Source organism: Lampris incognitus, chromosome 13 (genome assembly GCF_029633865.1).
Source record: "Lampris incognitus isolate fLamInc1 chromosome 13, fLamInc1.hap2, whole genome shotgun sequence".
Classification (NCBI taxonomy): Eukaryota; Metazoa; Chordata; class Actinopteri; order Lampriformes; family Lampridae; genus Lampris; species Lampris incognitus.
Genome location: NC_079223.1, coordinates 49,359,537 through 49,421,318, shown reverse-complemented (window position 1 = coordinate 49,421,318; position 61,782 = coordinate 49,359,537). Strand labels below are relative to the sequence as shown.

The window sequence follows — 61,782 nt, the reverse complement described above, 5'->3', positions numbered from 1 at the left end:
ACGTCCATACAGTCCTGTATGCTGCCGCGTCAGAAGGCCTCATGCCGGCGTGTCTTTTCACATAGATACAGAAAAGGGACGATGATTGTCGTCTTCGGGGAAGATTCGTTTTCACGGCAGGAATTCACTCACACACAGCTCGTCCTTTTCTCTAATGTGTTTGCAATAGTGTCATGCTGATCCTCGGTGAGACAGGTTCATCCCACACACAATGCTTTAAACGCGTCTTACCGCAAAACAACAGGTCTCACCGTCCCAACGTGTACACGGGCGAGACTTCATAAAGCTTCGCTTATTTACGTCCCAGGGTATGCCCTAGGACGTGGACCGTCCAACTGTACAACTTAATCACGTTCATCGACTTGGCATGAGGCCCTGTGACGGACCGGCGGTCTGTCCAGGGCGTCTCCCCGCCTGCCGCCCAGTGACTGCTGGGATAGGCTCCAGCATCCCCGCCACCCTGACAGCAGCAGGGTAAGCGGTTTGGATAAGGGATGGATGGATGGAGGTGACATGATTTTTGGGTGCATGGACAAAATGGCTGTTGCCATAGGAATGCCAGTGGACCTGGTTTGTGCACCTACAGAGTCGAGGCCTATACGCTCCGCAGGAACGGATTTCTTCCGGCAATCAACTGAACTTGTAGAGAAGATTTCTACATCAAATGCAACGGGCTTTACCCGAAATAAAGGCTTGCGGATAAAAGAGGGCCATGACAAAAGGAGACGGACAGAATACATCAACAAAAATACTGATACAGATTTAAACCTTAACAACATAGTGAGGTGATGACATGAATCAAAATCATTTGATTAAATTAGAAAACGTGATGTGACCACATCTTAATCTACCTCCATTGATAAACCGATCTTGCTCTTAGCAGTCCAGTACATTACAGCGTGGGCCTGTGTGGGACAGATGTGCCCTTGTCCTTCGGCCCGTCCATTCTGTCCTTACGGAGCTTCCTATCTTGGCATTGACCGGACACCCAGATTATTAAAAAAAAAAACACCATTTGCACAAAACGTGTGTTTGTGAGTTCTGTGGCTTCAGCTCTATTTCCAGCATCCGGTTGAGATAGTTGTGTGACATGTGGTCCGGTCTAGTCACCGGATGAGAAACAATCACATGCTGGAACAGCTCCCGGTGACTCTGTTCTCTCGGCCAGAGAGCTTTCTGTTTTTCCTTCGGCGTATTTAGATGATGGCTGACTGGCAACCTGTGGCCCCCACAGCTCTTCGGGAGTACGGGGGCCTGCAGAGAGCGCCGCAGGACACGGCGGCTGAGGAGGTCAGGAAGGATAAGGGAGTTTCTCAAAGCTGAAAACAAGAATAGGCTTGTTTCTGGTTAGGAGCCGTAGACGACGGTGCCGTGCCACTCCCGTTTGTTACAGTGCGTTATAAACGCTGCGTTACATGAACACATCTTGTGAACTAGCTCAGATCAGTTCCACCCTTTGAGATGGGATGCGTCCTCATGACACCTAAAAGTCTGTCTGGGCGAGACTCTAGTTTGTGTTTCCCATGTTTTCATGTCTTTAACCTGGGCCAGCTGTACATCTAATGGAAGCCCTATAGGCGAAGGAAAGAAGAGAGAAGAAGAAATCCACTTTATTTGACATGGCAGGTTACTATGACCCAGTTCTCTGCATTTAACCCGTCCTGTTGCATAAGAACCAGGAACCAGGAGCAGTTTATTGTCATTTCTTTCATGTACTTGCATATACAAAATAAACAAAATTCCGTTTCCCCCAGCCCACAGCAGTGCGACACAAAAGACAAAAACACACATCCCAAATTTCCCAAAAACGACACCACCGAAAACATACAAAAACAGAGAGACAAAGCAACAACAAAAAAAACAACAACACACAAAACAGTCAACAACACAGTCCACTGACTGTCCAGAGAAGGAACGCCAGCCAGGATGACTGTCGGAACCGCCGGTCCGCATGGGCTAGCAGCTAGCCTAGCCTGCCCCGCTCCCGCGTCCTGTCAGACCGCCCCCAGTGCTTCCTCCTCAGGTGCAGCTCCAGGCAAGGCCGTGGCCCCTGGGCCCACAGGACGCAGCAGACCCAGCTCTCCCAGCCGATCCAGCGCCAGCTCCCCCGGCCACCAACGAAGACACAGACGTGGACAAAGACACTGCACGGACAATACTGGGTGAGGCCATGGTGTTGCTCCCATCATGGCTCTCGGCTGTAAGAACAATCCGGCGCTGAGTGTTCATGAATGCTATGCTAGCGGACTTCATGGATGCATAATAAGTCTACCACGAGACCGACTTGGGACTTGAGACCATGGATGTATTTATACAAACGGCCAAAAAACAACAACAAAAAAACCCACACACAATTACATTCAAAACAAAGTCTAACAAGTGACCAATAAATGCGATGCAAAACCACAAAGTCAAAATATCTTGATGTGTGAAAGAGAAGGCTCAGCTTCGTGTCATTTATTCACCTTTATCGTTGCTTTTTGTTCAGCTGAACAGTTTTTTTTACCTAGCTAAGATCCAGTCTCCTGCAGGCCCGCTTAAGAGCACATCTCTTCATTAAACCAGGGTGTAGACCTCTTTAGTCGCCCAGCTCTGCTAGTGAGAGATGCACCTGGATCCAGGAGACTAGAGAGGGCCACATAAGTCACTAGGACGATTTTCACCAGAGTCAGTCTCTACAGTGAAAGGAGGCCAGACTTCAGGCAGCTGCTGGCCAAATGCAACTGCAGTGGATGGACCAGTGTGGCGAGTGGCAATTACATCTCTGTCAACATTAACTGGACGGGCCAATAATGCTTCAAATTTAACGAAACCATGATCAGACACAGCAGATGTGGCAGGACAATCAGCTCAGAAACAGCTATCCCTTTAGACAAAACCAAATCAAGGGTGCTACCACTGCAATGAGTCGACTCGTGAACAAACTGAGCGAACCCCAAAGTGTCAACTGGTGCCAGAAAGGCTTTACTTAGAGGATCAGCAGCCTTATTCAGATGAATAGTGAAATCACCAAGCATTAGAATCTCATCAGAGTGAGTACCAAGACCTGAGACAAATTCTCCAAATGCTTCAAGAATGGGTGAGTAAGGGCCAGGAGGTTGCTAGAGTACCACAGAGGGGACTGAGCAGAGTCTGTTCATGGCTGAGGGAGATGGACTTAGAATAAGAGCCTCAAAAGACTGGAATTAAGATTCAAGTTCAGAAGTGTTTAAGTTGAAAACAGAGTTATACATTACATTGAGCCCCCCTCACACCTTGTTTATTGGCCTGAGCTACATGGGCATACGTATAATCGGGCGGGGAAGCTTCATTTAAGGGAAGGAAAACCTTTGGTTTCAGCCATGTTTCACATAACCCGATCATATCGAAACTATGTTCAAGAATCACTTATAAGTAAGGCTTTGGTAGACAGTGATCTGGTATTATGAAACCAAATTTAAGTTTCTTGTTTAGAGCTACCACTGGATGAAGTATTAATTGGAATTACACACCTTGTGTTATTAGTTGACGATTTTGAAGACCTATGCTTTGAACAATGTGTGGTCATGGTTTTGATAACATGAGATGTTTGCTTCTGTAGATCATCAGGTGCTTTGTTGGATATTTCACCGCCACCAGTGGTAGGAATGATTATCAGATTATTGTGATTCACACATTTAGGAGAGGAGCGCTTGGGAGCAATACAGCAGGGGAGGGAGACAGTCTCAGTGTTGTAGACCAAGCTGTCAGTCTGATAATCTACACGATGTATGTGAGCAATGAGAAACATAATGAGAAAATCCCAGATGACTGGGATGCAGATGACTCCACATCCACACTAGGTTTAAACCTAGCAAGCTCCCTAATCACCTGCACCCTGCTGAATGATTAGTCCCTAGTGTCAGACTAAACGTAGACAGCTAGCTATATTGCTAGACAAAAGAGCGGCGCTTTCCCCAGTAGGGTGAACGCCGTCCTCTTTCAGCAGGTAAGGGCGGCCCCAGAAAGAAGGCCAGTTATCAACAAAACCAATCCCTGCTCATTACAGTAACGAGCCAGCCAGCGGTTCATTGAGGTGAGCCTACTGTACATCTCATCATTACCCCTCACAGGTAAGGGACCAGAGACAATTAATGGATGCCGACACATCTTTCTGGCCAACTCAAGCGTCCTGACTAGGCTGGCTTCTGTGATCTCTGATTGCTTCATCCTAGCATTACTGGTGCCAACATGAATAACAATGGTGCTGAAAGTAGTGGTGCTGTGTGCCTGGGTTCCCTGACTCTCCCTCCGTGATGCCAGCAGCCTAACATCATGCTCTATGTTGGAGACTCTGGCCCCGGGGAAACAGGGAACCAAGGCTGGCGAAGCCAATCTGAACATTTTTCTGTCCGTCTTTCCCACAATGGCCACGTAGTGCAGACGCATGAAGACGGAGTGAGACGAGGCTGACCGGCTTCCCGAGAGCCACGTTAACTTTGACCTTTTCTTTTTTAACAGCAGTCCGGAGATCAGGTTTAATGTGACTCGACAGAGCCATATCTGCCAACCTCCACCCCGACATGCACGTCACCAGCGTTCTTTAGGAAGACGCACCGTCCCACGCCGGACATGCAGTGACGTGGTGGAGGACCAAAACAAGCTGATAACTGCAGGGCAAACTTACCTAATAAGCTCTGCTAAAGCGAAATTCAGACAGCAATTTGAAACCTGACCAGCCGCTTGCCAGGTTTAATGGAGGCCTTCGTGTTGCACAAACATACCAGGGAAGTACTGACGGGTTTCGAACCCAAAAACACGTTTACGCAAAATGTGCTTGTTTTTGGATTGTGAGTTATTGTAAATCGGCACCGAAAAAATCAAATGATTTTCCACGTGGCCAACAACGACGTTTGTGTTGCTATCCATATTCCAGTACGACACACATTCAGTGTAATACGTCCACACAAACATGGAGCTGGAGGTGAGCTACACAACGTAAGGCTGCCCGTGCCCGTGCCGGTTCCACTGAACCTCCACGCGAGGAGTCAGTTGAACCCAGTTGCCACCGCGCTTCTTGTCGCCCTTCCATTTCCCAGCACCGCAGATGCATTTCAGATGTTTTGCCCCAGCGTTGTGCAGCGCAGACGGGTTTGTCGTGCAGGTAGGGGGCTTTGTTGTGGCCGCTTTACAGCCTGCCAGGATCTGAATCCAGGCCCCACGTGTCAAAGGATGGAGCAAATAGTTTGTCTTTGTAAATCACATAGCGGTTGTTGTGGATTTTCATATGAATAAGCGTGGCCCGTGGGGCTGGGTATATTCATGGTGATTCTGCAGCCAAAACACATATTGTGTTTGACTTCCACGTTAATAGAGGCTGCCGCACTGTGCCAAGCAGCTGCATATTAGGACCTATTACGTGATTTCATAGCTCTTAGAAAATTGCTCCTATTCACCCAACGAAGCGGCTGGGGGGCGGCGGCGGCGGGAGGGTGGGAGGGAGGGCGGGTGTTCAGAGGTGTGTATGTGTGTGTAGGGGGGTTGAGGGGCGTTGGGAGGAAGGGAGTATCCCCCCACCCCCCCAACACACAATCATGTCCTTTCAATTGGCGATGGCAAGGTTGATGACAACATGACCATTGTGTTATAATGATAACACCACAAAGGCATCTTCCCCGCCATCAAGGCTTCACAGCGGCTGCAGATACAATTTAATGCGCCGCTCCGCTGGCGGCGCTGATACCATTATGCAGCCCGTCAGCACAGGGGTAATCACTGTCTCTTCTGAGGGGCACAATGAAGACGGCCACAGGAGGACACAAATGGGGGGGGGGGGCAAAAAAGATGGAGCGATGATGATGGGGAAGTTCGAAACTTACAATTAAGACTGCCTGTTCTGACGTGTCAGCCCCCCCCCGCCCCCCCAAACCACACCTCACACACTTTTCACTTCCACCGCTGTTTATTTACCATGGCTACCATTAATTATAATTAAGGTGTCATTTAGTTCAAGGCATCCTCTGCTGGTGGCTGAGTGTGGCCGCGGCGTTCTTGCGGGAGTGTGTCAGAGGCAGCGACACAGGAGAAGCTTGCTCACGTTCAAACAACCTGCCAGCTAAGTGCTGCCGAAGGGCTGATGTGGCGAGGGCGCCGGAGCGACCCCCGATACCGGCAAGCCACCCCCCCCCCGATACCGGCAGGCAACCCCCCCCCCTGATACCGGCAAGCAACCCCCCCTGATACCAGCAAGCAACCCCCCCGATACCGGCAACCAACCCCCCCCCTGATACCGGCAAGCCACCCCCCCCGATACCGGCAAGCAACCCCCCCTGATACCGGCAAGCCACCCCCCCCCGATACCGGCAAGCAACCCCCCCGATACCGGCAAGCAACCCCCCCCTGATACCGGCAAGCAGCCCCCCCCGATACCGGCAAGCCACCCCCCCCCCGATACCGGCAAGCAACCCCCCCTGATACCGGCAAGCCGCCCCCCCCTGATACCGGCAACCAATCCCTCCTGATACCGGCAAGCAGCCCCCCCTGATACCGGCAAGCAGCCCCCCCCAATACCGGCAAGCAGCCCCCCCTGATACCGGCAAGCAACCCCTCCTGATACCGGCAAGCAACCCCCCCGATACCGGCAAGCCGCCCCCCCCCCCGATACCGGCAACCAACCCCTCCTGATTCCGGCAAGCAGCCCCCTCCTGATACCGGCAACCAACCCCCCCCCCCCCGATACCGGCAACCAACCCCTCATGATACCGGCAAGCAGAGGTGTTCATCAAGTTTTAATGAGGTGTCCCCGGGAGGGGGGGCGGTTATTGCGGCGCGCGAGCGCTAATGCCCATTTCCTCTCTGGCTCGACCACAATGTTTAATTAGTTGAGTGGTGGGAAGCGTGGGGTGTGATTACGGAATGAAATTATGTCAGCTGCTCAAGTATTACATTTGATGATTTTGAACGTGAGCGTGCTTTTCTTTCCAGCCCTCCATAGAGACACGTCCACAGACCAGGATCCAGCCCTCCTTTGCTGCACTTTACTGACGGCTTTTAACGTCAAACCTCACCACAGATTTGGCTTTAATAGACTGGCTGCGTCCGGACTCATTCCGCCGTTAATCCACTCACTCTTCCCTACATATGACGCCCTGCATAGGGTGCTACTTACTTAGCATAGCACATGAGGGCAACGGGCCATTCTCAGTCACCTCACTGGTTAACTGACCTTGGACAGCTGCGCCATGTTGGACAGCTCCGCCATGTTGGACAGCTGCGCCATGTTGGACAGCTCCGCCATGTTGGACAGCTGCGCCATGTTGGACAGCTGCGCCTTAGCAACCGCTCTTTACGCTGCAGTTGTCATCGCTGATCTGTGTTTACGAGACGACGTTTCAAGAGAAAGTCGGACAAACGTACAGAAGTAAAACATGATCCACTCTTCGAAAAACAGTTTGCAAAATAAAGACAGCAACACGGTGTCCTATGGCTTAGGAGCCATTGTCCTCCAACATGGCGGATGTATTGCCGTGACGTCCTATGTGACGTAATATGAGACTAACCCACAATAATAATAATAGCAATTAATGGGGGGCAATAAACAGTGACTTTGGACGCTACTGAATCCTCATTTTGCCTCGTGTTCTCCACCTGTCGAGCGGGAGGTTAGTCAGGGAATCTCTCATGGAGCAGATCATCAGCCTGACAGCTTGGTCTACAACACGGAGCCCGTCTCCCTCCCCTGCTGTATTGCTCCCGAGCGCTCCTCTCCTAAATGTGTGAATCACAATAATCTACTAATTATTCCTACCAGTGGTGGTGGTGAAATGTGCAACAAAGCACCTGATGATCTACAGAACCAAACATCTCTTGCTATCAAACGTGTGACCACACATCGTCCAAAGCGTTGGCTGTCAAAACTCTCAACAAGGTGTCTAATTCCAATTAATATTTCACCTACCGGTAGCTCTAAAGCTCTGCCTACTACTGATCACTTCCACAAGACGCTTAAATGTGGTGTCATAAATATCAGATCACTGTCTACCAAAGCCTTACTAATAAATGATTCTTGAACATCGTTTCCATATGATTGGGTTATGTGAAACATGGCTGAAACCAGATGTTTTCCTTCCCTTAAATGAAGCTTCCCCCACCTGACTATACTTGTGCCCATGTAGCTCGGGCAAATAAACAAGGTGTGAGGGGGTGCTGCCTTAATATATAAATTATTTTCAATCTGACTTCTAATCTAGACACGAGAATAGGGTTAACAGGAATCACTGGGACAGGCTTGTCAGAGCTGTTACCGCAGGGTCCAGTACGTCGGAGCCCAGAGAGACGTTCTGGCAGGCTTCTTGTAGAGGGCTGCCTGATTACCGCAGGTGTGCCTGGTGGATGATGACAAACACCTGCTGGTGCAGCGCTCCTCTCCTCAGAGCGCGAACCGAGCGCTTGGATGTCCTCGGCGCGTCCGAGCTGGACGAGTGGCTCCAACGTGCCGGCGAGGCAGCTCGGGGCGGTGAAACCACAACATATAGACTTGAATCTAAATTCCAGTCTTTTGAGGAGCTTGTTCTTGGTCCGTCTCCCTCAGCCATGAATAGACTCGGCTCGGTCCAAATTGTGGTACTCTATCGGCGTCCTAGCTGTTAATCACCATTTCTTGAAGGATTTGGAGGATGTGTTTCAGGCCTTGTTGTTCACTATGATGAGATTCTAATTCTTGGTGATTTTAATATTCATCTGAATAAGGCTGCTGATCCTCTGAGTAAAGCCTTTCTGGCACTAGCTGATACTTCTGAGATAATTTTGCTCACTGGGTGGGCATTAAAACGCGTCATAAACCATAACTGTCCAATCAACAACGTGTAAGGTGAATTCACTTACTTGTTGAAGCAGAACACTCCCGTGTCACCTAAAGAGGGCGCTGTGTTACACCATACCCACGACACAATCTTTTTAGCGGTGACACTTTTTTTGTTTGATTCACAGAGCAAATAGTCATTCTGATGAGATGGTCGCATCTGAAAAAGATGTTTTATGTGATACGTGTGTTGTGTTTTTTGGTGAAGCACTGAAGGGCGGACATCTCCGACCCTGTATAGATTACCGGCAGTTAAATGGCATCACTGTCAAGAATAAATACCCGTTACCCCTAATGAGCTCCACCTTCGAGCCTCTTACCCACGCTACCATCTTCACCAAACTGGACCTCCGCAGTGCGCACCATCTCGTGCGCGTCAGGGAGGGCGACGAGTGGAAAACGGCGTTCAACACCCATCTCGGCCCCTTTGAATATTTGGTGATGCCTTTCGGGCTCACCAACGCCCTCGCCGTCTTCCAGGCTCTGGTTGACGACCTCCTAAGAGACATGATTAACGTGTTCGTGGTGGTGTACCTGGACGACATCCTTGTGTTCTCCAGAACAGAGAGGAAACACCACCAACACACTGCCTGGTCCTTCAACGACTGCTGGAGAACAGGCTCTTCGTCAAGGCAGAAAAGTGCCTGTTTCACACCGCCTCCATGGAGTTCCTTGGGCACATCGGGGAGATGGGGCGGACCCGAGGAAAACCAAGGCAGTGGAGGATTGGCCCAGACCCAACGACTGTCAGCAGCTACGGTGCTTCCTGGGGTTTGCCAACTTTTACAGGCTGTTCATCAGGGGCTTCAGCCGAGTGGCTGCTCCTCTCACCGCCCTCACCTCCACCCTCTGCCACTTCTCCTGGATCCTGGAGGCAGAGACCGCCTCTAGGCCCTGAAGAGCCTGTTCACGGCGGCTCCGGTGCTCATCCACCCAGATCCATCTTGGCAGTTCATTGTGGAGGTGGACGCATCGAACACGGTTATTGGAGCCATCCTTTCCCAGCGATCGGAGGAGGACCAGAAGATCCACCCGTGCGCTTTCCTGTCCTGGTGCTTCATCCCCGCAGACCGCAAATACAACATAGGGACTCGTGAGTTGTTGGGTGTCTTCGTGGCTTTGGAGCAGTGGGGATATTGGCTAGAGGGGGCTCAACAGCCGTTCCTTGTTTGGTCTGATCACAATAATCTGACCTACGTCCAGACGGTGAAGAGGCTGAATTCCCCCAAGCGCACTGGGCCCTCTTCTTCAGCTGGTTCAATTTCACCCTCACCTACCGCCTGGCTTCCCACAACACCAAGGCTGACGCGCTGTCCCATCTGTTCCTGGGGAAAGTCCAGGGCACCCCTGATACCATCCTTCCTCTGGTCTGGGTGGTGGGTGTCGTCACCTGGGCTACTGACTCTGTGGTAATGGCCCAGCATGCTCAGCCTGACCCGGGCAATGGACGGGACGTTGTCCTTCATCCGCTGGCCCTCCATGGAGACGGACACGAAGGAGTTTGTCACCACCTGAACTACCTGCGCCCACAGTAAGATCACCCCTCGGCGGGTCTCCTACGTCCCCTCCCGGTTTCAAGTCATCCCTGGTCCCACATCGCCCTGAACTTCATGACTGGTCTCCCCGCATCCCAAGGTAACACTGTCGTTTTGACCATCGTCGACCAGTTTTCCAAAGCTGTTCACTTTGTGGCTCTCCCTAAACTCCCCTCCTCAGCCGAGACAGTGGACCTCCTGGTCACCCATGTCATCCACCTACATGGCATCCCCCAGGACATTGTTTCTGACCGTGGTCCCCAGTTCACTTCCTGGGTGTGGCAGGCCTGTAAGGGGATTGGGGCCACAGTCAACCTCTCCTCTGGGTACCACCCCCAGACCAAAGGGCAGGCGGAGCGGGCGAACCAGTGCATCGAGGCGGCCCTGCGTTGTGTGACCACCAGCAACCCCACCTCGTGAAGCAAACAACTGCCATGGGTGGAGTACACGCCCTCAACTCCATGACCAGCACAGCCATGGGTATGTCTCCTTTCGAGTGCTCGCTTGGTTACCAACTCCCTATGTTTCCCCGTCAAGAGTTGGAGGCTGCGGTCCTGTCCACAAGTGCCCATCTCTGCCGGTGTTACCACATCTGGAAGGCTGCCTGTACCGCTCTGGTTAGATCAGTGGAGCAGTCCCAGTGTGGCCCAGTCCCTGCCTACCGACTGGGACAGTGGGTCTGGCTGCTGGCCAGGGACCTGCCCCTCCAAACACCCTCCCAGAAGCTCACACCCCGCTACGTGGGGCCTTACCCCATCGAACGCATCATCAACCCCTCTGTGGTACATCTCACTCTGCCATCATCTCTGAATGTCCATCCGGTGTTCCATGTCTCGATGCTCAAGCCTGTATCCTCCAGTTCCCTGTCTCCCCCTGTCGCAGCTCCTCCACCTCCCTGTGTCCTGAAGGATGGTGACCCAGTCTGGTCGTTCAAGCAGCTGCTTATAGTCCGTCGTAGGGGGCGGGGTTTCCAGTATCTGGCGGACTGGAAGGGTTACGGCACTGAGAACCGGAGCTGGGTTCCTCCTTCTCACCTGGCCGACCCTACCCTGCTGGACGACTTCTACCGTGCCCACTCTGACGCTCCTGGGCGGTCGCCCAGTGTCTCCTGTCGGGAGGGGGGTACTGTTGTGGTTCAGCCCCCTGCTCGGCCCTCTGGCTCCACCGTGAGGTCACGAAGCACATCGCCATCATCTGTCTTTGAAACACCAGGCCCTCTGCGCACGCTCATAGAGCGTCGCGTAGACACGATCAACAACAACGCATCTGTCTACAATCTACAACCACCACACCTGCGAGTGATCAGCTCATCGCCAATCTACAAGACCCCAGCCTACCCATTGTGTCCTTGCCAGAACGTGCCTAAGCAACAGTCGGTAACGTTGTCTAGCCTACCTAGTTTACTCGTGCCTTCTGGTCCAATTGTCAACCCAAGTTTTCCTTCGTGTTTCCTTCGTGTCTTCTGATGCCCTGTTTGATCCTGTTTTCCCTGTCTCATCAATAACCCCTCGAGCTCTGTCCTCTCCCATGGACCCTAACCTCTCACTTGGAATTCCCGGCTTCTGGATTCGGACCTCTAAAGGACCCACTCTCTCTCACGGATTACGGACCCTGGAAAACCACGCTCGGACTTCTCTTGGACTTCTCTCTTGGATCACAGACCACGGATACCTTTGTCTGCACGCACGTTAATACATTGGACACGCCACGTACATACGGCACCACACGCAGAGTAAATACTTACTCATAGCCTAGACACACAACCCGCTGGTCATCACACATAGTTTAGGCACGCATCCCACAAACAAGACGAACAACGCACCACACACGACACACTTTATTCTTGTGTTTTTCCTTGTTTAATTTTGTTAATAAACCCGCCCTCCCGGCGGCTTAAGGTTCCACTCCGGCCGCTGCCATACCAGCTTGCCTATTATACTGTAGCGAATTCGGGGTGCAGACTGGGAGACCGTCGCCACGGCCGGACGCGAACCCGTGTCTCCCGCTCCGCAAGCGACAACGTTAGCCAGTCGACTAAACGGTCCGACCCGTTAGTCAAGGACCAACGTGTCTACTTATCCACGCACGTTACAATATTAACTAAGACTTGCTACACGCGCATAATGAGAAGTGTTGCCACGTGAAATCAAAGCGTACACCTTCCCTTCCGCCATGCTGCGCGCTTCACAAAGACGTCAGTGTTTTCCATCTGCCCGTGTTTTGGACACCGATACAGACACAGCAGCGTCTCCAAAAAACAAAAAACCATTTCATCTGGGTTAATACAATTTCCAATATGCCTTATATGCATGGGAAAATGTCCACAAATGCTGCCAACACTTGTTTGTGACCTTTTGCCCTCAGGTTTGTCAGTGACGTGGTGGGGGTCAGAGGGTGGTGGGGGGTTCAGAGGGTGAAGATGCATGAAAGTAAGACCAGCATGCATGAGCTGCAGCGACAGTAATGACGCTTAGTTCGCCTGCCTTTGCACTCCAGTGACGACGCCGTGGCTCGCCAGGGATGCTACTGGGGTCACAGACACTACGGACACGATAGTGGGCAGAAACATACCCCCAGTTCGCCTCTCTGTGTTGTCTCTCCTGCGAGGGGACTGGTGATGGGCAGAGCGTGTAGTGATATAGATGTAACCGGTGGAACGAGCCTTACACGCCTTGTGGGTCTGCACCGACACTGCCACGTCGTCAACGCAGACTGCTCCCATCTGGGCGTCGCTTGGTGAAGAAGCTTCTAGACCAGTGTTTCTCAACCCAGTCCTCAAGGACCCCCTATCCTGCATATTTTCTTTGCAACCCTGAATAGGTACCTGTTTGTAGTTTTTCAACCAATCAGCAATTAATTTTGTCAGATGTTGCACACCTTGCATAATTATGTGCTGCGAGATGATTGGTCGAGTAAGTACAAGCAGGGCTACCTATGCAGGGTTACAATGAAAATCTGCAGGATAGGGGGTCCTTGAGGACTGGTTTGAGAAACACTGATCTAGAGTAACAGGAACCTGCCTCGTCCTGCGTCTCTGGGAAACGAGGACAAAGAGGCTCCAATACCAACCGGCGATGTGTTGTGCCTTAACCTACATGCAGGTACACACACGTCTAGCTGCCGTCTTGGGTGTGCAGGGGCCTTCAGCTAGGAGAGTCCTGCACCCTGGTAGCTATCTAAGATGAGCCGCACCTTTGGTATCTCATACATTTCAACCACTCCGACGACTACTCGCATGTCAACGCAAGTTCAGCGCGAGAGTGGAGGCGCTTTTCAGTTGGAGTCTCCTGAAATTCTTGGGCTCTTATGCTTTGACCTGCCTTTCCTTTTGTCTCTCCTTCTCGGCTAGTTTCCCACAAGGTCGCTGAAGAGGTCCGTGCCATTCATGAGACCCTGGAGACAGAGAGGACATGCAGAAAGAGCTTTCAGGCTCCGGCCTCCAAGGTACACTTCGCTGATTCAGCCCACATGGCCCATATCCAAATATTTTAAATTTGATTCAAATGTATAATTATTCTTCCACGACCAATTCTTGTTCATATAGCTATCTATCTATCTATCTATCTATCTATCTATCTATCTATCTATCTATCTATCTATCTATCTATCTATCTATCTATCTATCTATCTATCTATCTATCTATCTATCTATCTATATGTATATAAACAGTTAAAAAAAGAAGTAAATTAACAATCTGAGACGCGAGTCAGAATCAAACCTTGAAACGAAATACAAGCTTCCCCCCAAAATCCCCAAGGCTTCAGTGATATGATCCTGCAGATTATTCATATAACCGTCCCCTCAACACAGACACCACTTCCCTATGGTGCAATCAGAGTCACCTTCAGTTCCACTTGCCAACTTCTTTCCCCATATTTTGGTGTAAAGATTGCCTTTGATTCTTTGATTCCTATCACTGTGGTTTTATCCTTTTTTAACAATCCTTTATACGGGAGTTGTGATTGAAGTGAAGGGGGCTCGGCACGTAGTGATTTTGCAGCACATTCCCTTTTTTCTCTTTTTTTGTGGAACTCATCACTCTAATTATTTCGTATTCACCTTCTGAACAAAAGCCCTCCAAGCCCAGCTGGTAGCTCCATCCACAGATTTGGGGGCGGTTGGCTGTGGTGGTGGTGGTGGTGGTGGTGGGGGGGGGCATCGGGAAAATGGTGAAGGGTTACTTTTGCATCGAGGGCATCAACTGTCTTTTAACCTCTTCTCGGCCTTGAGTCCTCCTCATCTCTTCCAGCTCACTGTTCTGTTAATCTTCCTCTTTGAAGCCGTTTTTTCTCCTCATACTGTTTCAGATCTCCTCCTCTCCCTTGTCTCCTCACCTTTGTTGGTGTCACATTGACTGGTCCAAACAATAGGGTGAATGCTGATCAGAATCAAGAACTGGTTTTATTGAAAGCAAGAAGACAGCAAGTGGTGCTGAGGCACAATGAACCCCGCCCCTTGACTTTGCGGCTGAGCTCTGACCACTACGATCTTACACCTCAAATCAATGCATTTCCCACCAGAATGATGGATACGAACACAAAAGTTGAAATAGAAAAACAAGCATTTCTGCATCAATTTGAAACCATTTCTGACAAAGACATCGCCACAAAATGAGTTTGACCTTTTTCGTATTCCTGTTTCGAACAGAGGAGAAGGAACATGACGACATCAAATCATCTCCTGCTTCATCTCCTCTTCATCAGGACCCTCTTCTTATAGATTACTGTGTCACTTGCATTCGTTTCTTTCAGAAGTCGGTTCACCCTGTGGCGGTCCAGACCAACATGGAGGGGAACATTGCAGAGCTCCTGAAATAAAAATACAATTAATGAGGCGGTAGAATGTAGTGCAACAACCCCCGTCATGACAGTTTAGATGGTCCTTTGTGGACAGGTTCACCTCCAGAGCTTCTATGTGAATAAGAACAACATACTCCATACATGAAGTGGAAAAGATGCTGACCTGTCGAGAGAACATAAAGAGAACAACGTAATCCTGTTTAAAACCAAGCCTTGTCACGCATCTGACAAAACCTGTAAAGTCGACGCACTTTTCCAACTTATTTACATTCCCCTTGCTTAATAACAAACTATTGCCCTTCTTGGTAGACGTGCTCTGGTATGAAGGTTAAGCTAGACAGAATGAATCCCCGCCAAGAAACGAACAAACAAAAACTAAACAAGAAAGGAGAGAACAGGTACACTGCTTTCAGAAACAATCGATGCCTCGAAACTTTTTTTCGTTTACACAAGACATTTTGACACAAAACACTATGACACACTATGAAACACTATGTAACAATGTGAAACACTATGTAACACCATGAAAATCTATATAACACTATGAAACACTATGTAACACCATGAAACACTATGTAACACTATGAAACACTATGAAACATTATGTAACAATATGAAACACTATATAACCCCATGAAACACTATGAAACACTATATAACACCATGAAACACTATGTAACACTATGAAACACTATGTAACACCATGAAACACTATGTAACACTATGAAACACTATGTAACACCATGAAAATCTATATAACACTATGAAACACTATGTAACACCATGAAACACTATGTAACACTATGAAACACTATGAAACATTATGTAACAATATGAAACACTCTATAACACCATGAAACACTATGAAACACTATGTAACACCATGAAACACTATGTAACACCATGAAACACTATGTAACACTATGAAACACTATGTAACACCATGAAACATTATGTAACACTATGAAACACTATGTAACACCATGAAACACTGTGTAACACCATGAAACACTATGTAACACTATGAAACACTATATAACACCATGAAACACTATGTAACAATATGAAACACTATATAACACCATGAAACATTATGTAACACTTAGAAACACTATGTAACACCATGAAACACTATGTAACACCATGAAACACTATATAACACTATGAAACACTATGTAACACCACGAAACACTATGTAACACCATGAAACACTATGTAACACCATGAAACACTATGTAACATTATGAAACATTATGAAACAATATGAAACACTATATAACACCATGAAACACTATATAACACTATGTAACACCACGAAACACTATGTAACACCATGAAACACTATATAACACTATGAAACACTATGTAACACCATGAAACACTATGTAACATTATGAAACATTATGTAACAATATGAAACATTATATAACACCATGAAACACTATGTAACACCATGAAACACTATGTAACATTATGAAACACTATGTAACAATATGAAACACTATATAACACCATGAAACACTATATAACACTATGAAACACTATGTAACACCATGAAACACTATGTAACATTATGAAACATTATGTAACAATATGAAACACTATATAACACCATAAAACACTATGAAACACCATGAAACACTATGTAACAGCATGAAACACTATGTAACACCATGAAACACTATGTAACATTATGAAACATTATGTAACAATATGAAACACTATATAACACCATAAAACACTATATAACACCATGAAACACTATGTAACAGCATGAAACACTATGTAACACCATGAAACACTATATAACACGATGAAACACTATATAACACCATGAAACAATATGTAACACCATGAAACACTATGTAACATTATGAAACACTATGTAACAATATGAAACACTACAACACCATGAAACACTATGAAACACCATGAAACACTATGTAACATTATGAAACACTATGAAACACCATGAAACACTATGTAACATTATGAAACACTATGAAACACTATATAACACTATGTAACACCATGAAACACTATGTAACATTATGAAACACTATATAACATTATGAAACACTATGTAACATTATGATACACTATATAACATTATGAAACACTATGTAACACCATGAAACACTTTGTAACACCATGAAACACTATGAAACACTATGTAACACCATGAAACACTTTGTAACACCATGAAACACTATGAAACACTATGTAACACTATGAAACACTATATAACACTATGTAACACCATGAAACACTATGTAACATTATGAAACACTGTATAACATTATGAAACACTATGAAACACTTTGTAACACCATGAAACACTATGAAACACTATATAACACTATATAACATTATGAAACACTATGTAACATTATGAAACACTATATAACATTATGAAACACTATGTAACACCATGAAACACTATGTAACACCATGAAACACTTTGTAACACCATGAAACACTATGAAACACTATGTAACACTATGAAACACTATATAACACTATGTAACACCATGAAACACTATGTAACATTATGAAACACTGTATAACATTATGAAACACTATGAAACACTTTGTAACACCATGAAACACTATGAAACACTATATAACACTATATAACATTATGAAACACTATGTAACATTATGAAACACTATATAACATTATGAAACACTATGTAACACCATGAAACACTATGTAACACCATGAAACACTTTGTAACACCATGAAACACTATGAAACACTATGTAACACTATGAAACACTATATAACACTATGTAACACCATGAAACACTATGTAACATTATGAAACACTGTATAACATTATGAAACACTATGAAACACTATGTAACATTATGAAACACTATGTAACGTTATGAAACACTATATAACACTATATAACATTATGAAACACTATGTAACATTATGAAACACTATATAACATTATGAAACACTATGTAACACCATGAAACACTTTGTAACACCATGAAACACTATGAAACACTATGTAACACCATGAAACACTTTGTAACACCATGAAACACTATGTAACACTATGAAACACTATATAACACTATGTAACACCATGAAACACTATGTAACATTATGAAACACTGTATAACATTATGAAACACTATGCAACACTATGTAACATTATGAAGCACTATGCAACGTTATGAAACACTATGTAACACCATGAAACGCTTTGTAACACCATAAAACACTATGTAACACCATGAAACACTATGTAACACTATGAAACATTATGAAACACTATGTAACGTTATGAAATACTATGTAACACTATGTAAAGGCGAGTTTTAGAAAGAAATAAAAAACCTTTATCTATACATAGGATGACTGTTTGTGTGTATGTGTGTGCGTGCGTGCGTGTGCGTGTGTGCGTGCGTGCGTGTGTGCGTGTGCGCGCGTGTGTGTGTGTGTGTGTGTGTCACAAGATCAGATGCAGGAAAAAAGATTGCAGTGAGGATAACCCGGAGGCCATGTGGCAGATGATGTTAGCACCAACTCTAGCAGTATGGACCGGTAGGAAAACCCATTGTAGTGAAGAAAACACCTGTCCTGACTCCTGCCTTAATGATTATCAACCTGTTGCTTTGACCTCTGTTATTATGAAGTGTCTGGAAAGATTTGGTAATATCACACATGTATGTAAAATGTAACATTCCTGCTACCCATGACCCATTACAGTTTGTCTACTGTTCCAGCAGATCTGTAGATGATGCTAACTCACTTGCTCTGCATACGGCTTTAGTACAGCTTGAAAAGAAAAACACCTACGTCAGAATGTTGTTTATTGATGACAGTTCTGCTTTTAATACAATTGTACTATCCAAACTGGTGTTGAAACTCGGGGCTCTTGGTCTGGGCAACTCCATCTATAATTGGCTATATGATTTCCTGACAGGTAGGCCCCAGTTTGTGAGAACAGCTAAAATATACTCATCCACATTAGTTCTTAGGACCGGCGCACCTCAGGGCTGCTGTCTCAGCCCCCTATTGTACAGTCTGTTTACACACGACTGTTACCAACTATGACAATAGCAGCATCATTACATTTGCAGAGGACACCACAGTGATTGGACTAATAAGTGACGGTGATGAGAGGGCCTTATAGGAAGGAAGTGGAAGATTTAACCATATGGTGCCATGATAACGACCTCTCTCTAAATGTCAGTAAGACATTGTTGACTTTAGAGAGATCAGAGGAAATTACATCCCTATTTCCATCAATGACTCATCTGTTGAAACTGCGGACAGTTTGAGATTTCTCGGTTTACACGTCACAGACTCCCTACATGGTCTCGCAACACCAACTGCATCCTCAAGAAGGCACAGCAGAGACTGTATAAACATTTATCGAAGTAGCATCAAGAGTTTCTTGACAGGCTGAATCACAGTGTGGTTTGGCAACCTGACTGCTCAGGATTGCAAACTGCTGCAAAGGACTTTAAAGACAGCAGCAAAATCACTGACACGTAACGACCATAACTTCATAATATTTAATAATATTTACAGCACTCGCTGCAAAAAGAAAGCCCAAAACATCATTAAGTCACCAGCCACCCCACTCATGTTCTGTTCTCACACCTTCCATCTAAAAAAGCTTTACCGGGGCATCAAACCACACACCACCCGTCTCAGTAATAGTTTCTTTCCACAGGCAGTCAGGCTGCTGAACAGCAGACACGCCCATATGCACCTTGCATTGTTGTGCTATTGGGCGCTTCTCTATATTGTGTACATCATGTATGAATTATGTGCGCAGGCCTGGTAGAGGGGCGGTGTGCCCTTGTGTCCTTTGTCCTTGTGTCCTTTGTGTTAAGGGAGAGAAAGCCAAAGCATAAGAATTCCATTGTATTCCAATACACGACAATAAAATTGAACTTGAACACAAGGGAGAATCCAAAATGGAGGAAACCCAACAATTTAGCCCTGTCACATCCTACAATTGTATACATGTTTACTCTGCCAGAATATCAACTGCTCCACAAAAAATATGCAGTATAGTTTGCAGGCCGATGTGGGGACGGAGGAAACGGTATGACTATGTTTGGTGGATTTAATTGTGTTTAATGTTTTTGGTCTCCGAAATGTGTAGCCTACTACAAGGACATGCGAATAAATTTCCCTCTGCCAATTTCTGGTGTGACTGGGTCCTTAGTCAATGCGTGCTGCGTTACCGGTGATACTCGGGAATCAGATTGGAACATGCAAAATGTGTCTTGCAAAAGTATTTCAGCAGATAGGGAGAAAATTCAGTGTCTGCAGCCTCTGTGGGAGTCAGCGTTGGTTTATGCCTCATTTACATTTAAATTGCACCCAAAATATTTGAGGAGGTTTTACCAAAAGGAGGACAGACAAATTGAACTCTGCATTAATTTTCTTGAGTCAAATGATGATAATTTTGCCTGCCAACGGTTCCAAGGCCAATAAGATAGAAAGGGAAAGTTTGGTGTGATTTCGAACATTTTGAATTAAAAAGCAGTGATCGACGGTTCTGGCAATTTGCAACCAGCCAAACCGGAGTGGAGCCCTGATGCTTGACATTTCCCTGTTGATGCCTTATCAAAGGGACGAAGAAGGGGCTGGGACTTTGTAATAGTGACCTCCCATGAGTGCTTTGCCCGGCGCTTCACCCACCTTGACTTATCTGAGTGTGTCATTTTATACGTGAAGTCTCTCGTCAATTGTAGATTATTATCGAAAGAGTCAGATTCCACGTTATGTATTGTTGATTACATTTCAGAAGAAGATGCACTTTGAAGGGCATCATAAAAAGATGGAATTGCAGCAATCTGCTCCCTCCGGAATGCCATTAATAAATGTCTCTTTTATGGCCTGCCTCTCCTCCAGTAATTCTCCTCTTTTCTCCTCCTCTTGGCACTTTTTCCTTCCCAAGATGACATCAAGAAATATGCATAATTGGCATCCATCTCCTTTCTATAGGCCTCATTAGTGTTTTACTTAGTGGCGGTCTCCCTAATTGACACATATGGCCGTCTCGATGGTACAAGTTTAGGAAATGGCATGCCTATGGTGGCAGCTGAGTGTGGATGCCTCATGCAGCACTGATCAAATTGCACCAGGTTTGAAAGGAAAATGCCACGCGAGGCTACGCCAGCACAAATCACTGCAGATGCAAATGCACGGGCCCTATCAACAAGCGTGATTATGTCTTATTGGAGATATATGGTGTCTTTTTCTTTGTCCACGCTCTGGCTCTAATGACATTCTTGTTATTTCACACCTTTTCATTACGTTTTTATGCGTCCCACCACTGCGGCTGATTGCTGGGACCAAAGGGAGCAAATCAGAGCCACATCTCATCTGGCCTGTGTTGCTCTCTTCATGCCGGTTTAATATCAGATGCTGTTGTACCCTTACACTGAGGGTTTTTTTTGAACACTCAAAAACCTGAGCACTATATTTTGTTGTTGAACTGGTGTCAAGTTTAAGGAAAAGCATTCCTGAATATGCCACAAGCGTAACATTCCCATGCTGCTTCTGCAGCGGCACTGTGCTATCTTGTATTAAAAGTGCCGTCCGTAGTCGTGCGCCTCAGTAAAACTATGCAGACTTGATTGTTAATGGCACGGCTTTGACGCCACACTGCAGCCAGTACAGAGCAAGTGGTCTGTGAGAGGAGGCTGTATTCAAGGGGGGGGGTATACTGGCAGTTTAACAAGCCCTTACACTAAAAATAAAATAATAAAATAAAATAACATACAGAAGACCTATGATTCCAGTCAGAAGTTGAGTAGAAAACAAACCGGATGAGCATTAAATGTAAATGGTGTAAATGGACATCCCAAATGGGGTTTGTGTAAAACGCAGTCTTTGCAACTTCATACAGCCAGTCAGTCTGCCACTGAATGCACACAAGGTAGAAAACGGTGTTCTGTGGAAACTGATGACACTGTTGAAATGAGACTGAAATAGCATCTACTATGTGGTATCACAAAAAGAAAACCCAATAAAACCCACCCGCATTATATACTTCTTTTTGTTTTGTTTGATTACATACGGTATCCAAACTCCAAATTGCAGGGTGACAATCTGATCAGCAGATCAGACACAGCGCCGAAACAGAGCGTTTCTGGATTCAACACCTACTTACAAACAGCCCGTTGAGACTGAATTGAAAATATTGATCCGCATCAAAACTTGATAGGTGCAAGTGCATTCGTGCTGTTTTGGGACTGTCTCCTTCCTCAGAATCTAACCTTAACCCTAAACCCACTGCCTCTAATGCCTCTGCAGCTCGATACCGGCTGTCCAACCCGCCTCAGAAGACAGGGACAGTTCCTCTCTTGGTCTATTTTTAAGCAGCTTATTCGTGTAAAGCAGTAAATGCCTCGTTAATTAGTTTGCTTGTCCGTGAACAGAACGTGTGCATCATGTGACCATGTATCATGTGGATTAAATGCGAAACTTCTGGACTCCTGCAGTTGCCTCTGTAGTAACTTGTGTAGTAAACCAGAGTCACTTACCTGTATGTACACTAGGTGGCAGTAGCAGTAAATTGGTTTACCCATTACTACCTAGGACCTTCCCCCGGATGTAGTTCTGTTGTGTAATGCCCGCCTCCCCAGATGGCTGTGCTGTGTTGTGCTCCCGAAGTTTTCATCAATATACAAGTAAACAAGTCCTGTGTGTGTGCTGGTTTCGTGTAGTCAGCATACTACATATTGGGGGACGAGGTTCGAGCCGGACCGCGCTGCTTGTACGAGAGGAGCGTGTGGGTGAGCCCCCCCCCCCCCCCGGAAGAACGAGGGGGGAGGAAGAAACGAAAGTGAACTTTATTGAAAGTGGCCGGGACAACAGGAGCTCTGGGAGCGTTTGATCAAAATGTCCAACCCTGGGCAGAACACTGTGAGGCTGTGGAACATTTCTCTGTCGCGAACGGAACAGAGGATGCGGCCAAACAGAAGCCAGTTCTCATAAGTGTTGTCGGTGCACAAACGGATCGTCTGATGCGCAGTTTACTAAGCCCTGATAAGCCAGGAGAACGCACCTTCCCAGAGTTAAGAGACGTTGCTGAAAGACCACTTTAACCCCAAACCCAGAGGAACCGTACAGCGCTTTAAATTGGATCGGCGCATGAGAAAGCCCAACGGGTCTGGTGCTGAGTCTGTGGCAGAGCTGCGGAGATTAGCTCAAGACCGCAGTTACAGACAAACGCTTTTACAACTGCTCCGGGATCGGCTCGTATGCGGAGTAAACAGCGGACGCCTTCAGAGGAGGTTACTGTCGGAAACCGATCTCACATCTGAGGACGCACTTAAAGCAGCAGTAGCCATGGAGTCCGCCGACAAACAGTATCGAGGGGGAGATGAAAGACTGTTACCGCTGCAAAGGCAAACATGCACCGTCGGGTTGCCGGTGTAAGCAAGAGGAATGCCATTCGTGTGGAAGGATAGGCCACACTGCGCAGGCGTGTAGAAACCAGAACAAGCGCAGTGAAACTAAAACGAGCAGAGAGCAAAGGCACCGTAGCAATGCGTAGGACAGAGGCCACAGCAGCCGCTCACATCATGTCACAGCTGATTCAGACGAATCAGAGGGCTCGGAACAAGCGCGTTCAATGTACAGCGTACAAAGTAGCCATGCAACAGTGAAACCCTTTACAGTGGACATGCAAATCAATGGGAAAATGGTGGAATTTGAGCTGGACACCGGATGTAGCATCACTCTGATGAATGAGTCAACATTTAAGGTGCAGTGGACAAGTGCAAAAAAGCCTGCATTAAAGCCCTCAGCTAGTAAATTAAAAACTTACACAGGGGAACGCAAAAAGGTGTTAGGGGTCGCAGAGGTAAATGTCCAATACCAGAACCAACAGAAATCTTACCACTCTATGTAGGGGGTGGTACTGGTCCAAGTCTGCTGGGTAGAGGTTGGCTAGAGCAAATAAACCTTAATTGGGGAGAAATTAAGCATATGAAAGTAGAAGAGCTGACATTGCAACAGGTGCTTGCAAAGCACGAGGATGTTTTTAAAGATGAGTTTGGGACCTTAAAGGGGGTTCAGGCCACAATCCATGTTGCACTTGACACCACTCCCAGATTCTTCCGCCCACGATCTGTTCCACTCGCAATGTGCCCCAAAGTGGAAGCAGAGATCAACAGACTGTTAAAAGAGCAGATCATCAGGCCAGTCAAACACTCGCAGTGGGCGTGTCCCGTGGTACCAGTTTTGAACCGGATGGCTCAATTAGACTCTGTGGAGACTACAAACTAACTGTCAATCGTGTCTCTCCGCTAGAGCAGTATCCTATTCCGAGAATTGAAGATTTGTTTGCGGCCTTGTTGGGGGGGCAGCAATTTTCTAATTTAAACATGAGCCATGCATACGCTCAAATTCTCATAGATGACGAGTCTAAAAGGTACCTCACGGTGAATACTCACAAAGGCTTTTTTAATTACAACCGCCTACCCTTTGGGGTATTGTCGACAATGGAGGGTCTTCTACAGGGCATACCCATGGTTGCAGTATACTTAGACGACATTCTCGTCACCGGGGCTAGCAAGGAAGAACATCTGCGAAACCTGAATGAAGTGATTAGTAGGCTAGAGATGGTGGGTTACGGCTAAAACGAAGCAAGTGCCAACTGCAGGAAAATGAGGTGTACTATCTGGGACATAAAGTAGACACGCAGGGTTTGCATCCCATGGAGTCGAAGGTTAAAGCCATTGTGGAATCTCCGTCCCTGTCCAGTGTCACAGAGCTTGAGGCATATCTTGGTTTACTTAACTACTATAACCGTTTCCTTCCCAAACTCTCCACGCTGCTTGCGCCGATGCACCAGCTCCTCCGGAAAGATGAAAAAAGGGCATGGACTACAAAGCAAGATGAAGCTTTCCAAAAGTCACAAGAGCTTCTCCAATCAGCAAGCGTGCTGGCCCATTACTCTGCGGACAGAGAATTGATCCTAGCATGTAACGCCTCATTGTATGGGGTGGGAGCATTGCTTTCGCACAAGATGCCCAATGGCACAGAAAAACCACTAGGGTTTATGTCAAGGACACTCACTCCTTCTGAGAAAAGGTACTCTCTGCTAGATAAAGAGGGCCTGGCCGTGATCTTTGGAATACAGAGATTTCATAAATATCTCTATGGTCGTAGATTTACGATCGGCACTGACCATAAGCCCTTACTATCCTTATTCCATGAGATGAAACCTGTCCCCCAGATGGTTTCTCCAAGAATTCAGAGATGGGCAGTTCTACTTCGAGCACACGAGTATCAGATAATCTACAACCCGGGCAAGTATCATAGTAACGCTGATTCTCTTAGTAGACTCCCGGTTCCAGAGCTGGTTGAGGATGACGGTCTACAGGATCAAGTGCTGATGATGTACCGGTGAACATGTCACAAGTCAGGAAGTGGACAGTGAGGGATGCCACACTGTCCCTGGTGCACAGCTATGTCTTGAATGGCTGGCCAGAGGTGAAGGATCCTCAACTCATGCCATATCACACCCACCGTCTAGAGTTGAGTACGCGAGATGGGTGTGTCCTGTGGGGAGCCAGAACAGTGATTCCTCCGCAGGGGCGGTCTGTTCTGTTGAAGATGTTCCATCAGTCACATTCCGGCTTGTCTCGTATGAAAGGTTTAGCAAGGTCTTACATGTGGTGGCCGCGGATGAATGAGGATATCGAAAAGGAGGTCAGCATATGCGTGGAATGCCAGCAAAACAGAAAATCGCCACCTAATGCACCACTGCACCCCTGGGAATGGCCCGAGCTGCCATGGTCTCGCATTCATGTGGACTCCGCAGGGCCGTTCTTGGGCAAGATGTTCTTGGTGATAATCGACGCACATTCGAAATGGCTAGAGGTTTATCCGCTGAATGCCTCTACAACACATGCAACAATTGAAAAGCTACGGCAGTGCGTCGCAGTCCATGGATTGCCACAGATATTACTCTCTGACAACGGCAGTTGCTTCACAAGTGCGGAATTCAGCCATTTTATGTCACAGAACGGGATTCAGCATGTCACCTCAGCGCCGTTCCACCCCTCCTCTAACAGTTTAGCGGAGCGGGCAGTGCAGACCTCTAAAGAGGGGATGAAAAAAATGAGAGGAGATAGCATCGAGGCCAGAGTTTCCAGGTTCTTGTTCAGCTACCGCATCACCCCTCAGGCAATGACAGGGTTGTCCCCTGCAGAAGTGTTGAGATCTGCTGAGACTGAGACCTGCGTTTGACCTACTAAAAACCTGACCTAATGTTGAAAATTCAACAGAAACAGCTGAAACAGAAAGAACATCATGACAAAACGGCCAAGCTGAGAAGATTTGCACCTGGGGATGCTGTATACAAAAGGAATTGCGGCTTAGGACCAAAATGGATTCCAGCTGCAGTTGAGTCGTCACAGTTCAGAAGTAGCGCCTGTGAGACTATCAGAGAACCCGGAGGTTGAACAGAGGCCTGCGGTTGAACCGCGGGGGCCAGAGAGGGTGACCCCTGAAACAGTGGTCTTACCTGTCGCACCACCGCCACAGGAGGTTCGTCACTCCACCCGGCAGAAGTGTTCCCCAACTTATCTGAAAGACTATGATAGGGAGTGGTGAGATCATGTTCCAGGAAAGGCAAGAATGTGCCTTGATCTCACAGGAGTCGGGTAGTCCACACTGAACTAGCATTGAAAACATGGTAGAAAAAAACAAACAAACAAACAAACAAACAAACAATCCAACAAACAGTTGTTTCATCGTTATTAGTACTGTTGATCCCTGTGGAGAAACTTTTTGTTAGCCTAACGGTGGGGGCGGTGGGGGAGTGTAGTAACTTGTTTAACAAATCAGAGCCACTTACCTGTATGTCCACTAGGTGGCAGTAGCAGTAAATTGGATAACCCATTACTACCTAGGACCTTCCCCCGGATGTAGTTCTGTTGTGTAATGAATGCCTGCTGAGATGGCTCTGCTGTGTTGTGCTCCTAAAGTTTTCATCAATATATAAGTAAACAAATCCTGTGTGTGTGCTGGTTTCATGTAGTCAGGATACTACAGATGTCTGAAGTTCCACCTCACTGAAACAAACTCAAAGCAAACACAAATGTAAATGCGATGTACTCCCTGTTCTCTCTGCCCCCACCCTCTACAGCTGAACCGTCAGAACCGCTCTCTGGAGAGGAAAAGCATGTAGTGGCTGTCCGACTTGGAACCAGCGACCTTTGCTGAAATCAATCTTGTGGATGAAGATAACAATGAGGAAGAGCCAGGCAAACGTTTACAGGCAACGTCGACCTCTTATGCTACGTTCAGACCAAAGGCGGCGAGAGAGTTGGCGCCGCTTTGTTCGCCAGAGTTTGGCCGCCAGCTCCGCCAGGTGTGTTCGAACAGAACGCGAATTCGCTGTGTCGACGTCACAACAAGCAGTCTAGTTACACCAACGCTGCTAGCAAGTTTGCTAGACCGCACACAACAAATACCACACACGAGCAGTTTGTGTTTACTTGTGATCATCACGGATGAGCGACAGAGATCAGCTGCGGCGGCTCTGCTTTATATCAACCTGCGCCGCCGAAACCGGCGTCAGCGTTCTGTTTGGGTTCATAAACCGGAGACGTGCCCAGCTTGGCGAATTTCACCGGCTCGTTCAGGAGTTGCGTTTGGACGGCGTCCGAAAAGAATGCTGGGTAGGGGGCGTGTCTTCTTTCCCAACATGAAGGCGGGTTCTAACCCTACTTGAAGGTGATTGGCTATCGCCTGGCGAAATCTTCGCCCGAGTTGGACATTTTTGAACTCCCGCGCAGGCGCGTTCGTCGCCCGATTCGCCCAATTCGCGCCGCCCGTAATTTCGCCGCGAATTATTCCCGCCCATTCGCCTCCTCCCATTGACTTTGCATGCATTCACGCCGCCCAAAAAATTCTCGCCGCCTTTGGTCTGAACGTAGCATTAGACCAGTGCCGAGCCATCATCTTAGGTACAAGGCACTGTCAAACACACAAACTGGCATATGGGCGGTCAAAATGACCGCTGGTTTTTAAACTCTATATTCTGTCAAGATAAATACCCAGTCGAGATATTAATAAATTACATGTTAATATGTCTGTTAGGAAACTACTGACACCATAATTAACAGTTTAACAACTTTAATACTATATCTAAACAATTTAAACTTAAGAGAGACATGGCCGAACTTGAATAACAAAATTGAAAAGTGAAAATATTATCTCAAAAACAAAACGAAAAACACATATTGATAACCTAACAACCGCAACAAGGCCTATAAAACGTGACATGTAAAACAAGAACTGAAAATAAATATTGAAACAGTCCCAAACAACGACCGCAACTTAAAAACTACTAGACCGACAGTGGGTGGTCATTTTGACCGCTGTAGTTTTTAAAATCTATATTCTGTCAAGACAAATACCCAGTTGAGATATTAATGCATTACATATGTTAACATGTCTGTTATGAAACTAACTGACACCAAAATTAACATTTTAACAACTTTAATACTATTTTTAAACAATTTAAAATGGCAGCTGTCCAACGCCTGTAAATACTGCAGCGCCTCGGTGGGAGTCATGGTGCATCTGTAACCAGACATGTTGGACATCATCACACATCAAGTCTAGACTATTTCTCTCCACTGGGGGGCGCTAGTGTGTTTCTAGGACACAGCAACGAACTTCACGAAGGAAATGACGCAACCAACACACGTCATAAATACTGACATGACGCGCACCGTCACGCGCAAATGCCCGGGTAGCGTAGCGGTTCCACTGTCTACCAAGACAGGGGGTCGGCGGTTCGAATCCCCTTGTTACCTCCGGCTTGGTCGGGCATCTCTACAGACACAATTGGCCGTGTCTGCGGGTGGGAAGCGGGATGTGAAGACTTTGTTGGCCTTCTGATTGGTCTGCTATACCCACCAACCAGAGGGCTCCTACCCATGGTTACCGTTGCTAACGTACTTGGGGTTAGACAAGCAAATCGAGTGGATAAACTCTGATGCGCGCCGATGGTAAGTGAATTTGAGAGCGAAAACAGGAGGAATTGAGATTGAACGGGAAAATGGTTAAAAGGTGTGCCTGTAACAGCGACTCACGATACCCAGAATGCAATCCTGGAGTTGTTTTTATTCCTTTCAGCAAACCCAAAACAAATACTGAGAGATGTTGCCACTGGGTTCGGCTGTGTGGACGACCACACGGGCAGTTCAGCCCTGCCACTGCCAGCAGAAATACCTGCATATTGTAGCGAATTCGGGGGACAAGGCAACCACAGGAACTGCCGCGGCCGGGAAGCGAACCCGTATCGAATCCCGCACCGGGCAGGAAAATAACCGGTTACATTGGTGGCAGCGGTGGGATCCGGAAGTGTGCAGATCCTCAAACGTCTCTTCGGAGCGCGGGAATAACAAAGCCTTGTGGCGCAGTACACCCCGTATCGAATCCCGCACCCGGCAAGAAAACAACTGGTTACATGTCTTATTTGTAGTTCACAGTACCAACGTAACCGGTTAATTTCTTGCCCGGTGCGGGATTCGATACGGGTTGTACTGCATCACAAGGCGACATCACTAACCGCTCGGCTAAAGGGTCAGATTTGTTAGCTAAGGACTAACGTGTCTTATTAGTAGTTTACACCTATATTCGAACACTATTAATATTAATACTAATAATAATTTTATTATTAGTATTAGTATTACAATTATTAGCATTATATTTAGTATTTGTATTTCTATATTATCATTTTTATTTTATTAGGCCTACGTCTTTTTTAGTTATTGTATTTATGTGATTATCTTAACAGTGTTGTTGATGTATGCTGTACATCGCTTTGGATAAAAGTGTCTGCTAAGTGTAGCGGGCATAATAAGCCACGCCTTGTAGGGGTAGTAATAGTACTTATTTACCTTGAAAGATTAGGTTAATGAAGGGATCTGGGTCCCCATTCCCAATGCAATTAGTCTCAGTACCTACGTGGGTAAGTATGTGGATGCTGTTATATATTGTGATTATACCTGGTCCGTTGCTGCCACCTATAGGCGGACCAGGGTATTGATATTACGGGTGCCTTGGAGTGTCATGTGACAGTTGTTGTATAATAAAACCTACGGCTGTAATGACCACAAATTTCGAATCCGTCTCCCGACTGATTTATGTTGTGAACCTGGCAGTATAAGTTGGGCAATACTCTAAGGAAGATACAACAAAGTGGCGACGAGGATCTTATTCGACATCTGCGTGTGTTTCTCCGCTCGTTTTGAATACTCTGAGCTGGACTGTTACTGTGAAACCTGGAAGCTAGTAGGTTAGCAAGTTAGCTTCACCGTCAGAGGCTGCAATGTCGGCAGAGGTAAGATACTTGTGAAAAAAGCGGCGAGCGAGGGGAAAATGGCGGGGATGAGTGGGAGCATTGGCCCCTTTGATGGAAATACTGAGCAGTGGCGCTCCTACACAGAACGTTTTGAATACTTGGTTCAAGCAAATGGGATTGCAGATGAGAAGATTGTGACAACGTTCTTGAGTGTAATGGGGCCGAAAACTTTTGGTCTGCTGCGTTGCCTGGTCCAGCCAGCCAAGCCTGGGATTAAAAGCTATGCTAGCATAGTGGCTATGTTGACGGCCCATTTCTCACCCTAGCCACTGGTAATTGCAGAACGTTTTCGTTTCCGTAAAAGAAACCAAGAGGAAGGGGAGCATGTAACAGTGTTTGTGGCTGCACTGAGGAGGCTAGCAGAGCATTGTGAATTCAATGATGTGCTGAATGACACCATAAGAGACAGACTGGTGTGCGGGCCGAGGAGTGAGGCTACTGAGAAACGTCCGCTAACTGAAGGTTCACTCAAATTGGATAAAGCTGTCGAGATTGCTGTGTCAATGGAGCTAGCTGCCAGGGAGGCTCAGCACCTCAGTGCAAGTGGTAAACTACACTGGGTCTCCACCCAGGACAAGGGGGCTCACGAAAAATGTTACCGATGCGACAAAACAGGACATTATGCAGCAGATTGTTGGAGTAAGGACGTGGATTGCAAGAAGTGTGGAAAAAGGGGCAACTGGCACACGCTTGCAGAAGTAAGGGAGCTGACAGAAACCCAAGGCAAGTAACCAAAAAGCCAATGCCCAAATTCAAAAAGAGAGTCTGTACACAGTGTGGAACCAAGCCACACCACCACTGAGCCCAACAGCTCATCAGATGAGGCATCAGTGAATGTACTGTCAGTGCAGGGAGGTCCAGGTGGATATTGGGAAACTCCACTGCTGGAGGGGAATCCAGTGCACATGGAAATTGACACCGGTGCAGCTGTCTCCATCATGTCGTATGCTGTTTACAAGTAAACCTTGCAGCACCTTCCATTACAACCAACCAGCCTCAAACTGAAAACATACACCGGCGAGTCAGTGCGAACAAAAGGCGTCGTCAATGTCACAGTCCTGTTGAATGGCCAGACAGCTAAACTACCATTGTATGTAGTCAAAGGGAACTTTCCATCTCTGCTGGGTCGGTCATGGCTGGAGGTGCTCACACTGGACTGGCCTGCAATTCGTATGGCGTGCAAAGATGAAAAACGTCTGACAACAGTTCTGAACAAACATGCAGATGTGTTCAAGGAGGAACTGGGAACAATGAAAGCCATAACAGTTAAACTGAACATTCAGCTGGATAGAAAACCAAGGTTCATGAAAGCCAGACCAGTTCCCTACACAATACAGCCAAAAGTGGAAGCAGAGCTGGTATCCATGGTCAAGAGGGGGGTGCTGGAGCCTGTCAGCCAGAGTGACTGGGCCACTCCAATCGTGCCAGTTATAAAAAAAGATAATTCAGTGAGAATCTACGGCGACTTCAAAGTCACCATAAACCCAGCGCTTGAGGCTGAACAATATCCACTGCCCCACACTGAGGAGCTTTTAACTGGCCTGAGGACAAAAATTCAGCAAAATTGACCTTACACAAGCCTACCTCCAGATGCAAGTCTATGAGGAGTCGAGAGAGCTGCTCACAATAGTCACTCACAAGAGCCTCTACCAATACTGCAGGCTACCCTTTGGAATAACATCAGCCCCAGCTCTCTTCCAGTGTGCGATGGACCAGATACTGAGCGGCTTGGCTGGCGTCCAATGCTACTTGGATGACATACTGGTCACCGGGAAGACAGAGCAAGAGCACCTGGAAAATCTGGACACCACACTGCAGCAGCTAGAAGAATATTGACTCAGGGCCTGCAGATCAAAGTGTGAGTTTTTCCAGTCTGCAGTAGAGTATTTGGGTCACGTAATAGATTCAGAGGGCTTACTCAAAGCTCCATCCAAAATCAAAGCGATCGTGGAAGCACCGATGCCTCAAAATGTGAGTCAACTACGCTCTTATCTCGGGCTCCTAAACTACTATGGGAAATTCATACCGAGCCTCTCTTCTCTGCTGCGACCGCTTCACCAGCTGCTGTACCATGGTAAGGCATGGAAATGGACTGAACAGTGTGAGGCTGCCTTTGCGCAAACAAAAAAAGGCACTGCTTGAGTCTGACACGCTGATACACTTTGACGCCACATTGCCCTTACAACTCGCATGTGATGCTTCCCCTTATGGAGTGGGGGCAGCCATTTCTCACATCATGCCCAGTGGTAGAGCGGCCGGTCGCGTTCGCTTCACGCACACTCAACCAAGCCGAATGCAACTATGTGCAAATTGAACGAGAAGCACTGGGAATTGTGTTTGGGGTCAGAAGATTTCACCAATATCTCTTTGGGAAGAAATTTGTCCTTCTGACAGACCACCGTCCCCTGACAACAATTTTTGGGCCCCATACTGGTATTCCTTCTTTGGCAGCCAGTCGGAAGCAACGATGGGCCTTATTGTTGTCCGCCCATGGCTACGACATCAAATACAGCAAGTCGGAGTTGCATGCAAATGCCGACAGCCTCTCTATGCTGCCCCTGCAGGTTGACCATGGTGAGCCACAGCAGGCTGGCATTTTCTACTTCAGGTAAGTGGAGGAGGCTCCCATCACTTCTACTCAAGTGAAACGACACACCCGAAACGACCCTGTGCTCTCCAAACTGATAGATGTTGTGATCAGCGGAAGGAGTGGAAACCTTCCAGAGCTAAAACCATACCTAGCAAGAAGGAATGAGCTCTCTGTGCAGGCACGATGTCTCCTATGGGGACCCAGAGTGATTATTCCACCCACGTTGCAAAAGACTACCACAGCAGCTACATGCAGGCCGCAGCGGAATGGTCCGCAAGAAAGAACTCGCCAGGAGCTACTTCTGGTGGCCTGGGCTAGATGGGCAAATAGAAGAGACTTCAAGAACATATCCATCTTGTCAGCGGGTGCGCGGCATGCCACAGCCAGCCCCCCTCCACCCATGGGAATGGCCAGAAGGACCCTGGCAGCACGTACACATTGATTTTGCTGGCCCGTTCGAGGAGAGGATGTTTCTGGTGGCAGTTGATGCTCACAGCAAGTGGCCAGAAGTGGCCATAATGAGATCGACAACAGCTGAGAAAACCATCGAGAAACATGGGGAAATGTTCAGTTAGTTTGGCTTCCCGGAACAGCTGGTGAGTGATAACGGGCCCCAATTTGTCTCACAAGAGTTCGAGCGATTCCTCGAGGTAAATGGAGTGCAACACATCCACTCTGCTCCCTATCACCCATCTACTAATGGATTAGCGGAGAGATTTGTTCAGAGCATGAAACACGCTTTGAAGGCTTCTCAGGGCCAAGGCTCTCTCCACCAGAGGCTGAACAGCTTCCTGCTGTCTTACAGAAATGTGCCCCACGCAACCACAAGAGCTGCTCCTGCGGTACTGCTCATGAAGAGACAGATCCGCACCAACCTCGACCTCCTAAAACCACCAATGACCAAAGAGACTGAAACACCAAACTCAGGTTCAACAACGCCAACATAAAGCAAAAGAAAGGGTTTTCTTCCCAGGTGACAGTGTACTGGCACACAACTATAACACTGGACCAAAATGGGTGCCAGCCACTGTCCTGGCACAGACAGGGCCTGTGTCCTATACAGTCCAGACCACTGAGGACACCATCTGGAGGAGACACACAGACCAACTCCTTGCTGCAGAAACAGCATCTGAGAACACTACACCACCACTACCAGTGATCTGTGCTGAGTCATATGAGCAGGACAACCCAGCCCAACCCACACTGACCCAGAATGCACCAGGTCACACAGAACCTGCTTCTTCTGTGCCCATCTCTTCAGCAGTTTCAGAGACAGAACTGTCATCATGCTCCACACTGACGTCGGTCCCTGTTGCACCCCTTGTAGATCCGCCAGAAGCTGGTGTTAACCGCCGGTATCCCCAGAGAGAATGGCGGTCTCCTAAACGCCTACATTTATACCCTGAAGAATGGGGCAGAATAATCCCCAGGGTTATGGCAGGGTCTTAGTAGTCCACCTCATTTCCTTAGTTTAAATAATTAAAAAAAAGGAATATTGTTGCTTGTCACTGGGAGTAAGGGGGACTGTTAATTATATTGTTATTTGTAATTGAACAGTTTTGATTCCAGGGATTTGAGATATTTTAGTTACCATGGACAACATAGTGTTTACATGTCATGATAGTGGCTTATTTGGTTACAGGTGTTTGTTCTGATATTAGTGATGCCACATGTTCATTAAGTGGGGAGGAGATGCTATATATTGGGATTATACATGGTCTGTTGCTGCCACCTATAGGCGGACCAGGGTATTGATATTACGGGGTGTCTTGGAGTGTCATGTGACAGTTGTATAATAAAACCACCGGCTGTCATGACGGCAAATTTCGAATCCGTCTCCCGACTGATTTATGTTGTAAACCTAGCAGTATAAGTTGGGCAATACTCTAAGGAATATACAACAGGTTCCTATCCTGCTGAACAGAGTGATTAGTACGTTACACCCTATAAGATATCGTGGGGTGGGCTTCATGCTAAGGTATTTGACACGGCGGCCCCTGACGTCTAGAGTGTATGCTCTGCTATGGGTCCAACTCAGCATAACCCTCCCTCCCCTGAACCAACAGGACAGTTGAGACGCCCCTACTCCAAGGTAAGTACACGACTCCAAAATACTTATAAACCCTCAGGTGTTGCAGCGAAGAGGCTACCCCGTCAGAATTGTGCCCTCCTGTTTTACCCATCGGGCACTGCGTTCAGATTGTCAGTTATTAAATGTTTTGTAAGTGTTTTATGAGGTTTTATGCGTTTATGTGATTACTGTTTGGTGTTGTGTATAGTTGTCATTCTGTTGTGTTGTGTAACTTTGGTACTGAAACCCTGATCAACTTTGTTGTTCGAGTAGATCAAACCCATGTATTGTGTCGCAATTCTCTTAAGTTCTTATCTCTGCGTGAGTTCAATAAAGGAGACTGAAAATTATCTTTGTCGTTACTTCTTCCTTCGCCACACTGGTGTCAGAAGTGGGATCGCAGCCAATACCCACAATTCGAAGATGGCAACGTCTAGAAGAAACTTCGATGTGGAGCTCCGTGAGATTTAGGACTTCATCGGGTGTCTTGAAAAAGAGCTTTCCCGGGGAAAGAGCATCGACGTTCGGAAGAAGATGTCCCGCGGAGGAAGGGCCGACGGAGCCAGCGCTCCCCGTCCTGCAGGATCCGGAACGTCCGGCCGTTTCAGCGGTTCGTAGGCGGCGACTGCCGCCGAGAGGTCGCGGCCCACTCTGATTTCATCCACGACCACATGTCCGCCGGCCGCCGCCGTCTCACCGCCGGCCGCTGCCGCCGCCGATCCACTATCAACAACCGCCATGCCGCCGCCATTACGTCACCGGTCACCGTCACCACTTCGTTGACCAACGTCACTACAACACCAGCACCCCCTGCGACCCTACCGGTTAGCGCTTGCCAAGCGTGAAGCTGCAGAGCGGATGATTCTAGAGATGGCTGCGGCCGGGATGATGGAGCCATCCAACAGCCACTGGGCCGCCCCTGCCATCCTGGTCAAAAAGAAGGACGACAACTGGAGGTTCTGTGTGGACTTTCATCAGCTGAACAATGCAGCTCGTAAGGACTCCTACCCATTGCCCCGCATTGACGACGCTCTGGACCACATCGCAGAGTCACAGTGGTTCAGCTCACTTGACCTACGGAGCGGTTACTGGCAGCTGGAGCTGGCACCAGAAGCCAGACCCAAGACGGCCTTCACCATCGGCCAGGGACTCTGGCAGTTTCGTGTGATGCCCTTTTGTCTCTGCAATGCCCCCGCCACGTTTGAGAGACTAATGGAGAGGGTGCTGGCTCAGATTCCCCGCAAGCGGTGCGTTGTTTACCTTGATGACCTTCTGGTTCATGCCACTGACTTCGAGCTGGCCCTAGAGAACCTCCGTCAGGTCTTCCAAGTCATTCGCAGGGCGGGCCTGCGCCTGCACCCCAAGAACTGTAACCACCCTCGACGTGAGACCAAGTTTTTGGGCTATGTGGTGGGGGCAGAGGGCGTGGCCCCTGATCCTACTAAGGTGGAGGCGGTCGAGAAATGGCCAGTTCCGCGAAACGTCAGCGAGGTGCGCAGCTTCACGGGGCTCGTCTCCTACTACCAACGTTTTGTCCGTAACTTTGCCTCCATTGCCAGTCCCCTACACCGTCTCACCGAGAAGGGACGGGAGTTTAACTGGGACGACAACTGTGCAGCCACCTTTACCTGGCTCCGCACCGCCTTGATCACTGCACCCATCCTGGCCCTTCCTGATCCTAAGTGCCGCTTCATCGCGGACACAGACGCCAGCAATGTGGGGCTGGGGGCCGTCCTGTTTCAGGAGGTTTCTGAGGGGGAGAGAGTGGTGGCCTACTACAGTCATGTCTTGAGCTGGCCTGAACGCAATTGCTGCATTACACGATGCGAGCTCCTGGCGGTGGTAGCGGCGTTCAATCATTTTCGCCCCTATCTCTATGGCCAGGCCTTTCTCCTGAGAACGGATCATGCAGCCCTGATCTGGCTGCTCAACTTTAAGGAGCCTGAAGGCCAGGTGGCTAGGTGGATTGAAGAGCTGCAGAGCTACGACTTTGAGACCCAGCACTGAGCTGGGCGCCTGCACAGCAATGCAGATGCCCTCTCCCATCATCCCCGCAAGGACTGCAGACATTGTGAGCGCCAAGAGGAGCGAGACAGTGCAATCGTCCAAGTGTCCACCACGCGGCAGGTTGAGCCAGAGGAGGCGTGGCTGGTGGCAATGGACAAGCAGGAGTGGCAAACAGCGCAGGATAGTGATCCCACCCTGGCCAGGGTGGGACAGTGGGTCGACGCCAAGGCATGCCCCCACTGGCAAGCTGTCTCTGCCATGTCGGTGGAGACCAAGGCCTACTTTTGCCAGTGGGCCACCTTGGCTCAGCGTGATGGACTGTTGTACCGGGTCTGGCAAGCGCTGCGCCGGGGAAGAAGTGTGTGGCCGTTACTGGTGCCCAAGGACTGGCGACAACGAGTGCTACGGGCGGCCCACGGCTCGGTGGGGGCATGTCACTATGGGGTGGCAAAGACGCTGAACAAACTGCGCCAACGGTTCTACTGGGCCAGATGCAGGCATGATACTGAACTCTTTGTGCACTGTTGTGATTCCTGCACCGCCAAGAAAGGACCAACCAGACGCTCCCATGCCCCTCTACAACAATATCAGGTGGGGGCCCCCATGGAGCGGGTCGGTGTGGACCTCCTTGGCCCATTTCCCACCACAGACAACGGAAACCGCTACGTCCTTGTGGCCATGGACTACTTTACTAAATCGCCTGAGGCGTATGCCGTCCCAGACCAGAGCGCTGCCACTACAGCTGAGCGGCTGGTGTGTGAGATGTTCTGTCGGTTCGGTGCGCCCGAAGAAATACACAGCGATCAGGGGCGGAACTTCGAGGCACAGGTGTCCGCTGAGGTGTGTCAGCGCATGGGGGTGAAGAAGACCAGGACAACGCCCCTCCAGCCCCAGAGCGACGGATTGGTGGAGAGGTTCAATCGAACGCTCACAACACAACTCGCTATTGTCACCTCACGGCACCAGCGAGACTTGGACTGTCACCTACCCCTGGTCCTGTGGGCGTACCGGTCGGCAGTACAAGAAAGTACTGGGTGTACAACGGCCGCAGTCATGTTCGGGAGAGAACTGCGGACCCCTGTGGACTTAGCCTTTGGCACGCCCCCGGGCACTGACCTTCCCAAGATACCCGGTTTCGAGTACCTGCGGGACCTCAAACAACGTCTGGCCGAGGCACATGAGTTTGCTCGGCAGCATCAGGAACAGGCAGGTGCGAAACAAAAGCGGGCGTATGACGCTCGTCGTCAGGGCCACTCCTTCACCCCGGGAGTGAAGGTGTGGGTCTTCAACCCAACCCGAGAGAGAGGAGTCTCCCCCAAGCTCGCCAGCCAGTGGATGGGGCCCTGTAAGGTGTTGGAGCAGCTTTCGGATGTTGTGTACCGGGTGAAACTGTGTGTCCGGGGGCGGGTAGTAGTTCTGCACCGGGACCGTTTGGCACCTTACCGCCCCTTGGCTGAAGAACCTGTAGATCAGTTTAGCCCACCCGGGATGGTCCCTCCTACACCCACAGGCCCTACAAACCGGACGGACATTGGGGAACAGGGACCCGTGCCCCCGCGGCGGCGAAGACGGCTGCACCTTCGCTATAGGGACTTTGTTGTCAGCTGAGGACAGGCGACACGCTAGAGGTGGTAATGTAGCGAAGAGGCTACCCCGTCAGAATTGTGCCCTGCTGTTTTACCGACCAGGCACTGCGTTCAGATTGTCAGTTGTTATTAAATGTTTTGTAAGTGTTTTATGTGGTTATGTGATCACTATTTGGTGTGGTGTAACAGTAGTTGTCATTCTGTTGTGTTGTGTAACTTTGGTACTGAAACCCTGATCAACTTTGTTGTTCGAGTAGATGACGCCCATGTATTGTGTCGCAATTCTCTTAAGTTCTTGTCTCTGCGTGAGCTCAATACACCACACCAAATAGTAATCACATAACCACTTAAAACCAAATAAACACTTACAAAACATGTAATAACAACTGACAATCTGAACGCAGTACCTGATGGGTAAAACAGGAGGGCACAATTCTGGCGGGGCAGCCTCTTCGCTACAGTATTTTGTTCAGCGACCCACACACAGCCGCAAAGCTCTCGCACACCACCTCTCCTCTTTTTTTCTCTTTTTTTCTTCTTCCCCTCGGTAGCCTCACTCTGATTGGCTACAATGCAGGAGGCTGGCCTGATACTAACCTTATCACATACGACTATACTCAAAATAGTTGCCTACCCTACATTCCCCCCTGCTAAACCCTGCCATATCAGCGTCATCTCCAGGCGGCTCTGTCTCTAAAGCACAAAAAAAAAAAATTAATAATGTTAAGTCACTGCATATTAACATCTGTTACAGGAACCAAATAACACAACCAGAGCAAAGATCTTAAACATTGACCCCCCTATAGTATCTTATCTGAAAACATAGTCCTCCCTATATCTGGTGGGAAGTGTACCTCTATTCTGTCTCTCTGAGCACCTGGGTTCAGGGGCACTTTCACTGACTACGTCTGACTCATCACTCTCATCTGACCCTTCTTCTGATGTTGCCCCCATCACCACTACTTATTTTTGAGCTAGTATATCCTCTGGTACTACTTCGTCTACTACTCCATACCCCACTACTGTGTCAGGTGCATTTGTGGTAGCTGGAATGCAGACTATATCAGTGTACTCAGTATCAGACTCTAAGTGTTCTCCAGATGTGTGCCTAGATAGAGGTTTTCTTGCCAGAGACTGAAATGTGCAGTGCTTGAGCTGGTCTCTGTGCACAACTTTAGAAGGACCCCCCTGTTCTAGGCGAATGGTGAATACAGTTATGTCTGAGTGGTTCTGTTTCACTACACGGTAATGTATGGATTCCCACTTATCCTGTATTTTGTTTCTTCCCCTAGGCTTGTGGTTGCGAAGTAACACATGGTCACCAGATCTCAAGAGCGCGCCACTTGACTTGCGATCATAAGCTACCTTCCATCGTCTTGAGGCTTCTTGTGCTGCTGAATTAGCTACTTCCACAGCGGTCTTCAGTCGTTCATGGTGATTCCGCACCCAATCATCCAGGTTCTCTGCATCATTATCATCATCAAGATCCTTCCCTCCGAGAAGATCCATGGGCAATCTTGCATCCCTCCTGAACATCAAGTAGAATGGCGAATATCCCGTGGAGGAGTGGAAACGGCTATTGTATGCCATAACCAGTTCTGGAAGGTGTTCTTTCCAATCCCATGTCATGTATGGTCCTGTTCAACCTTTCACACTGGGAGTTGCCCTGGGGGTGATAGGGACTGGTCCAGCTTTTGGCTATGCTGTAGACCTTGCACAGTTCTTTGATGACACCTGCTTCAAAGCATCGCCCCTGATCACAATGCAAACGGGCTGGGCATCTATAGTAGACAAACCAGTGTTTCAGGAGAGCTTTGGCGGTTGTGTTTGCTGTTTGATTCTTGGTTGGAACAGCAACAGTGAGTCTAGTGAACATGTCGGTGAGGACAAGCACATTTTCATACCCTCCCTAGGACCTCTCTAGTAAGGTGTAGTCCATTGCCAAGACTTCCTACGGGGCAGTAACATTACTGCATGTCATGGACGCATGGATTCTGGGGAAAACATCCTTCGCCAGTTCACATCTTTTACCCTGCTTTATCCATGTATGGACGTCGTTGGTCATTGTTGTCCAGTAGTAACCCTGTCTCATGTCTGCAAGGGTACTCTGCTCCCCAAAATGCAATCTATGTTAATGCTGACTGTCATATACTGCCACACATCCTCCCCGTCTCTTGGATGAAAAATACACCGCCACAACACCCCATGGCATATCTTGAGTCATTCAAACTGTCTGGCCAGTCGTTTCAGTTTTGGCTCCATGGCACGCTGTTCCGCAGGACTTGGCTTGTTACCTCTTTTCACAGCACTGTAGATGGGCCCAATATTGGGATCACTCTTTTGCTGCTCTTCAATCTCACCCCAGCTTTTTCCACTGATTCCCTTTCTGATCGATGCTTGCTCTGCAACTCGCACAGCCGGTTTACTATTTTCTTTCTTCTCAGCTGGCCACAAGCATGCACGCACTTCCTCTGTACTCATCCGTATGAAGTCTTTCCCTGTGTCTTCTTCTTCAGGCTCTTCCCTGGATGGAAGTCTTGACAGGGCATCTGCATTTGTATTCAGCCGTCCTGGTTTGTAGCTAACCTCAAAGTTGTACTCTGCCAGCTGCGCTACCCAGCGCTGCTCAACTGCTCCAAGGTTGGCTGTTGCTAGGTAATGTAGCGGGTTGTGATCAGTGATGACTGTAACCTGAGAGAATATCAGGTAATCCCTGAATTTTTCGGTTACCGCCCACTTGAGCACCAGTAACTCTAACTTGAAGGTGCTGTAGTTGCTATCGTTCTTTTCTGATCCTCGCAAGCCCCTACTTGCATAAGCTATGATGCGTTCAGTACCCCCCTGCTTTTGGCTGAGCACGGCTCCCAAGCCATTGAGGCTCCCATCGGTGGTGAGGATGAAGGGCAGGCTGAAGTTGGTACCCGAGGACTGGTGAAGACATCAAGCACCGCTTCAACTCTTCAAAGGCAACTTAACACTCTTCACTCCAGTTGAATGGTTCGGTAGCTTTCACTTTATTACCCTTAACCTTTGCAATGACTTAAGTGACTCCTGTGTTGTTGCTGCTATTAGAAACACCAAGGTGCACAAATTAAAGCCTCGCATTATTCATAAAAGGAATCTCAAGCTCTTAAATGAACAAGCCTATTGTCATGATAGGATCCACTCCAGAACGTGTGAAAGAACTAGGATGCAGCTTCGTCATGAACCCACCTGCTTCCAGTCACATGGGCGGTGTCTGGGAGAGACAGATACGTACCGTGAGAAGCGTCCTCAGATCCATCCTAGACCAGTCTGCTGGAAGATTAGACAGCTGTTCATTAAGAACCTTCCTATACGAAGTGATGGCTATAGTGAATAGTCGACCATTGACCACAGAACACCTCAATGATCCATCGGGACCAGAACCCCTAACTCCAAAACATATATTGACAATGAAGTCGTCAATCATCGCACCGCCACCTGGAGAGTTCGTAAGGGAAGATCTCTATCTTCGGAAGAGATGGAAGACAGTTCAATTCTTGCCCAATGAATTTTGGACCAGGTGGAGGAAGGAGTATTTGCTAAACCTGCAACAAAGAAGCAAATGGAACAAGGACAGGAGAAATGCTAGAGTGAATGACATTATCCTGTTGCAAGATGATGCCACGCCAAGAAATCAGTGGAAGTTGGCAAAGGTCGTCGATGTCTTCCAAGTTGCTGACGGAAAGGTCAGAAAACTCAAACTGTTACTTAGTGACACAACACTAGACAGTAAAAGGCACTCGCACAACTAAGCCAGTGCACTTAGAAAGGTCCATACACAAGACAGTACTATTGCTTGAGGCCGAGTAAAGGATTAACTCTTCAATAAGAGTGTTTTGGTTTTCAAAGTATAATTGTTTATTTACATCAATGTCTTATAAGGTCCTGTTAACAATGTAAAGTTTCATTGAGAATCACACATTGTGTGATGGTGGGAGTGTAATTGCAGCCGTTCTATGTGCTTTTATTTTAAATACTTGCCTTTATTTTGACATTCTCCAAAACGGAAGTAATGCCCGTTAATTCCGTAAACTGCACACAAGGACTGAGAAGCGCCTGTAGTATTACTGTAACCTTGCAGGAACTGCCGTAGCCGGGACGCGAACCTGTATCTCCCGCATTGCGGGAGACATGCGATGCATCTGGCTGCAGACAAGATGGCGGACCTCCGCAAGAGGCACCTCCGCAGTTGACAGGACCGTCACGTGACCTCAGCGGTTGACAGAAAACCGGACGTTGGTCTTCTTCGTGTTGTTTTTAAGATCGCAATCCGCCATAAAACGGAAAGAAGAAGTTGAAGATATTGCGTCAGCGGTAAGAAGATACTTTAAAAGGTTAGTTGTCTTTTCTAAGGTTTTATTCAATGTTGTCTATCAAGCTTAATGTATGGAAGAATCCAGCGAGCGTGGGTATAATAACTGTTACCGGTATGGAGGAAATACATTGGAAATGTCAAGCGCCTCTAAGCATTTAGCTAACGTTAGCTAGCGATGTGTCGTTGCGTAGTTGTTGCAGGTCATGTAGCTAGCTAAGCACTTATTACATATTTGTGTAAATGAATTAGTTTAATCGAGTTTAACATGGATACTGTTTGAGTACAAACTGTTTGAATCACTGCTCCGCTAATGGGCAGCGGCTGTAGTTAGCTGGTGGGCTGCTCAGCCTGGCTAACTCCCAGAGCGTGCAGTGTAGCACGCAGTTAACGTTGCTAGCCTGACAGCCAAGGTTAGCGGGCTACTGCTAGCTGGCGAGTAGCCTGTTGTATGATTACATTCATTTTATTTAGTGTATTTAAGAAAAATGTAATGCACAGCAATAACCTTTATAAGGCATTTGTTGAGAGTTTTATATGGTCACGCGCAGAACTGGTAAGTGCCCGGCGGCTTTGTGTGTATTACTGGTTAAAGTCACTTTAAAATAACAATCTAGAATGGCCCGAAATAATAATAATAATAATGATAATAAAAACTACACTGTTTTCAAGATGCACCCATCCATAATCCAGCCTGGTAGCCAGTTTGGACGCACAAGCCACGGGTTACAGTTGGGTTGTCCTCTGTGTCCCAAATTTGCCACCACACAGGAGGAGACCACTTTTAAACACCTGGATGCCCACATCCAAAATGCATTGCATTTCCGAGGTAAGTAGATGAGAAGCAAGCAAGTTTGGAATTTGTTAAGCCCTCTTTCCCATTGAATTTACCATAGAGGTAAAGGTCAACAGTGTTATTTGGAGCCAGTAGATCACCTTGGCAAGAAAGCAGAATGTTACTTTCAAGGGACTGAGATTTGTTTTGTAATTTTTTTTAATTCACTGTTGGATGTGATAAAATTCATAATTGTACATTGTATATTTCATCTAAATTACATTTTTGTGTTTTTTTTTTTTGCTGTGAAGTTGTACTTTTTAAAAGTTGGATTACTGTTCCCTTGCAGACAAAATAATTTGCAGATGCAACCAGCCATGCCGTCATTACCACTGTCCGTATTGTGCAAAAACGATCATGCGCAAAGAGGATTTGACAATACATGTGACTGGATGCCAAAAACCATTGGTGCTACCCCCATCAGTGCCACCTTCAGCTGAAATCAGCCCATCTGTGCCATCCTCATCAGTAGGGTTAGAATCAGTAGTGAGTGTAGACCATTCATACACACTCCCCCCCCCCGCAGCTTCAGTAGAGAGTGTAGACCCTTTGGACACACTTCCTCCCTCAGCATCCGTCGAGAGTGTAGAGTTGCCATCTTCACGTGTGACAAATCTAAAGTCAGTGAAGTGCCCTCACTGCTCTGTTGTTCTTTACAAAAAGAACTTGTTAGTACACATAGAAAGAAAACAAGCAAGGCCAAAAGACATTACAGCTGCATCTCACCTTCAAAGCGTACACTCACTGGCCACTTTATTAGGTACACCTTGCTAGTACCGGGTTGGACCCCCTTTTGCCTTCAGAACTGCCTTAATCCTTCGTGGCATAGATTCAACAAGGTACTGGAAACATTCCTCAGAGAGTTTGGTCCATATTGACATGATAGCATCACGCAGTTGCTGCAGATTTGTCAGCTGCACATCCATGATGTGAATCTCCCGGTCCACCACATCCCAAAGGTGCTCTATTGGATTGAGATCTGGTGACTGTGGAGGCCATTTGAGTACAGTGAACTCATTGTCATGTTCAAGAAACCAGTCTGAGATGATTCGAGCTTTATGACATGGCGCGTTATCCTGCTGGAAGTAGCCATCAGAAGATGGGAACGCTGTGATCATAAAGGGATGGACATGGTCAGCAACAATACTCAGGTAGGCTGTGGCGTTGACACGATGCTCAGTTGGTACTAAGGGGCCCAAAGTGTGCCAAGAAAATATCCCCCACACCATTACACCACCACCACCACCAGCCTGAACCGTTGATACAAGACAGGAGGGATCCATGCTTTCATGTTGTTGACGCCAAATTCTGACCCTACCATCCGAATGCCGCAGCAGAAATCGAGACTCATCAGACTAGGCAACGTTTTTCCAATCTTCTATTGTCCAATTTTGGTGAGCCTGTGCGAATTGTAGCCTCAGTTTCCTGTTCTTAGCTGACAGGAGTGGCACCCGGTGTGGTCTTCTGCTGCTGTAGCCCATCTGCCTCAAGGTTCGACGTGTTGTGCGTTCAGAGATGCTCTTCTGCATACCTCGGTTGTAATGAGTGGTTATTTGAGTTACTGTTGCCTTTCTGTCAGCTCGAACCAGTCTGGCCATTCTCCTCTGACCTCTGGCATCAACAAGGCATTTTTGCCCACAGAACTGCCGCTCACTGGATATTTTCTCTTTTTCGGACCATTCTCTGTAAACCCTAGAGATGGTTGTGCGTGAAAATCCCAGTAGATCAGCAGTTTCTGAAATACTCAGACCAGCCCGTCTGGCACCAACAACCATGCCACGTTCAAAGTCACTTAAATCACCTTTCTTCCCCATTCTGATGCTCGGTTTGAACTGCAGCAGATCGTCTTGACCATGTCTACATGCCTAAATGCATTGAATTGCTGCCATGTGATTGGCTGATTAGAAATTTGCGTTAACGAGCAGTTGGACAGGTGTGCCTAATAAAGTGGCCGGTGAGTGTATGTCTTGATCAAACTCGTGGCCTTTTTGCCATCCCAAAAGGTACTCATGGGTTCAGTGTGCCCATACATGTACAACGTAAAACATGGGGCAAACAACATGTGATGAAGTGTGAATTGGAGGACCGTCGTCAATATCAGTTGCTTGCACAAGGGAGTGGCCTCAGGCACAGTCTGTGTGAGCATATCCGGTCACTCAATTACTGCAGCAAGACTGCTACTGAGGAACCACTTAAAAATGAGGTCCTGGAATGCAAGTTTTTTGGAGATTCCAAGGTGGCCGCTTGCAAAAACAGGCAAAAAACAGCAGAGGAAGCTCATGCACCATTGTCTGTATTGGTGGAAGTTGGAGGTTCTCCAAACCAGATTTGTCTCTCCATACACGAGCCCAAAATCTACCACTACTGTTGTCTTGGCAGAGTCATGGTGACGTATAACAGAAAAAAAAGCACCTGGCATTGCCCCTGTGCAAAGGCGCGTACATCACGTCTGCACAAGAACATTGCTAAATGGCACCTTTTCCAAACCCAGAAAGAACTCTTCGTGACTGCACCATGTACCACAGCAAACTTAGCAGGGGCTACTCACTCTGTCAGTTACCCTCCTACCACAGGAATGGAGAGAAGTGTGCGATACGTTTATGAAGAGAAAAAAATACCAGCCACTCTTCCTGGAGATGCCGATGGGAGATCGGGGCGCCACAGTGTATATAGTTTTTAAAAGAGTAAAATACACCAGGTCCCATCGGATGTGACTGTGTCTCCCCGGAATGAACTGTATTAGATATTTCAATATTTTTGAAATTGTGTTTTTGATGCAGACTCTTCACAGAATCCATTTGTTGTCCAACCGGCATATGACAATTGGGCACCATGGATTGGGAGGGAGACGAGGAAAAGCAGCAAAGTACTCAACACGGAGTATCAAAAGGTCCCACTGCAGACATCGAACTAGACATCGAACTAGAATAGGGTCTAATTGGCTTTTCAGATTTCATGTTTTCATCTTTTCAAGGGATGGCAAGGTTTTTCCCCACTGGACAGAGCAGTCCAAAGCTCTACTGAGAGGCGACCTGCCTCCTGTCTTCAGGCTCCCAAGACTCCGGAAACGGACGTTTTCGGAAGTCGTCCAGGTCAGATTGAAATTCAATTTAACTACCGGTATAATCAGAACCATTAATAACTAATACATTCAGGTGCTTCAAACACTTTATTAACTAATGTTGAAAAGTGCATTGTTAAATACATATATTTTTCAGTCATCATCTGTCTTTTTGCTCTCTTACATTACAGGAACATAACGAGGGCTTAGAACCAGAGGGGGGGTAAGTGACATTTGACAAACTTTACAGGACAGCCACAACAAAAAATGACCATACATTGTCATTGCGTGTTGTGTTTTTACGATATTTGATGAATTACTCTGGGTTGGTTTAGAATTCACAAGTTGTCCTTTGCCACACATCCCTAGAGGTTCCTTTACATTACTTGATGACCACTACAGCAAAGATGGCAAAACGTGCAAGAGAAGCCCGCAGGTCTGCCCATGAAAGATTGGTGGACTTCATCACGAAGCTGAAGGGGTCGGACAAACGGCTACTGGTATGATACCAATAATAATAATGCTTATACATAAAAACAATTCTAATGGCAAAAAAGATGATCAAAGCCTGATCTTCTGCAGTGCATTTATTTGACATGGTCTTTGTTTCTATAGGAAATAATCACAGGTGAAGGCAGCTCCAAGTGGCTGGTGAATTTCACGTCTGCGAAACCAGACAGGGTCTTCACCTACCTGGAAGAAGACGACCAAATTGATGAAGTTTTTAAGCACATCAACTTGGTCCTCAAAGGAGCCACAAAATGTCCACCTTATGTCCCAACGAGAGAGTTCCAGAGTCAGCTTCGTGTTGGATGTGCTGATGCCTGAGGTGAGGTTTAACTCAACCATCTAATCTTAGTTACATTGATTTCAATAATTGTCTGTTTATCCAGTCATCAAAGCCTGTATTATAACTGTTAAAAGGGCGTTCCGCGATTTAGTGAATGGGTTATGCTCGCCCCACCACTAATTTGTATTGTGTTGTAAATATGGGACCCCTTTTAACTGGAGGTTATCTATCTCTACCAGGCCATTGTCCACGCTCTTGTGGCAGTGGACAACCTCTCTCTAGCTGAGGCAAAGAGAAGATTTAACGCGGGACCATTGCATGATGAAAGGTACAAATGTCTGAAATCAGTCTACCACTTTGTGCCTAACATCCCCTAGCTGTGTTAATATTCATGATACACCATGAGTTCTCATGTCCGATCGATTGTATTTCTTATCTCTCCTCTTCTGTCTCTTTTCTTTTCCCAAGGTATTCTTTAGTGAAGTGCAAGAATTTAATGATATTATCAAGATGCAGAAGAGGCAGTAGATCGAGGCCAAGCATTAATGTTTTTATTTCTATTTTATTTTATTTTTACTTCATTAGGGGTCCAAGCAGCGAAGCTGGTGGAACCCTATTGTATTTGTTAGGATTATTATTATTTTTCTCCGCTAAAAGTGTGTGAGGCTCAGCAACCCTAAGTCCTAGACCAACCAACTTTGGTACGTGGATTCCTATGGCCCCCCACTACTCAGGCACCACAAATCACCTATGTCAGCCAGATGGTGGCGCTATAACAGAGTCATGCGTAATTCCCACACCATAAGTCAGATCAACACAAAACTGCACAGACCTATGCATCTGAATGTGCTCTACAACTTTGTTATCGGGACCACATATGTCAGCCATATAGTTTGCCCGCCATTTTGACTTGTATTAGTTTGGGCGCGGCTTCTCAGCTAAACGTGTCTGAGGCTCAGCAACCATAAGTCCTAGACCAACCAAATTTGGTAAGTGGATTCATACGGCCCCCCACTACTCTGGCACTACAAATCACCCATGTCAGTCAGATGGTGCTATAACAAAGGGTCATGCTTAAAAGGCCATAACTCCCACAGCATAAGTCAGATCAACACAAAACTTAAGGGACCCATGCATCTCAATGTGCTCAACAACTTTACTATCGGGACCACCTATGTCTGTCGTATAGTTTGCCCGCTATTTTGACTTATTTGGTGTGGAAGCGCTGCAGCTCTACATACCACACGCCAGGACACCACCTGGGTATAACGACATACTTTTTCTTTTTACGGCAGTCGGCTAGGACGCAAGAAATCAGACACCGTCTGGTCCAGTTTTGGAAACTCTGGCACATGTTTCTGAAGCAATGGAAGTGTTACGACATTTTAAAAAATTACGGTAATCGTCTAGGACACAGGCGACCCAAGTAATCCGACATTGTCATATCTAGTTATTATTATTATTGTTGTTGTTTCTGCAAAATTCTTCCCTAAAAGTGTCTGGGCAGCAAAAACTATACGCTGCACAGACACCAAACTTGGCAGGTAGGTTCCAGACCTGTTAACGATCTTACAGTAGAGATATTACCTTGACACACCTCTAGGGGGCGCTATAATAAGCACATTTACGTTTTGGGTCATATCTCGGGCTCTCTATGGAATTTTTGCGAAAGCTCCCGAATCTAACGCACCCATTTACGCCAATTTCGCCTACCAAATTGTCCCACCATTTTCAAAAACTTAAAGTGAAAGTAAAATGGACTTGTCTGAGGCTTTTCATCCGATTTGCATAAAATTTGGTATGCGTCATCTCCAGACAATGCTGATAAAAAGTTGTCAAACGAATTTTGATATGTCATTCCATTTCGAAGTAACATGTCAATCAAAATGTAAGGTGTGGCCCATAGTTATTCTATTGCCTTTATCTAGTGATGTGATTGTCCCAACTTAATGAACCTTGTCATGCACAATCACCACAACATTCTTTGGAAGCATGCCACATTTTGTGAAAGTTCGTCCATAGGGGGCGCTACAACTGACACATATCAATATCTCAAAAACCGCTTGATCAAAAAATCTGAAATGTGGTATACTTATACTTGGACCCATTTGGCTACATTGCCTAAAGTGCTGATTGGCTGGATTACCAAAATGGCTGCCAAACAGCCAATCAAAATTCAGCAGCTAATATCTGCTAGTGTGAACGGCCAATCTTCATGAAACTTGATAGGCTTATTCTTTGTGGCACATAGAAGCCATGTACCAAATATGAAACAGATCGGACACATGGCGGCTGCAATACTGCTTGGACCCCATTAATCGCCGCTTGCGGCTATATTTTATTTTGTTTTTGTTTTGATGTTTTTGTTTATTATTATTATTATGTAAAACCTCAACCACATTCTGTAAAATGCTGAACTCGATGATAACATTGAAAAATAATAAAATAAATTACTTTTAAAAAAAAGAAAAGAAATGTGCGTCTGCCTTGGGGGCCCTCCACCCCGGGGACCCCCACCAAGCCCCTGGTGACAGATGTTTACCATGTGAAGATGTCAAATGTTCCGCACGATGTCACATTAATAAAGATTATTGTTATATTTAACCCAATTTATTCTGTTTGTACATGCATATTAACCCTTAATAGAGTGGGATATCCCACTGTTATTATGGCTAAAACAAATAGTCTCATTGTCATATGTATCTTAGACTGTGTGCACAACTGCACTGGTAATTGTAAGATTTGACTGTATGAGAGGAAATGCCAAATTTCTCAGTTGTGTACACATCACATTAGGGATCGGCTTGATAGGTTTTGGAGATATTTTACGTTTAGACATTGAATACTAAAAGCCTATGTTGACTTAACTACTACTTCACCTGGGCCCTATACTACAAAGCGAGTTTGTGTGTGTTTGTAAGTTTGGGTAGATAGCCCCTTCAGTCTCATTTGTCCCTGCAGCAGATAATGGCAGGTTTTATGGGTGTGTTTAAACTGTGGTTGGATAAGGCACCATCTTATCAGAGCCTGTGTATTGTGCTCACAGTGGTTGCTCAAAGGGGCATCTGTTTGCCATTGAGTCTAGAGGTTATTTTGCCCTCGGTGGGCTTCTGTAAATCTTGCCATAATTGTTACACACTCGGGCAGTGACTTTCTGTATCCGATAATGACTGATTAATGAGGGTGGAGTCGTTAGAAAAATAGCCCACATTCTAACCATCCATAGCGAACGTTAGCTGGCATTCGCTAGTGTTGTTAGACATCTAGCTAACGTAACGCAATTGCTAACATTGTTGGCTAACGTTATCTAGCTAACGTATCGCTATTGTGCCTCTTGCGCATGCTCCTGTCAAGTGTCTCTTGCGCATGCTCCTGTGAAGTGCCTCTTGCGCATGTTCCTGTCAACTGCGGAGGTCACGTGACGGTCCCGTCAACTGCGGAGGTGCCTCTTGCGGAGGTCCGCCATTTTGTCTGCAGCCAGCTACTCTTGGGAGACATCGCTAACCGCTCGACTAAAGGGTCCGACCCATTAGCCAAAGTGTCTACTTATACACGCACGTTACACTACCCCCCTCCTTCGGGAACGCGCGTCCGCGCGTATCCCACTTCTGACACCAATGAGCCGTTAACGATGTCTCCCGCGGTGCGGGAGATACGGGTTCGCGTCCCGGCTGCAGCAGTTCTTGTGGTTGCCCCCCGAATTCGCTACAATATTGTTTGCTACTTACCCAGCAGTACACGAGCAGTTCGGCCCTGTGACAGTCCCGTTGGCCATCACTTCCACAGACAGCAAATGAGCGTTATGTTCACTGCACAGCATATTGAAGTCCCTGTTGTCCGGCTTTAGAAGATATTTGAGACCCCTGGCTCCAGAAATGCTGGCTGATAGAGTCTAGACTAGCTAATGTCAAGTGTGTGGAGGCTAGACAGCTAACGTTAGCAGCCATGCTAACTTTGGCGGCCACTGGTACAAATACCTAATTTTAATCCGTTTTTGGATTTTATGTGCCGGCTATTCCCTCCACTGTACACACACGTGGTCACTGTACAGTTTTTACATGTTTTAAGAATCAAAATTATGAGTTTTAATGTTAACTACGTGTACAAGTGTTAAATATTTTTCTACGGGAATGGACCCCGTCAGGGCTTTGTTTGCTAACCTAGCAACAGTAACATAGGAATGCGGGACATGGGCGGGACTTGGCAAAGAGTCAATTGGAGAGAAAAAGGCGGGGGGAAAACATCACGCGCAAATTACGAGCGGCCATTTTGACTTTTGACCGGTAGATCTTATCGTAGCTTTTGTGTGTGTGTGGGTGTGTGTGTGGGTGTGTGTGTGGGGTGGGTTGATTAATCTAAAGTTAATACTAAATGTAAATTTATGCAGTTTTATGAGAATACAGAGAGCGGCAGGCCTGTAACTTTTTTTCTTTCACAAAGTTATTAAACTTCAAAACGGTCGTAATGACCGTCTTGGTCGTTCTCGTGTTTAAATGTCTCGTTGCGATAGAAGGAGCAGGAATCCTCCCTTCAGTGTTTTTGATTAAAGACAGGACTGTCTGCAATATGTTTGACTTTAAACAAAGATGTGAAACGGGCTGAGTCGTGGACTTGAGTTTAAATGGGGAAGGTGCATCAGTATCTCCATCGAATGTTCGTTGAGTCTCAAACATCTCTGGATCTTTGCTTCTACCTGATAAAGGCTTGGGGTTCATGTCCATGAACTGTTGTTTAAGTCTAACGTCCTTGCGTGAGTGGTAATGGATTGGTTCTTGCAGAAAGGATTATACGTAAAGCAGTGATCCATCCTCTGGCCCCAATTGCTGAAATATTGATTATTATTTTTTATGTCAACATATGACGTAATCCTCTGTAATATAAACGACGTTTCTTGAAGATAGGAGGGCCAGTAACGACAGACGTCAGAAGAATGTAATGCGGAGAAAACTAAAATATTCCTTCAAAAATGTCTTATTTATGAGTAGTAGTATTATTATGAGTAATATGATTATGAGTACGAGCAGTTTTATGAGTAATGGTATGGAGTAATACTTACGAGTATTAAAAAAAACTATAGTGTTATTTAGTACAATATAGTATATATTAGTATAGTTTTAGTTAGTAATAGTACAGTATTAGCATAATATTAGTGTAGTATTAGTTGGTATTAGTCCCTGAAATCTAAATTAATGGACAAACATTTCACTCAAACTTACAACATAAGAAGAAGTAATTAGACACGTTCGACTTCATGTGTCCTTTTATTAGACGTTATTCTTACCATTGTCATTTATGAAATGTTCTTACGCACAAAGTGGTTCTTACACATTCATGGAATACTTCAGCTCTCCAGTTTGTCTCGTAGAAAAGACATAAAGGCTAGGTAACCCCTGAATCCAGACACCAGCTGGCCAACACTGGTGTCTTTGCAGGCCTGGGGTGATTACTAGCAGCAAGAGGTAGATGTCAGAGGGAAGGCGGTACAAATAAACTTGGGGCTTTGCTGCGGTCTGTAAGACCAACTTGAGAGCTAAAACATTCTATGAGTGTGTAAGAACAACCTTGTATGTAAGGATATTTCATAACTGATGCCCTGGGTGTCTCCATGATAGTGGATTTGAATTATATGGTACGATGCTTTGTCCATCATTCCAATCAATCAGTCCGATCAATCAATCAACCAACCAACCAACCAATCAATCAATCAATCTATGAATTAATCAATCAAATCAAATCAATTTTATTTGTATAGCCCAATATCACAAATTACAAATTTGCCTCAGTGGGCTTAACAGCAACACAACATCCTGTCCTTAGACCCTCTCATCGGATAAGGAACAACTCCCTAAAAACCCTTTAACAGGGAGAAGAAATAGGAAGAAACCTCAGGGAGAGCAGCAGAGGAGGGATCTCTCTCCCAAGACGGACAGCATGCAATGGATGTTGTGTTCACGCAATTTACATAACACAACATTGAAAGAGAACAACAGAATTATAATGGACATAACATTTATGAAGAACATGATGCACAGGATGCCAAGCAGTGTCCACGTGCCAACGGAGCAGTCCAGGACCCAAGCCACGTGACCAGCATCATGTAAAAAAATAAAAACTTATGTGAGGAGAGGAAGGGCAGGCAGCATCCAAATGGCGACCACCATCACCACGGAGACCTGGGAGGAGAACCGACTGCACATGCATGCAAGAGAGACTCACATGACACCATTCAAACACAGAAAAAGAGAAAGGAGAAAACATCATTCAGAGAGACAGAAAAGACATGTTAGAGAAGAGAACAGTTTGCAATAGTCATTAGCCATAATCAATTAAGTCATCAATTAGTCATAATCTATACTCTGTAATCTATACTCGATAATCTCGTCGGCAGAACAGTGGTTGGTAAATTCAGTGAGACAGAAAACCAACCCGCCATCCAGTACAGGTTGTGAAGCACTCAGCTTAAAGGCAACTAATTGTAAACTAAGGCAAAAAGATGAGTTTTAAGTTTGGATTTAAAGGCCTCAACAGACTCTGATTGTCTGATGGCAGCAGGCAGGTTATTCCACAACAATGGAGCCCGATAGGAAAAGGCCCTGCTGCCACCAGCTGACTTCTTTTTAACTTTGGGTACACACAGGAGCCCTGTTTTTTGAGAACGAAGAGCTCGAGAGAGCATGTAAGGTTTAATGAGATCAGACAGGTAAGATGGGGCAAGCCCATTTAGGATTTTATAAGTCAGCAGAAGCACCTTGTATTCTGATCTAACACGGATAGGAAGCCAATGAAGGGAGGCAAGAATTGGTGTAATATGGTCAAATTTCCTAGTTTTAGTTAGGATTCTAGCAGCAGCAATCTGAACCATCTGAAGACTTTTCGTACTAGAATGTGGCAGACCTGAGAACAGAACATTACATTAATCAAGTCTGGATGAAACAAATGCATGTATTAGAGTCTCTGCGTCAGCCATGGAGAGAAAAGACCGAATTTTAGCTATGTTATGTAAGTGAAAAAAGGCAGTCTTGGTGATTTCTTTAATGTGCTTATCAAAGGAAAGGCATGGATCAAACGTAACACCAAGATTTTTGGCTGCCACACTTTGTGAAACCACAGAGTTGTTGATCGTTATCGTTACTTGATCAAATTGGTGTCTGTGTCTAGCAGGGCCAATGACCAGCATCTCGGTTTTATCTGAATTTAAAAGCAGAAAGTTAAGTGACATCCAGTTTTTCACAGTAGCCAAGCAGGCCTCTAAGTTAGTGATTTGAGTATGATCACCAGCCCTTATAGGCACATACACTGAGTATCATCAGCATAGCAATGGAAATTTATTCCATAACTGCGTATAATTTGGCCAAGAGGTGTAATGTAAAGAGAGAAAAGTAGAAGGCCAAGTACTGAACCCTGAGGCACACCATATTTAACGTCAGAAAATTTTGATATATTATTATAGCAGACACAATGTTTTCTTCCAGATGAGTAGGACTTAAGCCAAGAGAGAGCTAAGCCAGAGACACCAAAATTACAATTTAATCTATCTAAAAGTATACAGTGATCAATGGTGTCAAAGGCTGCACTGAGGTCCAGTAGTAGAAGCACAGAAGTGGAATCAGAGTCGATCGCCAGTAGAAGATCATTTACCACTCTGGTCAAAGCAGTTTCAGTGGAGTGACAGGGCCTGAAAGCCGACTGAAAAGGTTCATATAGATGGTTTTCTTTTATATGGGGCGAAAGTTGTTGATACACAACTCTCTCTAGTACTTTAGAGAAGAATGGAAGATTAGAGACTGGCTGATGGTTATTAAGAGACCCTGGATCAAGGTGCGGTTTTTTCAGTATAGGTTTAACCACAGCTGTCTTAAAACTGCTGGGAACAATGCCAGTAGTAAGAGATAAATTAACGATGTCTAGCATTGTAGGTCCAAGAAAAGGCCAGAGGTCTTTAAAAAGTTTTGCTGGTAAGGGGTCAAGTAGGCAAGCAGTTGGTTTAGAAGCTGACACGAACTTAGTCAAAGTATCAGGAGAGAGATAGTCTCAAAAGCTGTGATGACTGGAACTGTCAGTGACTCATTGTGTAGATATGAATTTAGTAAGACAGGATCTGCAGGAGTAGATGGAGTTGAAGAACTAATTTTGTTTAAGATCTCATCAACCTTATTGCAGAAAAAAATCTAGAAATTCATGGGCTGTGAATGGTGAGCAGCTAATAGATGACTGCTTTTTAGTAAGTTTAGATACAGTGTCAAAGAGAAATCTGGGGTTATGTTTATTATTATTTATGAATTATTATTGATTTCAATCAATCAATCAACCAATCAACCAATCAATCAATCAATCAGTGCTCTTTAGGGCATGAGTAACTACTTCATTATCCAATGATAAGTCCTGATAGAGAGAAAAGCTCCAATCCAGAAAGAGTCTGTCTTGATTATTCAAAGACTATACTGTAGATCTGTGCTATGTCCAGTACAGCTCTCACGTTGATTTAACGGACAGTTTGTAAAGGTCGCCGCTATTTGTTGTTGCGTTGAAGCTTTTTTTGAAAAAAACGTTCATTCAGTTGTATTGACTGTCAAGGTAGAAAATGTGAGATTTTCACTGAATGTATCGTAATCAAATAAACTGTGGAGTACCCACTGAGTATATGTTCTGTGTCCTCTGTGAGATGAGTTCAGCACAGAGGGGTCATAACAGGGTCTGGACACTTTCAATTTCCACTCACAAAATTATGTTTTTAACTTTGTCACTAAATTTCAACCCCACTTACAGTTGTTTCGGGACGTCTAATCAGAAAAAGTCCTCTGCTTGTCGTTGTACGTGTACCTTTATTAACAATGACGGCCTGTCCAGGGTGTCTCCCCACCTGCCGCCCAGTGACTGCTGGGATAGACTCCAGCATCCCGAGACCCTGAGAGCAGGATAAACAGTTTGGACAATGGATGGATGGATGGATGGATGATATTAATATGAGTTGAACTGAATTTAAAAAAGGGTGCACGAGACCAACCTCCCAAAAATTAGGCATCAGTTATCTTAAAACTCTCCAGCTCTCCAAGACCTCAACAAACCTGTTACAAACATCTCAGCAAACTGGGCCTAGCCCTCAGACCCAGATCTCGAAGTCCACTTCTCATAATAATGATAATCTCTGTAAAGCTGCATAATCTCCAGTTTAGATTTGCCACTGATGTGTCTGAGTAAACATTAGGGTCATGGGCATTTCTTCATCCCGCAGAGGAACAAAGTTACTTTTAGAACCAACAGTTCAGGTCCTACTGATAACGTCGATCATCCTACTGGTGAACATCTAAACAGCTAAAAAACACATGCTGTTGTCCAGCACCCTGGCATTATACACTATACTATAATGCATTAGTGTGTTTTTCGTTTGAGTTATCTGACTTCATGGGAACGAAGGAAACGAGAGCTGCGGGGGGAGAAGCTGGAGTTGTCATGGGAAGAAAAAAGACAAGTGGTATTTGATCTTGAAGCGACAAAAGAGCAGCTATGTAAGGCACACCGACACAGAGTGGGTATGACTTGCTTTTATATTCTGGTTTTTTTGTTGTGTTTTTTTGTTTTTTTTGCACTTAGATGAAATTCCAAATGCAGCAGATCTTTGTTTAGCAACTGCCATGCTGCCGTGATATCCTTCATAAAACCTGTGACGATATGATAGAAAGACACGGTATTTCCCCATGGTACAGGTTACAATGAAATGCGTTCTCTGTATGTAACCATCCTACTGGACAGGAGCAGTGAGCAGCTGCAGCATCCGGGGACCAACTCCAGTTCTTCTTTCCATTGCCTTGCTCAGGGGCACAGGCAGGAGTATTAACCTTAACATGTATGTCTTTTGATGCTGGGAGGAAACCGGAGCCCCCGGAGGAAACCCACGCAGACACGGGTAGAACATGCAAACTCCACACAGAGGACGACCCGGGACGGCCCACCAAGGTTGGACTACCCCGGGGCTTGAACCCAGGACCTTCTTGCTATGAGGCGACCGCGCTAACCACTGCGCCACCGTGGCTGAAGCGCAACACGTGATTGAGAATTCGTTTTCTGCATTCCCACTTGGACTTCATCCCCACTGATCTTGGTGCAGCCAGTGACGAGCATGGTGAAAGGTTGCACCGGGACTTTGCGACCATGGAGAAGTTTTAAGTCATGATGAGAAAAACGAGTGTAACCGGTTTTTTTCTTGCCCGGTGCGGGATTCGATACGACGTGTACTGCACCACAAGGCGACATCAGTAACCGCTCGGCTAAAGGGTCAGACCCATTAGCTAGGGGCTAACGTGTCTTATTAGTAGTTTACACAAGAAAACGGCTGTGGAGCTATACATAGCCAAAACAATTTTTACCGCTCTTTTCTGTGGGGGGGGGGGGATTACTCCACCGTTAAATACCCTTGCATTGTTTTATAATGGAAATATACCGTAATGTATAGTAAAAAAAAGTAGTAGAAGAAGTTCTACTGTATCATTCGCGTCATTTGCAGTGTGACTACGTAGCACGTGTATATCGCCATGTTGGTTCTGAAATGACGTCTTGTCAAGACTTCCGTTCAGGATGAAAGCAACAGTAACTACAGAGAGATTTGAGAGGACTTGGGGGAATCATATTAACGATGTCTCCTACTAACTGAGGCGTTCTCCGCCTAACCTCCTCCACCCTGATGCCGGACTTCTCTTCTGACCTGCCTACCCCTGTCTACAACCCTGGGCTGTTTGTTTCTATCGTATTGTAGCGGATTCGGGGGACAACGCAACCACAGGAACTGCCGCGGCCGGGAAGCGAACCCGTGTCGCCCGCACCGCAGGAGACATCGCTAACCGCTAGACTAAAGGATCAGATCCGCGAGCCAGCGGCCAACGTGTGTTCTTATCCATGCACGTTACAATATTATAACTCCTATGAAATCAGGAACACTTTATTTGTCATTTCGTTACATTTCATGCACTTGCGTACATGAGATGTAACGAAACGCCGTCCCCCCCAGCCCACAGCAGTACAACACAAGACAACAACACACATACCCACACCAACACACACATCAAAACTAAACTAAACAAAATCACTGTCCAAGGGAACGAACGCCAGCCAAAATGACTGACGGAACTTCCGGTCTGCATGGGCTAGCAGGTAATGACGTGTTCCCAACTTCTAGGCGCCCGGGTGGCGTAGCGGTCTGTTCCGTTGCCAACCAACACGGGATCGTTGGGTCGAATCCCCGTGTTACCTCCGGCTTGGTCGGGCGTCCCGACACACACAATTGGCCGTTTCTGCGGGTGGGAAGTCGGATGTGGGTATGTGTCCTGCTCGCTGCACTAGCGCCTCCTCTGGTCGGTCAGGGCGCCCCCGGATCGGCAGAGAGGAGGTGGAGCAGCGAACGGGACGGCTCAAAAAGAGCAGGGTAATTGGCCAGATACAAATTGGGGAGAAAAAGGGAAAAAATTGGAAAAGAAAAAAAAATCTAGAAAAAAAAAAGTGTTACCAACTTCCGACCTCCCGCCGCTGGACATAAACGAATGCGGCTTTCCTTATTCCGCCCCGCTTCCGCGTCCTGTCAGACCACCCTCGGCATTTCCTCCTCGGGCACAGCTCCAGGCAGGGCCGTGGTCCCTGGGCCCACTGGACGAAGCAGACCAAGCTCTCCCAGCCGATCCAGCGCCAGCTCCCCCAGCCAGACACCCTCGACACACCTCCCCGGACTCCTCAGGACGACACCAAAACACCACAGTCAACACCAGGTGAGGCCGCCGCCAGACCGCCCTCGGTGTTATCAAACTATTATTATGAGTGCTAATGTTATAGAGCTATTAGTAATGTTATATAACTATTAGTCTGAGTACTAATGTTATAGAACTATTAGTAATGTTATATAACTATTAGTCTGAGTACTAATGTTATAGAACTATTAGTGTTAGTACTAATGTTATAGAAATATTAGTATTAGTAATATTACAGAACTATTAGCATTAGTAATGTTGTAGAACTATTAGTAATATTATAGAACTATTAGTACTAACATTATATAACTATAAGTATTAGTAATGTTATAGAACTATTAGTAATGTTATAGAACTATTAGTAATGTTATAGAACCATAAGTATTAGTAAAGTATTAGTAGTGTTATAGAACTATTAGTACTAATGTTATAAAACTATTTGTTAGGGTTTGCACCCGACCCCAAGAGCACAAACACAGAAGGCACAATATAGCGGGACCAACAGGCTAATTTATTGAAGAGAAAACTCAGGAAGTCCACTCTCACCAGGAAACGCGAAGTCCACCTTTAAACCGGGAACCGTGGAGTCGCCCTTTAATCCGGGAACAGTGGAGTCGGCCCTTAATCCAGGCAGGAGGGGGGGGGGTAAACAGGAGGATACCAAAGGAGAACGGAAAATCACAGCAACGCTGGAGTGAAGAAATCCTCTTCGTAAACGGAAAGCAGCGCACAGGGGAAGGGGAGCAACGAGGAAGGTCCAACAGAGAAATCTCCAGGGAAGATCCAGGTAAGTAAACAAACTTCGATGAGCAGGACAAGCACAAGTACTCTCCCAGGGAACGGCACGAACTGGCAACAAGCTGAGAGTGACACAGCCAGATATAGGGAGGTGATTGCCAACAGGTGAGTGGAGGGGTAACGAGGAAACAGGCATCAGGTGGAGTTGGCAGAGCTCCGGGTACGCTTACACTGCAGAGCGGGTGTGGAGCGGGGAGACGTTGAGCCTTGGCCAAGGTTACACTGCAGAGCGGGTGTGGAGCGGCGAGACGTAACAGTACCCCCCCCTCTACGGGAGCCACCTGGCGACTGACCTGGCGCCCCCGGTAGAAGTCGGCGAGGAGAGAGGGATCCATAATGAGCTTCCGCGAAATCCAACTGCGCTCCTCAGGTCCATAACCTGCCCAGTCCGCGAGATACTGGAACCCGCGGCCGCAGCGCCGGACTTTAAGCAGCCGGCGGACCTTCCATTGAGGATGACCATCTACAAATTCCGGAGGCGGAGGCTCAGGAACCGGGGGCATAAGAAGACTGCTGGAGACGGGCTTAACTCGAGAGACGTGGAAGACAGGATGAATGTGCATGGAGGAAGGCAGCTTCAGCCGAACAGCTGCCGGGCTCAGGACTTTCTGGACTTCAAAAGGACCAATGAAGCGGGGCGAGAGTTTCTTGTCGGTTGTCTGGAGGGGAACGTCCTTCGTGGACAGCCAGACCCTCTGTCCCTTCTTGTACTCCGGCGCAGGGGTACGTCGCCGGTCAGCCCCTCTGCGAGCGCGCTCCCCAGCCTTGAGCAGTGCTGTCCGGATGGTCCTCCAGACACGCTGACAGCGTCGCAAGTGGAGCTGTACGGAGGGAACGGCCACTTCATCCTGCTGTGGGTCGAACAGGGGAGGTTGATACCCCAGGGATGCCTCGAATGGAGAAAGTCTAGATGCAGAGCTGACCAGGGAATTGGTGGCGTACTCTACCCACGGTAGGTAGTCACTCCAGGTGGAGGGCTTGCTGTTACATACACAACGCAACGCTGTCTCCATGCTCTGGTTTGCCCTCTCGGTCTGACCATTTGTTTGGGGGTGGTAGCCCGAAGACAGACTTACTGTGGCTCCGATGCCTTTACAAAATGCACGCCACACTTGTGAGGTGAACTGAGGACCTCTATCGGAGACTACATCTGATGGCAGGCCATGAAGCTGGAAGACATGTTGCATCAAGAGGTCCGCGGTCTCAGCAGCCGAAGGAAGTTTGGGAAGGGCTATCAGATGGACGCCCTTGCTGAAACGGTCTATGACGGTGAGAACCACAGTGTTTCCCCGAGAAGGTGGTAGTCCGGAAACGAAATCCAAAGCCACGTGAGACCAGGGGCGGCTAGGAATAGGGAGTGGCTGCAACAGACCAGATGGCGCCTGGTGAGAGGCCTTGCTGCGGGCGCAAACAGTGCAGGCCGCTACAAAGCTCTTGACATCC

At 46.8% G+C, this 61,782-nt stretch overlaps 1 protein-coding gene across 1 annotated transcript; it reads left to right on the top strand.

The window, feature by feature from the left end:
• Nucleotides 1-25,561: 25,561 nt before the first annotated feature.
• Nucleotides 25,562-26,401, top strand: LOC130122580 (uncharacterized protein K02A2.6-like). The gene has a single exon (XM_056291509.1). It carries the CDS (start codon nucleotides 25,562-25,564, stop codon nucleotides 26,399-26,401), a length of 840 nt encoding a protein of 279 aa, XP_056147484.1.
• Nucleotides 26,402-61,782: the final 35,381 nt, after the last annotated feature.

Coding starts and splice junctions, on each gene's coding strand:
- LOC130122580 (XM_056291509.1), top strand. CDS start 25,562: ATGTCACAAGTCAGGAAGTGGACAGTGAGGGATGCCACACTGTCCCTG.